This window comes from Callorhinus ursinus, unplaced genomic scaffold, assembly GCF_003265705.2.
Source record: "Callorhinus ursinus isolate GAN/ISIS: 27379988/994484 unplaced genomic scaffold, GSC_fseal_2.0 scaffold132, whole genome shotgun sequence".
NCBI lineage: Eukaryota > Metazoa > Chordata > Mammalia > Carnivora > Otariidae > Callorhinus > Callorhinus ursinus.
In genome coordinates, this window is record NW_027397194.1 from 38739 (window position 1) to 108502 (window position 69764).

Below are 69764 nucleotides of genomic sequence, written 5' to 3' on the forward strand. Positions count from 1 at the left end.
TTCTCTGAGAATTTGTTGTTAGCACCGTACTTGTTTGTACAGAATCGCCTCGACACTCCTCCCTCCCCACCAAGTACTATTTTGCTAACAGTTTGGGTGACATGATGGTGTATTCTTTGGTAGTTTCTATTGAGTGCTTTGACCGGGTAAGCTGGTTTCTTGTTGCTACATTACTGTTTATCCATCTTGGAAAAGCCAACATGAAAAAGCCACCATGCCTCTAGCATTTGGAAAGCTATGCAACACTTCATTTTCAAAAAGGACCCAAACTTCTTACAGTTGATCATCAGCATCTGTGACATCCAGAGGCTGGAACAGATCATCTATTAACTTTTCTATTAACTATTCTATACTGTTGTCCCTTTCTCTACAGAGTCGTACTCAGGTGGGTGCCTATAAGTCCCTATTTCTTGGTTTTCTTCCATACTTTCCTTTGATTCCTTTTCTTCCCTTCTTACTGTTCAGGCGACATCCTGCCACGTTACTGGAGCTGATGGGGTAATATGTTGGAATGGGTTTGTGGATGACCATTCATTTTTGAATGACTAATTACTTATCACTTTAGGACAGCAGCTGTAAGTTTCAGGTCAGGGAGGATCAGACTTCTTGAACTGGTGAACCTCCTGGGAAAATCGTCATAGAAATCTGTGAGGCACACACGTCTCCTACTCCAGCATTCTGACTCTGGCTCCTCTTCTCTCTGTTGTTACCCCAACTGGCAATTTACTTTATTGTGCAGAACAATTTAGTTGTCTTGGTCTTTACAGTATCCTTTAAGATCAGCTCAAGAGGACTCTCCTTTCAAGATGTGAAAGGCTAATTAAACTGTTTCCATAAGCAAAAGAATTCTTTCTGTACCTCATCTCTACCTCATATCATATAAACAGTATCGCAGAACCTTTGCAGTAATATTCTTTTCTTCCTGTTATATTCCTGTGTGGTTTTACTTGAAAAGCAGCCAAATGATAACTACATATGTAAATACCCTGTCTCTTCCGTTGTGTCTGATTAAGATGTAATAAGTTCCCACCTGCTGGTATGCTGTGGTTTGTCCTGTGTATCTTTGGAGACAGAGATATTGGCAGCATTTGCTGCTAATTATACATTCATGGATGATAAGCTGCTTCTGTTCGTTTTTTTTTAAAGATTTTATTTATTTATTTGACAGACAGTGAGAGAGGGAACACAAAGCAGGGAGAGTGGGAGAGTAGGAGAGGGAGAAGCAGGCTTCCCACAGAGCAGGAGCCCGATGTGGGGCTCGATCCCAGGACCCTGGGATCATGACCTGAGCCGAAGGCAGATGCCTAACGACTGAGCCACCCAGGGACCCCAGCTGCTTCTGTTCTTAAAAAACTGGAATTTGTTAACTGCTGAAATCTTATGCCCCCGAAGCTAAAATATCAATTACCTAAGTAATATTCTCAAAAATAGTTCTTTTTACACCAGACCATTTCTCCTAAGTGTCCAGCACAGGGTTATTCATTCAATAAACATTAGTTGAGCATCTAGTAAGTTACAGACATTGGAGATACAGAGCCACTCCCCTCCAAATCTAGTTTAGGAGATTAAGTGGCACATAAATAAATGAGTTGAAAACTAATTCACTCTGGTAGCAGTACCTGGGAGGTAAAATAGGGAATATAGGCTTTACCCCAACCTTTGGACCTGCAGGAGCTCAGGAGATGTCTGTAGCCTGCAGGGGACTCAGTTGGCATGCCCAGATGGGAAAAGATTCAAAGATAAAGAAAAGAGAGCCTGTTTACAGACTTTTTAGATGTTAAAAGGAAGAAGAAATTTTGCTGCATTTTCAGTGTTGTCAAGCAGGTCTGTAGGTAGGACTTTAAGCTGCACCAAAGCTCCATGTGCAGCAGAGCACCCATGTGGGAGCATCTAGCTTTGAGGTCTGAGTGTCAGTCATAGATGGCTCAGATGCCCAGATTCTGCTCTTCTTTTATTTGATTTTGAGCTGTCTTCTGGGTTGGAGAGCAAAGTGTGCTAGCACTAACCTTGGATTTAAGTAGCTTAAGAATCACTACCCATAAGAACTCAAATTGCTCTGGACTGTTAATTCCCTAAGCTCAGACCAGAGGTGGATTAATCACAAAGCTAATAAAGCTTAACTTCATGGTCTTACACTTTACCGGCCCTTCCAAGGGGTAGGGGCCCCAACCTTGTGCTCGCAAGGGCATATGTTTTGAATGTGCCATTTTCTTAGGTTGAGGAAAAGAAGAAATTCCGGGAAGTTATTTCTTACCCAAAGGCCACAAAGCCTGAGCATGGAGCACTAAATCCGGGAATCAGGTTCGCTCAGGAAACCAAGAAGCAATGGAAGAGGTTTAAAGGACACACTGCCTTTTCATTAGTATGGGAATGTGTGGAAGGATAAAAATAAAGTCAAAGGTGATAAATTAACCTATAGGAAAGGAGAGACGGTTAAGGATTAATGTCAAGATGCTGAAAGACGAAAGCAGGGAAATGGGGGTGTGGCTATTAGCACAGACTGTTGTAAAAGGAGAAAGGAGATGTTGCCAGGGCCAGCTGCTCTTAAAAGGGTTTTCGATCTAGTTGTCAGTAAATCAGAAAAGGTAACTGGGAACCAACAGAGTCCAATAGAGGAAGCACTCTGATATCTGAGAGAGCAGCTTGGAATGAATACCCAGGACGAAGCCTGGACCCAGGAAACTACGGCGAAGCATCTTCTCCATGTGGCAGATTCCATCTTCTTTCCAAGTCTTCTTTCTCCTTGACATCAGTTAGAATAGACTGTATTATACCGCTAGAACAAGTTAACACAAAAGGCTCAGTAGTTCACACACACACGCACACACACAGATTTATTTATCACTGTGCTACAAATCTACCGTGGTTAGTGGAGGGCTCTGCTCTCCTTAGTAACTCAGGGACCTAGGCTGACTGAAGGCTCTGCCATCTTGTCGACATCCCATCTGGAACATGCAGCTTCTGGGGCAAGAATGTGAGAGACTAGAGAGTCATACTTGGGCTTCTCACTGCCTCCACTGGGGAGGGACACATGTGATACCTACCTGCATTTCATTGACCAGAATTAGTCATTAGCGCCTAGGAAAGGGAATATTTGATGGGTATGTTACTGCCTATGCCACACCCTTCAATCAAACTTTTGATAGCAATGTTGCCAGTTTTTTTCTTGGAGAAGCTTGTGAGGTACAGCTTTGTGTAGAAATTGAATACCATTTGAACTTCCCCAGAGTGGGTGTTGAAGATATTTTATATCTGATTCCTCTGATTGGTGGGATCTCTGACTCCTTACCTCCACTTTAGTCTGTGATGAATATGATTAGTCAGATTTGTGTCTTCTCTGTTTCCTAGCTCCCATGAACCCCGGTAGTTAGGAACTGCAGGTGTTTTTTTTTCATCCTTTGTTCATGCATCCATTTCTTTTTTTAAGATTTTATTATTTATTTATTTGAGTTAGGAGGAGAGAGCACTCACAAGCAGGGGGATCGACAGAGGGAGAGGGAGAAGGAGACTTCCCTCTGAGCAGAGAGCTGGATGTAGGGCTCCATCCCAGGACCCTGGGATCATGACCTGAGCCGAAGGCAGATGCTTAACTGAGTACCCAGGTGCCACTCCATTTCTTTATCCAATATTTATTAAGCTCTTACTATGGGCCTCTACTTGGCCCTAAAGAGACTTTGTAGAGTAAGACACAGTCCCTGGTCTCAAGAAGTTTCCAATTTGGAGACAGTAGGCACATTTGTACAGATTAAGTAGACACAAGAGTGAATTCTGGCTGGAAGAAAATGCTTCACGAGATGATAGCTCAGAGCATTTGTAAATTCAGGAAAGACCTAAATGTGAGTCCTGAAACCCTAAAAATCCTTGAAGAGAGCACAGGCAGTAATCTCTCTGACATCAGCCATAGCAACATATGTCTCCTGAGTCAAGGGAAATAAAAGCAAAAATAAACTGTTGGGACTACATGAAAATAAAAAGTTTCTGCACAGCAAAGGAAACAATCAACAAAACTGAAAGGCAACCTACTGAATGGGAGGATATTTGTAAATGACATATCACATAAAGGATTAGTATCCAAAACATATAAAGAACTGATACAACTCAATAACCCAAAAACAAATAACCCAATTAAAAATGGGCAGAGGACATGACGAGATATTTCTCCAAAGAAGACTACAGATGGCCAGCAGACATGTGAAAAGATGCTCAACATCACTCATCCTCAGGGAAATGCAAATCAAAACTACAGTGAGAGGGGCACCTGGCTGGCTCAGTGGGTAGGTATATCATGTGACTCTTGATGTTGGGGTTGTGAGTTCAAGCCCCAAGTTGGGTATCGAACTTACTTAAAAAAAACTGAACAAAACAAAACCTACAATGAGATATCACCTCCTACCCATCAGAATGGCTAAAATAAAAAACACAAGAAACAACAAGTGTTGGTGAGGATGAGGAGAAAAAGGAACCCTGGTGCACTGTTGGTGGGAATGCAGACTGGTGCAGCCATTGTGGAAAACAGGATGGAGGTTCCTCAAAAAATTAAAAATAGAGCTAGCCTATGATCCATGTATCACAGTACTGGGTATTTACCCAAAAAATACAAAAATACTAATTGAAAGGGATACATGCATCCCTATGTTGATAGCATTACTTACAACAGTCAAATTATGGAAGCGGCTCAAGTGTCCATGGATAGATGAATGGATAAAGAAGGTGTGGTATATATACACAGTGGAATATTACTCAGCCATAAAAACAATGAAATCTTGCCATTTGCAACAATATAGACAGAACTAGAGAGTATATTGCTATGCGTAATGCGTCAGTCAGAGAACTCCAGGTAAATACCATATGATCTCACTGGAAATGCGGATTTTCAGGAATAAAACAAGTGAGCAAAGGGAAAAAAAAAAGAGAGAAAGAGAGAGAGAGAGAGACAAACCCAGAAACAGACTCTTTTTTTTTAAAGATTTTATTTATTTATATATATATTTTTTAAGATTTTATTTATTTATTCATGAGAGACAGAGGGAGAGAGAGAGGGAGAAGGAGAGAGAGAGAGAGAGAGAGAAGCAGAGGGAGAAGCAGGCTCCCAAGGAGCAGAGAGCCCGATGCGGGACTCGATCCCAGGACTCTGGGATCATGACCTGAGCCGAAGGCAGACGCTTAACCATCTGAGCCACCCAGGTGCCCAGAAACAGACTCTTTACTATAGAGAACACATTGCTGGTTACCAGAGGGGAGGTGTGGGTGGGGGGGAAACAGGGGAATTAGGAGATGGGGATTAAAGAGTACTTATCATGATGAAAAAAAATGAAATGCAAAAAACTTTGGGAAGATTTGGGGATTATCTATCTTTAGTGGACTTGAGAATGTCCTCTAGAACTCAAATATGCACAAACGTAGTGTTTTCTATTTTTATAACTGATTTCATCTTGCTCACTGGCAAGGGGTGTTTGTGTGGATTAAAAATTTCCATAAAGTTAACTCATACTCTCCCATTTAAAATGTGTTCTTTAAGTTCACTCAGATTCAGTGCAATGCTAGATCGAGACTCTTGACTGGAGTTTCTTTTTTTCAGGGAAGAATTTCCTCTGTTTCTCCTTCCAAAGGTGGTGTCTGGACCAGGGGACTTCTTATTACCTTAATGGCAGTGGAGAAAAGGTCATTGTTCTCCACTTAGTGTCTCCTTGTCTTCGATTTAATAGGTTTGATATGATCTGGTTCCTGGGCCTCATGCACTTGATTTGTGGAGAAATGAATGAGGCCTACTCAGTGCTAAGCTCTATGCTAGATGTTGCCAGCCATAGACTGCAACAGGCTGAATAAGCATGGGCTGAACCTGAGCCCACTCATGCCTCTGGTCCCTTGAAACCAAAAGGGCTTTGCTAAAGGAGCCTTTCCTATCCCTGGCACCATCCGTGTAAAGAACACAGATTGATGAGGCGGATCTCCAATGCTTGGGTAAAAGAAGTCAATTAATAATTTCTTTTTAATGTTGCATAGATCTTTTTTTAATTCATAAGGAATATTTTATTTTTTCATAAGGAATATTTTATATCTTAGTGGGACTATTTTGCATCTTGGTCACTCTATTTCTGATAGCTCTTGACAAACTCTCCCTTAGGCAAGAATGTTTAATTATTAACTTTCCAGAAAAGAGATTACTTAACCTCTTAAGCCACTCTCTCACGGGCAAATTGGGAATAATAACACTATGGTACAATACTGTTGTAACATACTGCATTATTTTACAATCTATAAAGCTAATCAAACAGGTATCCTAAGTAACAAAACAAAATTCTTTCTGCTCTTTACCTCTATATTTTGTATTCAATACAGAAGATGCTGAATTAATATTTTTTATAACAAAATTTTCTTCCTGTTACAGTCATGTGTGGTTTTAACTGGAAATGTGTCAAATGATAAATATGTAACATCCTGCCAACTTAGCCCTATCTGATTAAGACGAGAGTAAGAAGCTTCACGACCTTCACCTGTCAATATGTTGTGGTTTGTCTTCTGTATCTTGGGGGTACACAGAGAAACCTGTAGCATCTATATTTTGAAACTGGTGGTCTCCTCACTGCTCTGGGAATGGGGCTGCACTGGTTTCTGGAATTGCGAACTGACTATATTCATTGCAGAAACACTGTGTTGTTTTGAACACTCACTTATACCATTTTAATGGTATTGCATGAAATATATTAATAGACTAACACTCAGTGCTACTGGATTATCATTCTCTCAAGTGATACAGTTTGCATTGTGATGTGAAGCTCTCATGACATCGAGTCGAATGATAGTCTCAAAACAGTTCTTTTTAGTTGAGATGGTTTGTGTAAAACATCTGCCTGAGTGCCATTTTATTTATTCATTCATTTCATAGATATAATTTGGATTTTTTAATAGCCAGGCATTGAGGATATAGAGATACATGAGACATCAGAAATTTTACCCCGAACATTGGAACTTATGAGGTAAAATGGGCAGGTAAATAAGTGAGTTAATAAAAGGACTGTAGATGCTGGGCGCCTTGGTGGCTCAGTCTGCTTTTGGCTCAGGTCATGGTCTTGTGATCCTGGGATTGAGTCCTGCATTGGGCTCCCTGCTCAGCGTGGAGTCTGCTTCTCCCTCTCCTTTTGCCCACCACTCGTGCTTGCTCTGTCTCTTTCTCTCAAATAAATAAATAAATAAAATCTTTAAAAAAAGAGGAAGGGTTGTAGATGCTAAGGTACAATTTCATGATCAGTAGAACGGGAGCACAGAAGAGAGAAGTCAACTGCAGAAGGCCCACGAATCTGAATGGCACCAATTCTCAGTACACCATCGAGCCACCAATGTGGTTCCGTGATGGATTTTTGACAGGCTAGGGGCAAAAGAATTTAATTGCACATTCTAAAGTCCTGTGATCCCTGGGATAGGGGGAGAAAGATGCCCTAATACTACTTCTCCACTACTCCCATGTACTACCAGCTAGCACTTATAATATCATTTACTAGTGCTGACTCATTTTATCCTCACCGAAACTCTATGCTCCAGGCACAGTGGTCACCCTCATTTCATAGATCGGGCCACCGAGGCCCAGAGAGTTTAAGAAATCCATTCAAGGTGTTAAGAAACCTAGCAAATTTGAATATTGAATTGGCTTTGTTAGATGATTCATGAATTGGGCAGCATCCCACTTAGCAAGCAGAGAGGAGCTCCGAGGAATCATAGCAATGGAAGGTTTTTTTGGGGAAGGAGGGTTGAGGTAAGAAAGTGACCAGCAAAAGAAAAGTGTTGTTCCAGACAAGGTAGCTCTCCCTTATGGGGAGGAGCAGGGGGCTTTGTGCGATTTCCTCACCTTCCTTTCTGGCCTGGAGAGGGCCCCTCTAGCAGACTCATTGGCCTGATCAGAAAATTCCTGACTGACCGGTTAAGAGTACATTTCTGAGGGAGGTTGAGACTGCAATTAGATTATCTATTAAGCCCCAGTTTGGGGACTTGGCCTAAGGGATGCCATTTTGGGCCTGTGGTTTTTTGTTTTATTTTGTTTTGTTTTTTAAGATTTTATTTATTTGAGAGAGCGAGCAGAGTGAGAGCGATAGAGAGAGCAAGAGATGGGGGGGAGGGGCAGAGGGAGAGGGTGAAGCAGACTCCTGGCTGAGCAGGGAGCCTGACACAGGGCTTGATCCCAGGACTCTGGGATCTTGACTTGAGCAGAAAGCAGAGGTTTAACCGACTGACCCACCCAGGGCCCCCCCTCCCCACCGTGGTTTTCTTTTTAACACAGGTCACACATAGAGTATGTAGGTCAAGATCTGCCAGTCGGGCTCTGGAGTCTGTTCCCTTGACCACTGCGTTGTACTCTGCCAAGTTCATTGTGGGACTCAGCTGGATTGGTAGCCTCTCAAATTTTCCTCCTTTTCATCTTTTATGAGATTGGACACTGATATTTCCTCATGTGTCAAAGAAGATCTTATCTTTATCGGACAGCAAGTAGGCTCATGTTGACCCTGTACCTTAAGCTCTGGGGTACAGGGTGCTATGTGGAGATGGCACGCCAGCCCTGAGTCGAGCTCCTCCTTTCCAGCCCATCATTCCCTAGAACAGGGTCTGGAGCCCAGAACAGTGCCTTTTCTATGAGATCTCAGTGCTGAGGGAAGTGAGACCCTATGCAACTGGTTACACTAAATGCATGCCTATGTCATCCTGTGGGAAGGGATGGCTGGACTCCAGCAAGCGTATCCTGTGTTCCAGGTGTCTGGGTGTATGGTTTCCGGTGAGGATGTAGAGTCTCAAACTGGGGAAGGAATGGTAAATCTGGGCCCCAGACAGAGGATAGCATCGACTCTGAGTGACCAGATCCTTATCCCAGCTGTGGCACCTGAGATCAAATCCCATTTCTGAGATTTATAATCAGTTATTATCATTGCAATGTTAAGATGACAGACATGGGAGGAGACAGGGCTCACGTATAGCCATGCGACTTAGGAGTGGCAGAAACAGATGACAAGTAAGTGATGCTTGGGAAATTAATAAGTAACTATTAGAATATTTAGGAGAAGAAGTGCATGTGTTCAATTGTTTTTTCTTCCTTTTAAATTACCTAAGCCTCAAGGACAAAGAATGGGCACGGCAGGGACAAAGAACCTATATTTGCTGACCTGGATGAGATGGGTCCTTCAAGCGGAGAATGTGACAAGGCTGTGGACTGATTCACAGTGTTTGTCCACTGAGAACTTCCTGTGTAGGATGGGGCGGGGCATGAAGCTGTCTCTGAGCTCTGGGGGAGGCGGGGCGGGGGGGGTCACTCCAGGGAAGGGGCTGATGGGGATGTCACAGAATGCTTCCTTCCAGTGGGTTTGTGTGGACTGCAGGGGTGCATTATGGGAACCCTGAGCTTGAGGGGGCGTGAAGAATGGGGTGGTAGTGTGTGCTACTAAGGTTAAATTTTGAAGTGGGAGGCTGTATCTTACATTTCCTTACTGCCCTTCTCACTCTCTACCTACCCTAGGGCTACTCTCTGGGGGAACATCTGGGAACATCTCTGATCAATGGGAACCAGAGTAAGGCAGCAATGGCTAAATTGGGCACAAGCCCTATCTGCTTTTGGCTTTCCCCTCAACCTATTTGGGCTTTCATTCTTGCCCCCACCTTTCCTCTTGGTCTTAGGTCTAAGGAGGTGAGGGGGTCACTGGTGCTTTCAGACAACATCTGCCCCCTTCTCTTTTCTGTTTCACATGCCTCTCCTTTGACCCTCCCCGCTTGCAGCCATCCCCTAGCAAAGGACTTTCTCTTTTCCCTTTCTGTCTGGGGCAGTTCTCTTAAATTATATTTTATGTCTTCTTTAGCTGTGGTTTATAATAACTGTGTTCTGAATCCTACCAAACAAAATCTTAATATACCAAGGGGAAACATTTGAAGTTTAGAAAACCATAGTCTTTCAAAACTATTTATTTTCTTTTTGGGACCTTAAAATCTTATTTTGGAGGGCTAGAGTTGAAAATTCACTCCTTCTTTCTCTATTTGCTGTAATAACTGTCTCTTTCTCTCCTGAAGATCATTTGGTGACTAGCTGAAAGGGATAGTTCACATAAAATGAGATGCAATAAAAGAAAAGGGTAGCATAATTAAAAAGTCCCTTATGTCTAGATATTGTATCCATCTGGCTGTCAACTGTCTATGTATGTATGTATGTAGGTAGGTAGGTAGGTAGGTAGGTATCTATTTATCTATCAATCATCTATCTATCACCATTATCACCAGCATCAATCATACCAAATAACTAATCCATTTCTTTAGTGTCTATGTTTCTATCTTCGTTAATTCCTTTCAGAGTTCAAACAACGGAACTTTGAAATCTCAGTCGTTAGACCATTCTAGGACATTTGAATATGAAATAGATATTGTGATCTTTTTGAAAAGGAAGCAATGACATTTGACTTGGCTCCCTCTGCTTCCAGGAACTTGTCATTCCCAGCTCTGCCATCTTGTGGCGATCCTGTAACCAGCACACCTGCAACCAGGAACCTGGGCACCTGCGCAGAAGCTGATCTCACATGTTGGACAAGCACACTGATACTGGGGGTAGATTACAGTTTGACTTGAACACTTCTTTGTAAAAATTAATCATTTAAGTATTTGCAACTCAGAAGCCTAGAACCCAATGAAGGCTATGTAAAGACTTCATGGCTAGCTGTAGGGAGGGCGGGCAGTGAGCCTTGGGGCTTAGGGGGGGGGTAGAGTCATCAATACATTTCTTGTGCCTGAAATACTCCCCATTCCAGCCACTCTTAGAAGAGATAGTGACTGAGACGTGGAGTGGGATGAAGGAGATAAATTTATCTTTTTCTTTCTCCTCCTTCAAGAAGGTTGGGTGATTTAGAGGAGAATGGAAGGATTTCCAGGTACTGCAATGGCAATATGGTAAGAAACAATATTTTTGTCATTTAACTAATAATAAATTGCTTTTCTACAAATATAATAATAATAATAATTCCATTTCTGGGTATTATTACAGGTAAATAGCCTGGGATGTGGACAACTTTATGTGAAAAGATTTTTATGATAACATTAATTAGACGAAAATGAATATGTGGAATTTTCTTTTCCACCTTCCTCCTTATCCTGTTCTTTTCTTCTTTTTCCTTGCTGATAATTATTGATAAATTATTACCATTCAGAGAGCTAACTGTTACATGTCTACTGCCTGTGAGTTTTCAGAAAACAATTTAAATTTAAGCCAGAATACCATTTTTATTAATTTACACTGGGAAATGCAACTGTCAGATTGGCCTGATGTTACCTGACTAGGGCCAAAGCATCTTCTGACTGTAACCCCGGCGTGGGAGAGGGGTCGGTATGAGAAGATTGAAAAACCTGGTTAATGAACAGGGGAAAGTAGATATTTAGTCGGAAGGTTTAATGGCCTCAAGCTCTGCAAGCTGACAAACCCATCTTTTCAACAAAGATGGGTGGCACTTCCATTCCAACAAGACAGTGTCAGATGCCTTTCAGGAGACCAGACCATCGTATTGGCCAGTAAAGGCATCCTCTGGCCTCAATAAACCCTGCATAAGCATAGCCAATCTTTGTTTTTGACAGCTCTTTTATGCTTCTGGAGTAGAAGGTTAAAACTGAAATTGCCACCAAGACATCAAAATGTGACAGATCTGAAATTCTGAAGTCAGACAGCTAAATACAGAATTTGCAAAGGTAATATATTAGATTTGGTTCCATGGCATTTGGCCCCATTAAGTAGATTATGGATATGAAAGAGATCATAGTGTCAAGAGAGGAGGATTTTTTGAAGGAGGATTTGGACATCATTTGTGCCTCAGCGCTGAAGCTAGATATTTTTCCTCAGTCCAGGGCAGGCATCTTTTGCCCAAAATGTACTGGGGTTTCCTTTCCCCTCAGAGAAACCTGAGGCTGGAAAGCTAGGTTTAGAACATGGCCTTGTGCGGAGAGCCAGCCTGAGGTCTGTCTTCCTGCTCTTCTAATTCCCACATGTCCACACAACAAGGGGCCTGGCTTGTGAGCAAGTATGTTCAGTCCAGCCTGTATGTCTTGCTCCATATAACCTGGGGCTTCTCAAATCTCGATGTGCATAAGAATAACCTGGAAAGTTTGTGACAACCAGATTCTGATTTAGTAGGTCTGGGTGTGGCCTGTGAATTTTCGTTTCTAACCAACTCCCAGGTGATACTGATAAAGCCTATGGATGGACCATATTTTGAGGAGCCCTGGTCTAAACTGCTCCCCTACTTCCACTGCAAACACCAGGCCTTCTCAGGGCCGGGGCTGCTTACTCTTTGTCCACTCTTGGGAGGATGTGTTGGGAAGAGGTTGATGCAGGGAATTCCTGGTTCTGAGAAACCAGAGGTGGTCTAGTAGGGGATGACATGGACTCTGTCTTGGTGGGGATATTTGCTTAGCCCCTGGACACTCCTCCCTGCAGAAAGGGGCTGGCTAGGGGACAGCCAGAGCAGTGTCCTACAAAGTGCAAGATCCTCTGGACTGAGTCTAAGGGTAGTTATGCCTGCATACGTTCCAATTACTGCACTGAGCCTGTGTTTTGTGACTTAAAGTGACCTTGGACTGTCCATTACTTAGTAGTGAGAAGTCCTGGGATTGGCCATGGGGGCTGGGAAAACTTTCCTTCTGAATTAATTTTAAGAAATGAGTCAAGTAAAAAAAATTTCATTTCTTCATCAGTTGTGTTTGCACAATATTCCATTTGTGTTCCATGGTTGACTAATCTTTCTTAATGACATGGTCTTCACCAGGATTCCTTCAACATTTCCATTAGGTAACTGATTTATTTCATTAGGTTTCTGACTTATAAGATATACATATTTCATCATTCAGATGACAAAATATATAGTTTTCATATATATTTGTTTTTCATCTACAGTTTCAGGCTCACAGCTCCCACAGCCCTTGGGATAAGTGATATAAAGTGATAAAGGCATCTTTTGTTATGTTAATGAGGTGAGTTTGGAAGAGCACCTAAGGATGGGAGCTGGTTTCCAGTGGAAACAACCGTTGTGTTTAGAAGGTTGGAACTTTCAGTTCCATCCCCTGACATCTGGGAAGGAGAGGAGCTGGAGGTTGAATCAATCATCAATGGCCAATGATATAATCAATCATGACTATGTAATGAAGTCTCCATAGAACCTGTTAACCTTAAAGAAACAAAACTTCCAGTTATTTTACTAGCAAAAGATGGTTTATTCAGGAGTAACAGTGAATTGTAATCTGGGACAAGGAATCTAAGGCAAAACCATAGGCAAGTTTGCCAAACAAAGAAGAGGAACGCTCTTTTACAGAGGAAAGTGGGATGTTGGGAGGGTGTTATTAACAAAAGGTCCATTGGAAGTAAACTGGCGGTCCTAAGTATAGTGGCTTTTCATTGGCTGAACTGTGACTGTCTCTCATTGGCTGGGCTGTTGCTGGGGGAGGAGGAAACTTTCCTTCTTCCTGTTGGGATAGTAAAGTAATATCCAAGTGGAAGTTCTGTTCTTCTTTTTGGGTCTACAGTTGACTACTAGTGGTAGGGCATGAAAGCTCACCCTGCTGAATCTCCCAAGGGCATTTTAGTAAGTTTTCCTTTTATTAGTTTTACAAACTCAAAAGGACTGGGGGTTCAGAGAGCTTCTGGGCTGGTGAACACATGGAGAGTGGCCTATCTGGAGAAGGCCTGGAAGCTCTGCATCCCTCCCCCATACCTTGCCCCATGCCTCTCTTCCACCTGGCTGTTCCTGAGTTGTATCCTTTTGTTATAAACTGGTCTAGTAAGTGAAATGTTTCTCTGAGTTCTGTGAGCTGCTCTAGCAAATTAAACAAACTTGGGGAGGAGGTCCTGTAAACCTCCCATCTGTAGCTGGTCTGTCAGGAGCACAGGTAACATCCTGGGCTTGGGACCGGCACCTGAGTGTTGTGTGTGTGTGTGTGTGTGTGTGTGTGTGTGTGTGTGTGTGTGTGGCGGGGGCGGCGGGGACAGTCTTGTAGGACTGAACCTTTACTTAACCTGTGGAATCTGATGCTCTCTCTGGGTAGATAGTGTCAGAATTGAGTTGAATTCTTAGACACCCTGCTTGTGTTGGAGAATTGCTTGGTGTTATGTGGGAAGCCCTCCCCTCCACAACCCCCTGTTAGAATTGAGTCCAAGAACCTAAAAGAGGAACTTTGGCATTTTATTGTGCATAGCATGCCTCTATCCATCCCCTTGTCTTTTCTTACTCCTCTTAACTTTTGGAAGTGCACTCCAAACCCTGAACACCTGATGCAGGCTAAGCCAGAGAGAATAGCTCATCCTTTTGAACATAGCTTCTGGTCCAGGGATGGGCGTAAGACTAAGCCAGGCCATCCAGTGTCCTCTTTTGGGTTTGTCAAACTGCAGCTAGAAGGAGAGACCCCTTTGCCTCTTGGGGTAAGAACGGGATAGAGTTGGTCTGCAGTAGAAAAGAATGGAACCAGGCAAGAACAGGACAGCGGAGAGGTCAATGCCGAGACTCCAGGCAGTGGCTGGTCCCAGCTTCCATACCCAGAAGTTCTTCCTTTGGTTCAATAGCTTAATGAACTGCTTCAGGCCTTTTTCAATAAATTTTGTATTTGTTTTGTCAACAGGTGGGTTTCTGGGTTTCTAACTCTGGAAGCTCAGTGTTCCAACAGGTAAATGAAATAACGCAATTTGAATAATAATAATAATGCAATTCTCATCAGGTGCAATTGAAAACTTGCTTCTCTCTCTAAACCTTTTACAAACCACCTCCTTCCTTCTAGTAGTTTTGTCTTCTATTTCACTGAGAGAAGTAATCAGACAATGATTTAATACATTATCTTCTCCCTTCACTACAAGTGTTAGCAGCACGAGTGCTTATTCATCCCTCTTGTCCCCAAGACCAGAATCATTTCCTCTCAGCTCAGGGCCTCTCTGCTCCTGTTCTAGAACTCAATCCCTTCAAGAACCAAATGGGAAATGCGCCTAATCCAGTGCCATCTACTCGACAGAAGTGGGTAAGGAGCAGAATGTTCTGAGGGCCGTGTGGACCATCCGTATCCCATCTAAGATGTGACCTGACCCTGCACAGGGATATTTACAAAGTCCTGAGAAGTTTCACATTTACCATTAAACCTGATGTTGTAGCCTTACTATATTCCTCTCCTGATTGAGTGTGGAGAAAATGGCTGCCAAGGAAAAATGGTTGAACATGGAAGTGAGTAAATGGGACTTTCTATGCTCAGTGGAAGTGAAGGTGTTAGGGCCCACCCTAACTCTGCGGGCCAGCAGGAGAGGAAAGGCTAGACTGCTGCCTGACTGCCCATGGGTCTTTCTGCCTTTGATCCAGGCTTGACCATGAGGCCCTGCAGGCCTGGCTCAGTGGCTTCAGAGGCTTCTGGATTAATAGCGGTTAACACCAATTAGGAAGGATTGGGAGGCAGCTGTGGGGAGCAGTGGAGTATCGAGGAGGGATCCAGCTAGAACTGGTGGTACAGGAAGTAACTGTTTAATCCCAGAGGATGTAGGCTGACCCCTGCGTTCATCGCCAGATACTGACACATGAAAGAACCAGCAGTGGGTCTGAGGTTCAGAGCTACTTGTGTCGGGGGTACTGAGCTGATGAACCTTGGGTCTGATAAGAGGACTCTTTGAACAGAGTCGGTACAGAATTAGGGTGCCACTCACACTCTGTGGGTGACAGGGAGGACAAAATTATCAATGGAGTGTGAGCTGGAGCAAGACGGTGGAGTTGTCAGCATGTTGGCTGGGGTGCAAAGATTCTGTGTGATTTTGAAATAACATCAAATAATGCCGAAGGGAAGAGAAGCAGTGAATTTGAAACCCTGCTTGATCGGAAGCTTCCTTTTCTTTTGCTTTGATGCCTGCCAGGTGGATGAAGGCATGGATACTCTTAAGAGTGGTACCTATTGACAATAAGTAATATCAGTAGGTCAGCGTGACTGAGTTCATTCTGCTGTGAATCTGCACGTTGTAGAGACTAGTTTGCAATTCTCCTTCCATCAGACAGATTCCCATTGGTTATCTATTTTTTCATTCTAGAGAGACTGTACAGATTTTACAGCTGTCTTTGTCCTCTGTAGTAGTTTCTGCCTCAACCTGGGAGTTTCATGTTTTTCTCCCAAACTTGAGGCTCCTACTGGCTGGAGCTTCCTGATTCTTCACTCCTGTGACTGCACCAAAGCATTGCTCTATGGGAAGTCATGTTTCACAGTAAAAACATGAACATAACAGGGCCAGTTGAGTAGCCTCGCTACTTGTGGCATTTTACACATTTGAAGAAAACGGTAGTGTCACTGTCCCTCTTGCTCTGGTTCACCGTTCCCCACAAATTCAATAATATCAGGTTAGTTCTTTCAAACTCTGAGACCCCTAGGGCCTGGCTTTACATCTTTATGCCCCAGTCAATTCAAATACACCTCTTGGTGATCTAATTTTTAATTCTTTCTCCAACTCTTAGTTCATTTTATCTCAAGTAGAGCAAGAGATTCAAGGGAGGAGAGGGGTTGAGGTGAAGGACAGGTGTGGTTGAACTAAGACCAAGAACTAGGAGAACAGAATTTCAGTATGCAAACATTTTGAATCTGGAAGGGAGTGGTTACCAGCAATGGCAGGGTCTAGGGAGGGGTGATGAGGCTTGAGTTGAGGGACTTGACTTTCAAGGCAAACTCCAACTCCTTCATTTGTATCAGCTGAAATATCCCTTCCAAAGAGAAGCTTCCCCTGGCGAGAGTTGGCTTCCCCGACAGCCTCCATGTTGTAACCTCTCATTACTCACAGGATTTTTTCAGAATAGATTTTTCATATCTATTGTGAAACAATTCCATACATGCTTAGTCTGTTTAACATCTTCAACCACGAGCTAGACTGTGAACCCCATGAGCACAGGGATAGTGTCTGTCCTGCTCATTGTTTAATTTCGAGCCTGTGGCACAGTGTTTATATGTGATGATGTAGAGAGGATGTTAATAAATGCTAGCTGATGGTGTGTTATGCGCGATGCCCAGTAACTCACAAATTTTTACCTCAGTGAGCACTCATACCTTCTGAGTGCTTGTTGGTTCTGTCTCCCCTTGTTTCTTTTTCTGGTGTGACTAACAGTAAAACCATTAAAAATGAAAAGAGTGAATATGTGTATTAGGGATAGCAAGATAAGATGGATTCAGGGTTCAACTTCACACTACACCAACCTAGGAATTTAGAGAGATTCCAAAAGGGTTGTGGTGGTGGTGGCGGGGCGGGGCGGGGGGGTGCGGGGGTTGGGGCTGGGAATGCTGGAAGAAAACTGGTGCAAGTGAATCAGTCATTTGGCTAGAGCAGATGGGAAGTGAGGGATGCCCAAGGACTGGTTTGGAATGAGGAAGGGGTTGCAGGGGACAGAGAGGCCATGGGCTCTGAGCCCTGGGCACCAGCCCGGCTCTCTAGACATTCAGGTCTGTAAATACCCTGTAGATTATAGCCCCTTCTCATCCTGGTAAAGGAGAGTTTAGCCCCAGCTGACATGTGTAGGCAGGATAGAGTGGTTTTAAAGGTTAAGAAAGATCCCTGAAGGGGAAAAGTTAGATTCTATCAAAGCTCCTTGTTATTATGAACTCCTCTGTGCTCCAGGTCGCCAGTCTCCAGATCGTTCTGAGAAGGGAAGAAAGACCAATAATCACATCTGCTCCACTTGATTCCCACCTCACCCCTCCACATTCACCTGTGAATTCCTATGCTGCTGGTCCTCATTTTCTGCTGGCTTATCTGATAATTATTCTTGTACTTCAAACCTCCTTGTGGTTCTCTGTTGCAGCCATGAGCTAAGTCACAGGGAAGAACAATGCTCAATTGCACCAAAAACTTCCTCTCCCGGGCCAAATGGTGACTGATCGCGGCACCCTGACCCTCAAAGATCTCAGTCTGCCACCAGCTGCCAGAGGAGAGAAAGCCACTCATGCTTTTTGATGTAACTTTTCTACTTCAGCCCCCATGATGCAGTCCTGGTTCTCAGAGACCTAAGGAAACATGATGTCAAAAGGCCATGTTGTTCATATAAGGAGATTTTTGAGATTCAGAATCTAATTGGTGTTTGAGCTTCAGAAAGTGGCAGATGAAGTCTCCGATCACATCTTAGATGGTAAAGTGTGTCTCTATTGGCTCTCAGTAGGGAGGATGTCAGAGGATATGTTATATATTCTCCCCTCCCATTACTGTAGACCTTTGCTGGTGTCCTGATACCTCCTTGCAGGGTTATTTTGCAGCAGGGACTGTGACCTTGAAGACATGGGAGTCAGGATGACTTTGAATCTCTCTCTTCAGGGACTCTGTTTCCTCCTTAGCACCATGGTGGCTGCTCAAAGTGAGTTTCCTGGGATCAACAGTAAGGGGTGAAGGGAAAGTTTTCTGGAGACAGGGAGCCAAAGCCTCAGTGTAAACCGTGTGTTTTTGACCAAAAAAGAACCACACTGACTGTGAATACTGGGTCTTCTCCTCTGGGCTGTCAACTGGTCATAGTGGCAGATTTTGCAGAGAAATGATATTGAACCCAGACTGAGATGGGTCAGTGACAGTCCGATTCAAAGTCTTCCTTGTTTTCAGGGAGTGTTTGGTTAGTCCCGGTGGCTCCCTGTGTGTGGGAAGGACCAGCGATTGACCTCAGCTGTGTCCCTGGGCTGTTCCTTGCACACTGCAATTGTCTGCTTTGCAGATGACCATCCCTCAGGGTTTCCATGTTTGATATGTTTATGTGACTGTAGGCTATGTGCTTGTGTGTGTGCGTGTAGAGTGAGTATGAGGGGGGTATGGGGAGCATGTGAGGGCTGTCTGTGCGGGAGGAACAGGGCTGCTGAGAAGTGACTGAGTCGGTTGCTCTGTGAAGCACACGGTGCCCACAGTGTTGGGAGTGCCATGTCCCGTATGTTACCAGATCGTAGATAATCTCACACCTGCCTCTCCTCTCAGGCTCCTCTCCTTCAGTCCGACAGCCTTCTCTCTGCTTGACTGTGGTGTTTGCCCCGCACTGGGTTCTGGGAGAGGCTTTGCCTCTGGGCCTCGCCTATTCCTACCAAGTGTCTGTTGTAGATCAGAGGCACCTGCAGCCATGACAGGAGGCCCCTTGTTAATAGAGATTAACTGATGCACAGCAGAGTTATATTAAGTCTCCTGAGTCCCTGCCCCAGTCCTTGTGAATCATTTCCTGACTTACTGGGATCCTGGGCTGGTCCTTTCTGAATTCTGGAGGGTACATTTTCTCTCTCCTGCATTCTTCTATCCCTCTCTGAAAGTTGATTTCCACTGAGCCTTGGACTCAGAGGACTGCAGCCATCAGGGATAGGCTGCAAAAACCCTTACCTTCAGCCTAGAGGAGGCAGCTCTTTCAGATTTGGGTGCCAGTCCAGGCTGAGACTGCTTACAGCTTTGAGTGCTGTCAGTGCTCATTGTCTTCCTCCTAGAGCTCAGTGTCTGTCCTTCCATGATTCTCCTCAGGAAACCCCATCCCTCCAAGTTTCTGCTCCATGGGTGTTGGCCAGATGCTAGTGAAGAGTCTTGATGACTGAGGTGCAGATAGAAGTTTCGGTCCCATGAAGGTGAGAGACAATGAGTGTTCTCATATAAGGCCCCCTCTGCTTACTAGGAAAACTAAAGGGAATTTCTTCAGTAGTAACTTAGGTCGCAAGAACATTTCACCAAAGCAAGCATTCTTTTTATGTTCCCAGAACCAACACCGTTCAGTGTTATCCTACTAAAAATTTATTCTATTTCATACAATATTGGCCTTGCTCTTTGTAAAACAATAGTCCTGGCCTTTCAAAGCATTTCATGATTTCTGAATTGGGCACACATTTCAGGAGTCTCCACTGTGAAATGCATGATGGACATTGGCAAAAGATTATCCTTTGAAACACAGTTTATGCCATTATACACAGAAACATAGACCCTCAAAGACTGGACAATTCAGTGTTTATTATTTTGTAAACTCTTTTTAAAAATTAACAATATATTTTGGACATCTTGTTATTCTTATTTTACACACTAAAATGTTTTGTGGTAGTATGACAAAAATATGGACTATTATAAGGGTATTATGGAAAATTTTAGTTGCTTCCAATTATTTCATTATACGACCGAAATGCAATATAATCACCTAATCACCCGCTTTGGTTATTTAGTTGTTTTCAATGTTTTGGCTTTCATGAAACATGTTGTTCTGAAATTCCTTGCATTTAAATGTAAATCACTTCATGATTGTTTTTCTTTTTTTTTATTTTATTATGTTATGTTAATCATCATACATTACATCATTAGTTTTGGATGTAGTGTTCCATGATTCATTGTTTGTGCATAACACTCAGTGCTCCACGCAGAACGTGCCCTCCTTAATACCCATCACCAGGCTAACCCATCCCCCCACCCCCCTCCCCTCTAGAACCCTCAGTTTGTTTTTCAGAGTCCATCGTCTCTCATGGTTCGTCTCCCCCTCCGATTCCCCCCCTTCATTCTTCCTCTCCTGCTATCTTCTTCTTCTTTTTTCTTAACATATATTGCATTATTTGTTTCAGAGGTACAGATCTGTGATTCAACAGTCTTGCACAATTCACAGCGCTCACCATAGCACATACCCTCCCCAGTGTCTATCACCCAGCCACCCTCTCCCTCCCACCCCCCACCACTCTGGCAACCCTCAGTTTCCTGAGATTAAGAATTCCTCATATCAGTGAGGTCATATTTAACATGTCTTTCTCTGATTGACTTATTTCACTCAGCATAACACCCTCCAGTTCCATCCACGTCGTTGCAAATGGCAAGATCTCATTCCTTTTGATGGCTGCATAATATTCCATTGTGTATATATACCACCTCTTCTTTAGCCATTCATCTGTCGATGGACATCTTGGCTCTCTCCACAGTTTGGCTATTGTGGACATTGCTGCTATAAACATTGGGGTGCACGTACCCCTTCAGATCCCTACATTTGTATCTTTGTGGTAAATATGCAGTAGTGTAATTGCTGGATCGTATGGTAGCTCTATTTTCAACTTTTTGAGGAACCTCCATACTGTTTTCCAGAGTGGCTGCACCAGCTTGCATTCCCACCAACAGTGTAGGAGGGTTCCCCTTTCTCCGCATCCCCGCCAATATCTGTCGTTTCCTGACTTCTTAATTTTAGCCATTCTGACTGGTGTGAGGTGGTATCTCATTGAGGTTTTGATTTGGATTTCCCTGATGCCGAGCGATGTTGAGCACTTTTTCATGTGTCTGTTGGCCATTTGGATGTCTTCCTTAGAAAAATGTCTGTTCATGTCTTCTGCCCATTTCTTGATTGGATTATTTGTTCTTTGGGTGTTGAGTTTGATAAGTTCTTTATGGATTTTGGATACTAGCCCTTTATCTGATATGTCATTTGCAAATATTTTCTCCCATTCTGTCGGTTGTCTTTTGGTTTTGTTGACTGTTTCTTTTGCTGTGCAAAAGCTTTTTATCTTGATGAAATCCCAATAGTTCATTTTTGCCCTTGCTTCCCTTGCCTTTGGCGATGTTTCTAGGAAGAAGTTGCTGCGGCTGAGGTCGAAGAGGTCGCTGCCTGTGTTCTCCTTTAGGATTCTGATGGACTCCTGTCTCGCGTTTAGGTCTTTCAACCATTTGGAGTCTATTTTTGTGTGTGGTGTAAGGAAATGGTCCAGTTTCATTCTTCTGCATGTGGCTATCCAATTTTCCCACCACCATTTGTTGAAGAGACTGTCTTTTTTCCATTGGACATTCTTTCCTGCTTTGTCAAAGATGAGTTGACCATAGAGTTGAGGGTCCATTTCTGGGCTCTCTATTCTGTTCCATTGATCTATGTGTCTGTTTTTGTGCCGGTACCATACTGACTTGATGACGACAGCTTTGTAATAGAGCTGGAAGTCCGGAATTGTGATCCCGCCAGGTTTGCTTTTCTTTTTCAAGATTCCTCTGGCTATTCGGGGTCTCTTCTGGTTCCATACAAATTTTAGGATTATTTGTTCCATTTCTTTGAAAAAAGTGGATGGTATTTTGATGGGGATTGCATTGAATGTATAGATTACTCTAGGTAGCATTGATATCTTCACAATGTTGGTTCTCCCAATCCATGAGCATGGAACGTTTTTCCATTTCTTTGTGTCTTCCTCAATTTCTTTCATGAGTATCTTATAGTTTTCTGAGTACAGATCCTTTGCCTCTTTGGTTAGATTTATTCCTGGGTATCTTATGGTTTGGGGTGCAATTGTAAATGGGATCGACTCCTTAACTTCTCTTTCTTCTGTCTTGTTGTTGGTGTATAGGAATGCCACTGATTTCTGTGCATTGATTTTATACCTGCCACTTTACTGAATTCTTGTATGAGTTCTAGCAGTTTTGGGGTAGAGTCTTTTGGATTTTCCACATAAAGTATCATATCATCTGCAAAGAGTGAGAGTTTGACTTCCTCCTTGCCGATTTTGATGCCTTTGGTTTCTTTTTGTTGTCTGATTGCTGTGGCTAGGACTTCTAATACTATGTTGAATAGCTGTGGTGAGAGTGGACATCCCTGCCGTGTTCCTGACCTTAGGGGGAAAGCTCTCAGTTTGTCCCCATTGAGAATGATATTTGCTGTGGGTTTTTCATAGATGGCTTTTATGATATTGAGGTAGGTACCCTCTATCCCTATACTCTGAAGAGTTTTGATCAAGAAAGGATGCTGTACTTTGTCAAATGCTTTCTCTGCATCTATTGAGAAGATCATATGATTCTTGTTCTTTCTTTTGTTACTATATTGTATCACGTTGATTGATTTGTGGATGTTGAACCCACCTTGCAGCCCAGGGATAAATCCCACTTGGTCATGGTGCATAATCCTTTTAATGTACTGTTGGATCCTATTGGCTAGTATTTTGGTGAGAATTTTTGCATCCATGTTCATCAAGGATATTGGTCTGTAATTCTCCTTTTTGATGGGGTCTTTGTCTGATATGTGGATCAAGGTAATGGTGGCCTCATAAAATGAGTTTGGAAGTTTTCCTTCCATTTCTATTTTTTTGGAATAGTTTCAGGAGAATAGGTATTAATTCTCCTTTAAATGTTTGATAGAATTCCCCTGGGAGGCCATCTTGCCCTGGGCTCTTGTTTGTTGGGAGATTTTTGATGACTGCTTCCATTTCCTTAGGGGTTATAGGTCTGTTCAGGTTCTCTATTTCTTCCTGGTTCAATTTTGGTAGTATCTGATACAGCTCTAGGAATGCATCCATTTCTTCCAGGTTATCTAATTTGCTGGCATATAGTTGTTCATAATATGTTCTTATAATTGTTTGTATGTCTTTGGTGTTGGTTGTGATCTCTCCTCTTTCATTCATGATTTTGTTGATTTGGGTCGTTTCTCTTTTCTTTTTGATAAGTCTGGCCAGGGGCTTATCAATCTTATTAATTCTTTCAAAGAACCAGCTCCTAGTTTCATTGATTTGTTCTACTGTTCTTTTGGTTTCTAGTTCATTGATTTCTGCTCTGATCTTTATTATTTCTCTTCTCCTGCTGGGTTTAGGCTTTATTTGCTGTTCTCTCTCCAGCTCCTTTAGGTGTAGGATTAGGTTGTGTATTTGAGACCTTTCTTGTTTCTTGAGAAAGGCTTGTAGTGCTATACACTTTCCTCTTAGTACTGCCTTTGCTGCATCCCAAGGATTTTGGACAGTTGTGTTTTCATTTTTATTTGTTTCCATGAATTTCTGTAGTTCTTCTTTAATTTCCCGGTTGACCCATTCATTCTTTAGTAGGTTGTTCTTTAGCCTCCAAGTATTTGAGTTCTTTCCGACTTTTCTCTTGTGATTGAGTTCTAGTTTCAAAGTATTGTGGTCTGAAAATATGCAGGGAATAATCCCAATCTTTTGGTACCAGCTGCAACTTGATTTGTGACCTAGGATGTGATCAATTCTGGAGAATGTTCCATGGGCACTAGAGAAGAATGTGTATTCCGTTGCTTTGGGATGGAATGTTCTGAATACATCTGTGAAATCCTTTTGGTCCAGTGTATCATTTAAAGTCTTTACTTCCTTGTTGATCTTTTGCTTAGATGATCTGTTCATTTCAGTGAGGGGGGTGTTAAAGTCCCCCACTATTATTGTATTGTTGTCAATGTGTTTCTTTGCTTTTGTTATTAATTGCCTTATATAATTGGCTGCTCCCATGTTCGGGGCATAGATATTTATAATTGTTAGATCTTCTTGTTGGATAGACCCTTTAAGTAGGATATTGTGTCCTTCCTCATCTCTTATTATAGTCTTTGGTTTAAAATCTAATTTGTCTGATATAAGGATTGCCACCCCAGCTTTCTTTTGGTGTCCATTAGCATGGTAAATGGTTTTCCACCCCCTCACTTTCAATCTGGGGGTGTCTTTGGGTCTAAAATGAGTCTCTTGCAGACAGCATATTGATGGGTCTTGTTTTTTAATCCAATCTGATAGCCTGTGTCTTTTGATTGGGGCATTGAGCCCCTTTACATTCAGGGTAACTATTGAAAGATATGAATTTAGTGCCATTGTATTGCCTGTAAGGTGACTGTTACTGTGTATTGTCTGTAACAGTCAATGTTACAGACAATTGTCTGGTCTATGTTACTTTTAGGCGCTCTGTTTGCTTAGAGGACCCCTTTCAATATTTCTTGGAGGGCTGGTTTCGTGTTTGCCAATTCCTTTAGTTTTTGTTTGTCCTAGAAAATTTTTTTCTCTCCTTCTATTTTCAATGACAGCCTAGCTGGATATAATATTCTTGGCTGCATATTTTTCTCATTTAGTTCTCTGAAGATATCATGCCAATCCTTTCTGGCCTGCCAGGTCTCTGTGGCTAGGTCTGTTGCCAAACTAGTGTTTCTACTATTGTAGGTTACTGATCTCTTCTCCCGAGCTGCTTTCGGGATTTTCTGTCTGTCTCTGAGACTCATAAGTTTTACTATTAGACGTCGGGTTGTTGACCTATTTTTATTGATTTTGAGGGGTGCCCTCTGTGCCTCCTGAATGTTTATGCTGTTTCCTTACCCCAAATTAGGGAAGTTCTCTGCTATAATTTGCTCCAGTATACCTTCTGCCCCCCTCTCTCTTTCTTCTTCTTCTGGGATCCCAATTATCCTCATATTGTTTCATCTTATGGTATCACTTATCTCTCAAATTCTGCCCTCATGATTCAGTAGTTGTTTATCTCTCTTTTTCTCAGCTTCTTTATTTTCCATCATTTGGTCTTCTATATCACTAATTCTCTCTCTGCCCCATTTATCCTAGCAGTTAGAGCCTCCATTTTTTATTGCACCTCATTAATAGCCTCTTGATTTCGACTTGGTTAGGTTTTAGTTCTCTTATTTCAACATTTATTGTCACTAAAGATCAGATTTGGTCAGAACCAAATGGTCAGTAAAAAAGGCATTGTCTTCACAATCCCAGGGGTCATCTCCTCAGAGTCTTTGAGCTAATCCACTATCTCTGCTGATTTTAAGAAGTGAGACTATGCTAAACTGTGGAAAGAGACAAGATATCCATCGACAGATGAATGGATAAAGAAGATGTGGTATATATACACAATGGAATATTATGCAGCCATCAAAAGGAATGAGATCTTGCCATTTGCAACGATGTGGATGGAACTGGAGGGTATTATGCTGAGCGAAATACGTCAATCAGAGAAAGGTATCATATGACCTCACTGATATGAGGAATTCTAATCTCAGGAAACAAACTGAGGTTTGCTGGAGTGGTGAGGGGTAGGAGGGAGAGGGTGGCTGGGTGATAGACATTGGGGAGGGTATGTGCTATGGTGAGCGCTGTGAATTGTGTAAGACTGTTGAATCACAGACCTGTACCTCTGAAACAAATAATATATTATATGTTAAAAAAAAAAAAGAAGAAGAAGATAATAGGAAGGGAAAAATGAAGGAGAGGAAATCAGAGGGGGAGATGAACCATGAGAGACTATGGGCTCTGAAAAACAAACAGGGTTTTAGAGGGGAGGGGGCTGGGGTAATGGGTTAGCCTGGTGATGGGTATTAAAGAGGGCACATACTGAATGGAGCACTGGGTGTTATACGCAAACAATGAATCATGGAACACTACATCAAAAACTAATGATGTAATGTATTAATTAACATAACTTAATTAACGGATCATAACATAATGTGATGAACATAGCATAATTAAAAAAGAAAAAATAAAAAAAATATAAAATGCTTTTGAATATGACTTACTCATATTTTGTTGAGAATTTTTCCATCTATATCAGGAGTTTTTCTTTTCTTATGTGGCTTTCATATGAGAGTATTGCAGGCATCATAAAATGAGTTTGGGGTGTTCCTTCCTCTTCAATTTTTTTCTAGAACAGTTTCAGAGGATTGCCTTTAATTCTTTAATTTTTGGTGGTATTAGTAAGTGAAACCATCTGGTTCTGATATTTTCCTTTTTGGGAGGTATTGATTACTGTGTCCTTGCTCATTATTGGTCTTTTGAGAATTTCTATTCCTTCATGATTTCTTCTTGGTAGGTTGTATGTCCCTAGGTATTTATCCATTTTGTAGGTCATTGAATTTACTGGTGTATGATTATTCACAGGAATCTCTTTTGCTCCTTGGTTTTTCTGTGGTTTCAGTTGTAATGTCTCCTCTTTCATTTATAATTTTATTTATTCATGTCTTCTGTTTTCTTAGTTAAAGTTTTGTCAATTTTATCTTTTCAGGTAAAGATACTTTACTTAAATTTTTCTCTTGTTTATCTGATCCGTATTTCATTTATTTTTGCTCTGATCTTTGTTATTTCCTTCCTTCTGCCGCTAACTTTGGCTCAGTTACTTGAGGTATAAGGTTAGGTTTTCAATTTGAGATCTTTATTTCTTGTAACATAAGCATTTATTGCTATAAACGTCTTTCCTAGAACTGCTTTAGTATTCCATAGGTTTTAATATGTTGTGTTTCCATTTTTATTTGTTTCCAGATTTTTTTTGAATTCCTTTTGAGTTCTTCTTTGACTCACTAGTTATTTAAAACTGTATTGTTTAATGTCCACATTGTTGTAAATTTTCCAGCTTTCTTTCTTTCGTTGATTTTTAGTTACATACAATTGTGATTGAAAGAGATAGTTGTTATGATTTTAGTCTTCTTAGATTTGTTGAGCTGTTTTGTTGCCTAACATGTGATTTATTCTGAAGAATTTTCCATGTGTGCTTGGGAAGAATATGTTCTGCTTCTGTTGGATGGAATTTTCTGTATCTGTCTCTTTGGTTCATTTGGTTTAAAGTATGATTCAAGTCCCATGTTTCCTTGTAGATTTTCTGTATGGATGGCCCACCTATTTTTGGAATGGTATAATGAAGAACTCTACTTATTATTTTATTGTTGTCTATTTCTCTCTCTGGATCTGTTAGTATTTGCTTCATATATTCAGTACTCCAATGTTGGAAGCATATATTTACAATTGTTATATCCTCTTGACGAATTGACCACTTTGTCATTATATAATGGCCTTATTTGTCTCTTTTACAGCTCTTGACTAAAGTCTATTTTGTCTGTACAAGTATGACTACCCTTGCTTTCTTTTGGTGTCCATTTCTATGGACTATCTTTTTAAATCCTTTCACTTTCATTCTGTGTGTGTACTTAAAGCTGAGGCGAGTATCTTGCAGGCAGCATATATCTGGTCTTTTCGTTTTTATCTTTTCAGCTACTCTATGTCTTTTGATTGGAGAGTGCAGTCCATTTACATTTAGAGAAATTATTGATCTGTAGGGCTTAATCAATGCCATCTTATTAATTGATTTCTGGCTGTTGTATAGTTCTCTTGTTCCTTTCTTCCTCTTGCTGCTCTCTTTTGTAAATTGATGGTTTTTCATGGTGGTATGCTTTGACTCTTATTTTTATCTTTTGTGAATCTACTATAGGTTTTCTCTTTGTGGTTACCATGAGGCTTACACCAAACACCTTCATATAAAACAGTCTACTTTACACTGATAGCAATTTAACTTCTATCACATATAAAAACTCTACCCTTTTAAATTTCCCCTTTTATGTTTTTCATGTTACAACTTACATAATTTTATATCGTGTTCCCATTAACATATTGTTTTAGCTAAAATTTTTTTTTTTTAAGAGACACACACACATACACAGAGTGCACGCAATCATGAGTTGGGAAGGGGGTGAGGGAGAGAGAGAGAGAGAATCTCAAGCTGGCTCCACACCCAGCACAGAACCTGATGTAGGGCTCGATCTCACAACCCTCAGATCATGACTTGAGCTGAAATCAAGAGTCACACACTTAACCGACTGAGCCACCCAGGCATCCCTTAGCTATAGTTATTTTTAATAGTTGTATCCTTTAACCTTTATGCTAGAGTTAAGTAGTTAATACATTACCATATTACAGTGTTAGAGTATTCTGAATCTGACTATATACTTTACCAATGTGTTATGTATTTTCATATGTTCTCAGGTTACTAATTACATATTTCAGTTTGAAGAACTAATTTCAGTGTCTTTTGTAATGCAGGTCTAGCGGTGATGAATTTTCTTAGCTTCTATTTGTTAGCAAAAGTCTTTATTTTTCCATCATTTCTGAAGGACAACATGCTGGGTAAAGTATTCTTGATTGGAAGTTTTTTACTTTTAGCACTTTGAGTATATCATATCATTCTCTCCTGGCTTGCAATGTCTCTGCTAAGCAACCTACTGATTGTCTTATGTGGATTTCCTTGTATTGAATTTTTTTTATGTTGATGCTTTTAAAATTCCCTCCTTATATTTGATTTTAGGAAGTTTTATTATAGTTTGTCTTGGATGAGATGATTTTGGGTTGAAATTTTGCGGTGACCTATTAGCTTTATGAGCTTCGATGTCTGAATCTCTTCCTTACTTTGGAAACGTCTCAGGCATTATTTCTTTAAATAAGCTTTCTACCCCATTCTCTTCTCTCTTCTTCTGTGGCTCTGGTGATTAGTACATAGTTTCTTTTGATGCTGTCCTATAAATCTGATGGGCTTTCTTCATTCCTTTTATTCTTTTTCTTTTGCTCATCTGATTGGATAATTTCCATTGATTTGTCTTTTCACTCACTGATTCTTCAATAGCTTCTGCTATTGAAGCTCTTTATTGAATTCTCCATATCAATAATTGTATTCTTCAGCTCCACTTGGTTCCTTTTTATGCTTTCTATCTCTTTGTTGAAATTCTCATTTTGTTTGTGTATTGTTTTCCTAATACTATTATATTGCTTATATATGTTTTCTTGTAGTTCTCTGAGCATCTTTAGAACACTTATTTTCAATTTTTTGTAGGGTAATTCCTATGTCTCCATTTCTTTTGGACCATGTACTGGAGGTTTACTGTATTCCTTTGGTAGAATCATTTCACCTTGATTCTTCTTGATCCCTGTAGCCCTGCATAGGTGTCTGTGCATTTGTAGGAGCAGTGACCTCTTCCAGATTCTATAGACTGATTTTTAAGTAGAAGATCTTCACCTGTGAGTGAGGGCACACTGTAGCATGCTGTGACTGGGGTGTAGTGATGCAGGGTGTCAAGTGCAGGGGTGTGTGGCAGCACTGGGTCTGGGGAGCATGATGTCTCTTCAGGTCAGGTTGCTGAGGTCCACAGCTTTGACAACTATATGGACCTTGGCAAGAACTGTAGGGCATCTGTGGTGGCTGTAAGAGCTGTTGGGGTCCTCAGGAGTGACTCTGGGGCTGGGGGCTGGGGACCAGGGTAGGCAGAGGTAGGACTGGAAGAAAATTCTTTCTAGCTAGGAAGTTCCTTCTTTGTACTGAGCAATATTGGCTTGAGGGATAGGATGATGCTGGCAAAATGTGCAGTCTTTGTGTTGCCAAAACTTCTCAAGTGTACTCACAAGCTTTCCCAGAGTGCCTTTGTTCATGGAAAGCTATCTAATTATTGATCATTTTGTGGGGTGGGGGGGGATGGAGTCTGGTGTCTCCTACTTTGCCATTTTGGTGATGTCACTTAAATAGAGTGTTCTTGAGTATAAAAATTTAGATTGACGATTTGTTTCTCTTTTGGATCATCTAAGGCTTGTCTACTCTGTACTGGCATCTCTTGTTGTTTTGGGGACTTAAATGTTAGTATAGATGTTGCTCAGTTGGAGGTAATGTGTACCAATTCTGTCTTAAAATTTTTTTCTTTGTCAGTTTTCTGCTGTTTTTCATCATTTTAACAAGAATAATTAGGTTATATTGTAGTAACAACCCACATTTCAGAAGATTAAATGAACATTTATTATTCTTACACTGCACATTCTCTTCAGTTTGGCAGGGCCTCTGCTTATGATTATTCAACTTCTTAAGTTGTTGAATGCCTCCCTCTCTTATGCCACTATTTTAACATGAGGCTGTAAGATTTACTATGGTAGATGCATATAGTAGCTTTTATATATTTCTTTCTGAAAGTGCTACACTCGTTTGTTCTCGTACTTTGTTCAGTAAAACAGATCACAAACTCATGCTTAATTTCAAACAAGCAAGGAAGTATTGATATTTCCATGTGCCCAGAGAAAACTTGAAATATTGCTGAACACTAGTCCTATCTATCACATCCATGATGTGTCTACAAATAAATTCCTTTTTATATGGCTTGCTTGAGTTTTGTTGGGCTTATTCACTTTAAGGATTAGTGTCTTTCATGAGTTCTGGAAATTTCTTAACCAATATTTTTCAAATATTGCTTCTGCTCAATTTTATTTCTTTCTATGTGTGTGTTGCTCTCTCTTCCTCTCTTCCTTCTCATATTTCAATTTAAGTTGCTCCACTTTATGTCTCTGATCCTCTTTTCTGTATTTTTTATTCTTTTGTTTCTCTGTGCACCACTCTAGATAATTTCTTCTAACTTATTGTTCACTTCAATAATTCTCTTTACCTGAATTTAATTTGATGAAAAAATTTTAATTTCAACAAATATATTTTTCATTCATGGAAGTTCTTTTGGGTTTTACAGTTTTTTCTATGCATTTTTTTTTAGTTCCTTGAAGAATCCGTAAGAAGTGTATTTTTATTTCTTTGAATATAGTATATGTGATTTTGATATAACCAACATCTAATATATCTAATATCAGAAGTGTCTGCCTGTTTCAGTGGTTTCTCTTGGTTATTGTTTTTTTTTTAAGTATTTTATTTATTTATTTGATAGAGAGAGCACATAAGCAGTGGGAGCTGCAGGCAGAGGGAGGAGCAGACTGTTTGCTGAGCAGGGAGCCTGGTGCAGGGCTCAATCCCAGGACCCTGGGATCATGACCTGAGCTGAAGGCAGATGCTTAACGACTGAGCCACCCAGGCGTCCCCTCTTGGTTATTGTTAATGGACCTTTGTTTCTTTGTGTATTTGTCTATTCTGGACAATGTACTGGTCATTTTATTTATGAAAATTCTTTATAGAAGTAATTTGAGGCCTGGCACGAAGGCAATTTCTTCTGTGAGGATCTTATTTTAATTTTTCCATGATTTTATGGCACTTTTAATAGTGGGCTACCTTACTAGAAGTACAACATTGATATTATCTAGATAATCTAGAGGTTCAAACTTTAAATGTAATTTTATACAAGGGCATGTCTATTTCAACTAGTATCCCAGCTATTGTAGAGTCTGTCTTCTGTTAGAGTTCTCGTGTGGGTATGGGTTTGGGATTTGATTTGTGCCTCCTCACCATCAAAGGCCATAAATTAAACACATTTTCTTGAATAAGCTAATGCTGTCAGGTAAAAGCACATTCCATGCTCCTGTGTCCGAACGAATTCCCATTTTCCCTTCAGATTTGACCTGATTTTTCCTTCCTATCTTATCAGGTATTTAATCTTTTAAGATCATTTTTAGTATGTTTTATTCCACTTTTTATTTTATTTATTTTCAGCAGAAGAGATAAATTCAAATAACCAAGCTTACTATTCCTAAGAAAGTCTCCCGGAACTTTTCACAGTAATGAAATCATCTGCTTGCTTGTGTCACCAACTAAATACAAGCTACCTGAAGATAAGAATATTGTCTAATTATTTCTGTGTTTACAGCATTTAGCACAGGACCTGCCTCTTAATCCATTATTTTATTATTATTATTTTAAAAAGATTTATTTATTTGAGGAGGGAGGGGCAAAGATAGAGAGAGAGAGAGACTCTTAGGCAGGCTCCATGCCCAGCACAGAGCCCGATGTAGAGCTTGATCTCTCAAGTCGAATGCTCAATTGACTGAGCCACCCAGGTGTCCCTAGATGATTTTATTATTACTATTATTATTTTGACGATTTTACTATTAATAATAGTTTCTTATGCACTTTTAGGATCCCATTTCAATCTTTTACTCTCACCTCAATTTTAGACTTTAAAAAAAAACTGAGTAAGCTTCACAGGATGTCTCCCTTCTTCTACTATCTCCTTTACCTTCTTCACATTTATCTTTATTTCCTTCCTAGAATGTACCTCTTCAGGTGCTATGGATTGCATTGTGTCCCTTCAAAATTCATATGTTGAAGCCCTAGCTCCCATTTTTACTATCTTTGGAGATAGGGTCTTTAGGAGGTAATTAAGGCTAAATGAGGTCATAATGGTGGGGCCCTAATCCAATAGGATTGGTGGCCTTATAAGAGAAAGAAAGAGAGTGATCTCTCTCCATCTTTCCCTATGTACACGTACTGTGAAAAAGCCACGTGAGCACACACAGTGAGAAAGCAGTGGCTTACAAGCCAAGAGAAGAGGTCTCAGAATGAAAACTGATGTACCAGCACCTTGATCTTGGACTTTCCAGATTCCAGAACTGTGAGAAAATAAATTTCTGTTTAAGTCATCTAGTCTATGGTATTTTGTTATGGCAGCCTGCCTGAGCAGACTAGCACACCAGGATTGTTTCCAAGTTCGACATCTTCCCATCTTTTTGATGCACCACATCTGATTTCCAGAGTGGAAGCATATGGAACCAGGTATAGACCTGAGCAGTGTGAAAGGTACCCCAGGGACCACATTTTGATTATAGTATAAGAAAAAAAATTCTCATTTTGCTAACCCCAATGTAAAGCTAATGGAGATGGTTCTAGGACCTTAGGAAATCCACTTCTCTGTTCCTGACGGGAGAGCAGGAACCTATTTCACTGGATAAGAAACTGATATGACAAGAAAGAGGTGGTTTAGGTCCCAGTTCCAAGTAGGACCAAGGTCACAGAATTGGCCACTTAGGAAGAAGCCTTATTTGGATGAAGCACTTAAGCCCCTTATATAAATCTCTAGCTTGTCCAACTTGCTGTTTTCTGACTCTGCAGAGAACCCCTAAATTAGTAATAGATCTCTGTACAACAAATTACTGCCAAACTCAGCAGCTTAAAACAACTATCTAGTATCTCATAGTTTCTGTGGACCAGGAATCTAGGCATGGTTTATCTGGGTCTCCTGATTCATGATCTCTCACAAGATTGCAATTATCTTAAGGTTCAATGGGACTGAATACCATCCAAGCTTATTTACCTTATTGGTGGCATTAAGCCCCTGGAGGACTATCTAAACTGAGAGCCTCAGTCCCTTGCTGGCTCTTGACTAGAGGCCTCCCTCAGGTTCTTGTTATGTTGGTCTCTCCACATGCAGCTCATCATATGGCAGCTTGCTTCATCAGAGCAAGCAAGTGAGAGAGCAAGACAGGTCAACAGGAGAAACCAGAATTTTCTTGAAACTTGATTTTTTAAGTGACATCGCATCACTTTTACCAAATTCCATTGGTAGACGAATGTTATTAGGTTTAGGCCACATTCAAGTGCTAGGAGGGTTATGTAAAAGTGTGAATATCAGGAAGTAGGAATAATCAGGACATTTTAGAGGCTGCTTACCACAGTCCTTTCTTCCAAAGCTAGATGAGAGCGTTCCTTATGGGACAGAGAAGGAATGGGCATAGTCCTCCACTGACTTCATGGGCCATGAACTGTAAATGAGATGGGAGAATTTGGGCCCCTATCAGCCTTATGTGTACCTACTGAGAAGGCAGCAGTTAGAGTCATCTGAAGGCCTGTCCTCATTGGTATTCATGGAGCTGAATCTTACTTGCTTGTGAAAAATAATTGTGTACATTTCCTCCCCAACTCCATGTTCAGTGATGCCACATTGGTAGCTTAAAATTGACCACAGTGGGAATATTTACACCATAGAAATCAACAAATGCTATACATGAGAGGGTTTTTTTTTTCCTCCCTTGGAGAGCTCATTTTTTAATAGTTACCAGCATACCACTAATATGCTAAAATCTTCCCTGTGTCCTGTGTTGTGTGTTTATGTTTCTCTTACAGTTACGGAGCTAAGGCTGATGCATGGGGGCCACCGCTGTGAGGGGAGAGTGGAAGTGAAATACGAAGGAGAATGGGGCACGGTGTATGATTACAAGTGGTATGTGGAAGCTGCAGATGTGGTGTGCAGACAGCTGGGATGTGGACATGCTGTTGATGCCCCCAGACGGGCTCATTTTGGATCAGGGGATGGGCCTATTTGGCTTTTTCAGACTGTTTGTGAAGGGACAGAATTAACCCTCAATGACTGTCATCATTCTCCTATTCAAGACTACCGTAATCAACGCTTGTCCCATAATTGGGATGCTGGAGTAGTCTGCTCAGGTAAGGCCTGTCTGATCTGTCAAGGGGATGCCCAGTAGGAATAGCCTTGGTTTCATTCCTAGAATAACTAACAGGATCACATGCTTGGGTGAAGACCCCAGTCACACAGTGACTCCTAGAGTATTAGGTGCTCAAGGAAGCATAAGGACTTGCTTGGCCCTGGACAACGAAGGCTCGAGACCTATGGATCACTGGATCCTTCAGATCTCTGTGGTGTGTCATAAAAGGTAGGAAGGTGGGGTCAAATGTTTCATACAGGTACAACTGCTGGGTTGTCCCCGTATGAAATTAAGTTTCATCGTGGTAACTATTTTGTTTTCTTTCATGAGAAGGTCAGTCAGGTAGAACCACAAGAGGGGACAAGGGAGAGATTCAGGGAAACGAAGCCTATTTTACTTGCAAGTCCTAGAGAGATGGAGTCATTAACGTTGCAAGGGGGCCACATGGAAGAAGTGCCAAGGGAGCAGGCTCAACCAAGCAGGTGGAGAGCCAGGAAAGAGAGGAAAGACCTGTGGGTAAATGACCATTTTGGTGGTCAAGGTGGCGTACATAAAACATTTGAACAATTCAAAAACATTTGAATGTTACTAGGTCACAGTCAGAGCAGGGAAAGAAGGGGCACTGGTGGCAAGGTGTCAGCCTTATCTCAATGGTGCACCTGGTCACCTGGGTGGTGTGCTCATAGCCTGTTCATGAAGACATTGAGGCAGTAGGAAAATACTCAATTTTAAAATTTATAATATAGTAGCAGGAGCAAAGGAAATACTAAGGGCAGTGAGGCCGAGAGAACCTGAGGTGGCACGTAAGAAGTGCTCCATTCTGCCTAAGTGCATTTGGCATATGCCAAAGTGGAAGCAGCAGAGACAGCAATGAAACTAGAGTGTGAAAGGGGGGAGTTGGTATTTGCCAGAGATGTTTTCAGTAGTTATCACAATGATTGATGAAAAGGTCCGTCACTAATGCCATCAGAACAGCTTGACTTGAGGAATATACTATCAGATATCACAGTGAATTCCCTAAGGTAGGTTGTTGCATCTTAAAAAAGGGCCACCCCATCTGATGGAGTGGTGAGAAATGTGGAGATATGAGTACATTTGACTAGGTCTATAGCAACCTAACAGCATGATCCTATAGCCAGTGAGCATTTTTGTGATCTGCATGATCACTGGAAAAGTGATTTTTTCAAATTGTAACTTCAGTGGATCTTTGGTGATACTAATTCAGGTCCTTAAAAGTACAATTATTTTCTTTTTTGAGGCATGATTGATGCAAAAAAAAAAAAAAAACCTGTATTTACTGAATGTATACAACTTGATGAGTTTGGAGGTAAGTATACATCTGTGAGAGCATTAGCACGATCTGTGCCATAAAGCTACCTATCATCTCAAAAGTTTCCTCCCATCCTCTTTATTATTATTTTAAAAAATATTTTCAAGGGGCATTTGTGTTTACTACCTTCAGTTAGAATTTTTTTTAGGGCGCCTGGGTGGCTCAGTTGGTTAAGCGACTGCCTTCGGCTCAGGTCATGATCCTGGAGTCCCAGGATTGAGTCCCGCATCGGGCTCCCTGCTCATCGGGGAGTCTGCTTCTCCCTCTGACCCTCTTCCCTCTCGTGCTCTCTATCTCTCATTCTCTCTCTCTCAAATAAATAAATAAAATCTTTAAAAAAAAAAAAAAGAAAACTTGTTTTCTGGCATTTCAGGTAACATTCCTTATTGTCACAATGTCCTAATCATGGTATCAAGTGCAGATAAACTTGTGGAAACACTACAGGGGACCTGTCTTATTTTGATAAATCAGTATCTGAGTCAAAATAGAGTGTGTGATGTTGGAAATTCTCTTACTATCTTAAGAAAATTGATGCTTTTGATATTAATTCCAGTTAAGGTATACATAAAGATAAAAAGAGTTTGAGAGTGGAATGGCATCTAAACTTTAATTTTGTTTTTTACTCCCTGATTACCATTACCATTGCTTTAATTTAAATTCTCATATTTTAATGAACTGTTTCAGTTTACTTTGACTAATCTCTTTGTCATCAGTTTCTACTCTACATCTGGTTCTATATTTTCCAGAACATGTTTTAATGATGTAAAGGGAAGTCAAAGTGGTGGTGATGTAACATTGATAAGAATAGGAAATGATGTTTTTGCAAAATTTTAAATTTAAATTGAATTCTTGGAATTCCTTTCTGTCGATTTTAGGAAAGGGGTATGAAAGAGAAATTTCAGCCTCCTAGTAGAATTGTTAGAAATAAAGTATTGTGTTTAGCAGAAATCCAGAGGTAGAAAGAATGATCTGTGAAGAGTATAGCGGACCTTGTTTGAAATAAAAAGGGGATTTCAGAGGGTTTGGGGGAGGGGGAGGAAGATTGGGGAGGGGCTTCACAAATCGAGAAGGGCTACATCACTGAGGTACAGAATGGGAAGGGGATGAAGATGCAATGAACTTCAGGAGGGGAGGTTGGGGACTGAAGATCCATGTTAATTCATATATTCACTACAGCTTCTGTTTTAGACTTCTTGTTCTCATTTCCTCTCTACCTCTCCTCCTCTATGTTGATGCAGGAGTTGTTTTTGAGCTCCAAGGAAGTGCAGGTATTTGAAACTTGTAACTTTCTTTGTGGGAAATTTTTATAGTATGAGTTCTATTTCTTTTTTTTAAAGATTTTATTTATTTATTTGAGAGAGGGAGAATGAGAGAGAGAGAGCGAGCAGAAGCCAGGGGGAAATGGCAGAGGGAGAGGGAGAAGCAGACAAGGGGCTTGATCCCTGGACCCCGGACCACAATCTGAGCCCTGAGCTGAAGGCAGATGCTTAACTGACAGAGCCACCCAATGCCCCAATATAATATGAGTTCTATTTCTTTAACAAATAAAGGAGTACTTAGATTTTCCATTTCTTTTTGTACCAGTTTTTGGTAAATTGTGTTTTTCAAGTAATTAGTTTTCAAGGACTCATCCTATTATAAATAAAATTTTCAAATTAGAACAAAACTTGTTCATATCGTATCTTTTGCATATTGATAGGATCCATAATGATAACCCCCTTTTCATCCCTGATATTGTTAATTTGTGTATTTTCTCATTTTTTCTTTATTGGGTCTACTAGAAGTTATCAGTTTTATATTCTTTTAAAAGAATCACCAATGAACCCTGTTGATTTTCTTTATTGTAATTGTTTTCTATTTCATTAATTTGGATTCTTAGTTTACATTCTTCTCTTTTGGTTATGATTTGCTGTTTATTTTGTAGATTCTTGAGTTGGAATCTTAGATATTTATATTTAATTTTTCTTTTGTATTCTATTTTTTTGTGTGTGGCCCTATTTAAACTTTCTTAGCTAAACTATCCTCTTTTTTTATTATGTTGTTAGCCACTGTATAGTACATCATTAGTTTTTGATGTAGTGTTCAATGATTCATTAGTTATGTATAACATCCAGTGCTCATCACAACACGTGCCCTCTTTAATACCCATCACCCTGTCACCCCTTCCCCCACCCCCTCCCCTCTGAAACCCTCAGTTTGTTTCCTGGGGTCCATAGTCTCTCATGGTTCATCTCCTCTGATTTCTCCACCTTCCGATTTTCCTTCCCTTCCCCTCCTCCGTGCTATTGCTTATGTTCCACATATGAGTGAAACCATATGATAATTGTCTTTCTCTGCTTGACTTACTTCACTTAGCATAATCCCCTCCAGTTCCATCCATGTCGATGCAAATGGTGGTTATTCATCCTTTCTGATGGCGGAATAATATTCCATTGTATATATGAACCACATCTTTTTTTTTTGGCAGTTGATTTTTTATTGTTATGTTAATCACCATACATTACATCATTAGTTTTTGATGTAGTGTTCCATGATTCATTGTTTGTGTATAACACCCAGTGCCCCACGCAGAACGTGCCCTCTTTAATACCCATCACCAGGCTAACCCATCCCCCCACCCCCCTCCCCTCTAGAACCCTCTGTGTTTTTCAGAGTCCATCGTCTCTCATGTGAACCACATCTTTTTTATCCATTCATATGTTGAAGGGCATCTCAGCTTCTTCCACAGTTTGGCTATTGTGGACATTGCTGTTATGAACATTGCATGTGCCCCTTCTTTTCACTACATCTGTATCTTTGGGATAAATACCGAGTAGTGCAATTGCTGGGTTGTAAGATAGCTCTATTTTTAACTTTTTGAGGAACCTCCATACTGTTTTCCAGAGTGGCTGTACCAGTTTGCATTCCCACCAACAGTGTAAGAGGGTTTTGTATTCTAATGTATGCATTAAGGAAGTGTCAAGGCTCTAGACTTTCTTCTAAGCACTGCTTTAGCAGTATCCCGCTAAGTTTGATATTACATGATTTCTTTTGTATTTTATCATTATGAAATATATCTTCTTTATTTTTAAATATATTCCTTGCCCTATAGTCTTAGTTTGTCTGATATTAATATAGAAAACAACAGCTTTCTTTGATTAGTACTTGCATGGTCTATCTTTTCTGACACTTTTAATATGTTTCTGTATTTATTTCTTTACTATTAATTTTATTTTAAAGAGGAGGGGAAGGGCAGAGGGAGAGGGAGAGAGAATCTCAAGCAAGCTCCATGCTCAGTGTGGAGCCAGATGCAGGGCTCGATCTCACGACCCTGAGATCATGATGTGAGCTAAAATCAAGACTCAAATGCTGAACTGACTGAGCCACCCAGGCACCCCTGTTTCTGTGTTTATATTTAATGTATATATGTTTTTGCGGATGGTATATGGTGAGTCTTACTCCTTTTCCCTAGTTTTATTGAGATATAATGGAAGTGGTGTCTTACTTCTATTCAGTATGATTATCTTGCTTTTATTTGGAGCATTTAAATTATTTCAATCTAATGTAATTATTGATATGCTTGGGTTTAAGTCTACTAACTTGCTATTTGTCTTATGTATTCTTTGTTCCTATTTTAATCTTTGAGTATTTTTAGTATTCTATTTTATTTACTCTGTTGGTTTATTAGATATATCATATCTAATGTATTCTTTGTGGTAATTCTAATGTTTTTTAGATTTACCATAATGTTGAAATTATTACTCCTTAATCATATTTTAACTCCAAATAATATTGTATCACAATATATAATGGAAGACCTTACCACGGTATACTTCCATTTCCCTCTTCTTGTCATTTGTGCTATTGTTGTCATAGATTTTATTTATAAATATATTATAAATCTTATAACACATTGCTGTTATATTTGCCTGAAATATTCTATTATTTTAAAAATGAGACAAAGTTTTTTATATTTACCCACAGATTTATCATTTACAGTAGTCTTTATAAGCTTTGGGTAGATCCACGTTTTCATCTGTTACTATTTTCCTTTAGCTTGAAGAAATTCCGGTAATACTTTTGTGTAATGCAGTTCTGGTGGCCTCAAGTTCTATCATTTTTTATTTATTTGAAAACATTTTCATCTTCATTCAGTTTTGAAATGCATTTTCACAGGTGATTTTTCTATCTTCTCTCTTTGTGCTTCAGAGAGAAAGCTTCTGTTGTTCTCTGTTTAACTTCATAATTCTTTTATTCTGCAATGTCTAATCTTGTAAGTTAATCTAGATAATTTCTCATTCCAGATATTGTATTTTTCAGTTTTAGAAGTTCCATTTAGTTTTTTTCCAGTTTTTAAAAATCTGCTTTATGTTTCATTGAGTATATTTATATAAATGGTTTAAAGACTTTGTCAGCTAATTCAATCATCTAATTTCTGCATGTTTTTAATGCTTACTCTTTAAAAATTAAAAAAAATAAAACACTGATGAAGAAAATGAAAGAATATACAAATAAATGGAAGAGTTATCTTGTGTTCATGGATTGGAAGGAGGCTATTCTTATATCCTAGGGTTTCAAGAGAGACGGCTCGAACCACACTCTTCCTCTCCTGACTCTCTGAGCTTTCTTAACATCCAGATTCATCTTTCCCACTTAGGTAACATAAGAAGTTCATGGAATATTTTGCCATAAAAAATTATCAGATAGATAAGTTTTGTACTCACAATTATGGATTGGTTATAATGTCTATATTTCTAATATTGAGTCTGTCTATAGGGTGTCATGCATTCATGGATACAGACCTCATGGTTTTCCCTATCTTCAGTCACTTGAGGGTTGTCTTCTGGGAAAGGAAGCTGACCAGAATTTGAGCCCCACAAGTCTCAGGATGACTTTCTAACCTGTCTGGCTGACAGATCTCTACCATCTTATAGCCCATATCTCTCTGGTTTGGTTTTGTTCTTCATACTTCTGTACTCAAGTTTGAATGCCTACATATTATGCAGTTTCCTTGGGCTCAAATGAGGAATTCGCTTCTCTAACCAACCCCAAAATATATTTTCCTAATGTTCAGCTACTCCAAATAATCTGTTTTCAGAAACTGACTCATGGAGGTCCCATTCTGACACCACTATTAAGTCCTCTTCTCATTCCCAATGCCTGGGAAAAGAAAACTTTTATTATGACATGTCATGGTCATATACCATTGTCCATGACATGTCACTTCTAACTGCCAAGCAAGAATCATGAACACTTACTTGGTTTGGTTTTCTTTTTTCTTTTAGGATTTGTGCGTCTAGCTGGAGGGGATGGACCCTGCTTAGGGCAGGTAGAAGTGCATTCTGGAAAAGACTGGGTTCCGTTGTCCGATGGGAACTTTACATTACTCACCGCCCAGGTCATCTGTGCAGAGCTAGGGTGTGGCAAAGCTGTTTCTTTCCTGGGGGATGTGTCCTTCAGAGAGTCAGATAGAGTTTGGCCTAAAGAATTCCAGTGTAAAGGGCACGAACCTGAGCTCTGGTTTTGCCACAATGAGCCCTGTCCAGGAGGTGCTTGCCACCGTGGGGCTGTTCAAATTTTCTGTTCAGGTGAGATGCAGAGTGGGACTTCAACCTCGCCACAATACTCTCCCGGGGTAAAAAAGACATGAGATTTGGCTGAAAACTTGTCTTCTCCTCCTAGTGTACACAGAAGTCCGACTCATGAAAAATGGCATCTCTCAGTGTGAGGGACAAGTGGAGATGCATATTTCTGGACACTGGAAAATGCTTTGCGCCTCACACTGGAATATGGCCAATGCCAATGTTGTTTGTCAACAGCTTGGCTGTGGAATCGCTGTCTCTACTCCAGAAGGAGCATACTTTGTGGAAGGAGGTGATAAGATTTGGGAAGCTCGGTTTCACTGCTCAGGGGCTGAGTCTTTTTTGTGGAATTGCCCTGTGACTGCCCTGGGCATTTCTGATTGTACCCATGGAAACACAGCCTCGGTGATCTGTTCAGGTAAGAGAGAGGAAAGGACTAACTGGTACTCAGGATGCTCCTTGAATGAAATGTCCCTAAGAGCAGAGAGTGTGGAAAAATTATTTTAAAAATGAGATAATCCATGATAAAATATGGTTCTTTTCATTGTTTGTTTGCCTTTCAGTTCAAGGCAAGGAATATTAAGAGGGATATCTTTTAAAATTAACACTATTATTTAAATATAGCTGAGTATTATTTACAGAGAAAGTATGTAAGTAGTAAGTGTGTACACAGTAACTGTGTAACCCCAATCCAAATCAACAAAGAGATCATTAGCAGCACCCCAGAAGCCACATTCATACCCTACCAGTCACTATGCCTACCCTCCTGTCTGAAGAAAACCAGTCTCCTCACTTCTATGCTATAGAATAGTTTTTTCTATTTTGAACTTCATATAAAATCATAGAGTATGTTTCATTTTGTGTCTAACTTCTTTGATTCCATACCATGTGTGCAATTCATGCATGTAGTTGTTTATAGCAGTGCCTCACTCATTTTTATTATTGTAAAGTATCCCATTGAATGACCGTGTGACCAGGTATTGATCCATCAACTGATGGTGGAGTTTTGATTTATTTCCAGTTCTTAATTATTAGAAGTAGTAATGTTATAGATAGTTGTGACAGTGACTTGTGGTACAAATATGTATGTATTTATTTTAGGCGTTTAACTCTCGACTTTCTTTTTACTCTCTTAATGGTGTTTGTTGATAAGCCAAGCTCCTCACTTTAACAAGGTTCAGTTTATCACCTTTTTTTTTTTTTTGCATAAAGTGCTTCTTATGTTCTTTGAAGAGAACTTTGTCTACCCTAAGATCCTGAAGATATTCCTCTATGGTTTAGTTATCTTTATTTCACGTATAATTGTATAGTCCTGGACTTGATTTTCACATGTGATAGGCATCAAATTTCATATTTTTATGTGAATATCCAATAGACTCAGAATTCTTCCATAAAAAGACACTTTCAGTGCCACCTTTTTCATAATGAGTCTATAGTACGTCTGAGTCTTCTTCTGGACTCTAATCTGTTCTGTTGTTTCCTTGTCTATTCTGGCATGAATGCCCCAGTTCAGAAATTATTATAACTTTGTAGTATGTCTTGATATGTGGTAAAGTTACATCTCTAAACTTTGTTGTTTTTCTTCTCAATTGTGTTGATCATTCTCGGTCTTTTCCATATAAATTTTAGAATTAGCTTGTCATTTTTCACCGAAAATACCTTGATGATCTAATCCAAGATGGTGACATAAGAGGCTCCTGAGTTTACCACCTCCTACAGACACACTTTTCCAACTCTTATAAGTGAGGTAGGAATTATTCTCTCTTTTTAGTTCTTTGGAAGATTGGGTGTTAATTCTTTTTTTTCCCTATGTACTAAACTTTTTATTTTTAAATAAACACAAACTTACAGAAAAGTTGCAAGAATCATGTAAATATCAGAAAGGACCATAAATATAAAAATCTGACAGGGACATGAGAACAAAGGTGAATTACAGAGCAATTTTCCTATATGCATGCAGTATTCATGAAGAAAATGTTAGCCAATTGAATCTAGAGATGTACAAAAATTAATACACCACAACCAAATAGAGTTTGTCCCAGAAATGCAGTTAGTATAAGATATACCAATTAACAAAACTAAACAAAAAAGGAACCACATAATCTTTTCATCAGAGGGGGAAAGACATTTGAAAAGATTCAAGAAGCATGATAACATTTGTTAGCATATTGAAAATAGAAGGAATTCCTTCAGTCTGTTAAAGGCCATATAACAAAAATCCAGAGCAAATGTCACACTGATGATGAAATATTGAAATATTTTTTCCCTGGGATGATGGAGATGATATTAATATCTACTACCAATTTTAGAGAGCAAAAAAATTTAAAAGTATAAGAACTAGAAAAGAAGAAATAAAACTTACAACATGATTCCAAAAATTGCTTAAGTGCAGAAAACCCAAAAGAATCTGTAGTTAAATTATTAGAAGTTACAGTCTAATTATAACATTGCTGGATACAAAAATCATGTACAAAATATATTTAAAAAACAATTTTTAAATTAATATTAATAGATAGTATCAATAAACAGAAGATAAAATTAAAAAATGTACTAGTAAAAAACATAAAACACCAGGGAGAAAATCTAGTCAAAGACATAAAAGATTTCCAAGAGAGATTAAAGATGTAAACGATGGACAGATACACCACATAAATGAATTAAAAATACTAAATATTGTCAAAGTCACTTACCTCAAAGTCTATCTGTAGATTTACTCCAATCTCAATCAAAATGTGATCATTTTCTTAGCAAAAAATTTTTAAATTTCAGCTTTCTTGAGGTATAACTGACAAAATTGTAAGACATTCCAAGTGTATAGTGCGGTGATTGGATATACATATACATTGTGACAGGATTCCCCCCATTCTGGTTAATTAACACAGCCATGGCTTCACAAATTTACCTTTGTGTGTGTGTGTGTGTGTGTGTGTGTGTGTGTGTGAAAACATTTCATAGCAAATTTCAATTATATAATATGATGTTATCAACTATAGTCACTATGTTATGCACGAGACCCTCAGACTGATTTATGTTATAACTGGAAGTCTGTACATTTCTGCAAAACTGTCCCCATTTCCCTCACCCCACAGTCTCTTGCAACAGTTATTCTACTCCATAGTTCCATAATTTTGATTCTGTTTTTCCTTCAAATTCTTATTTACATTCTAGTTAGTTAACATATAGTGTAATATTGGTTTCAGGAGTAGAAGGTAGTGACTCGTCACTTACAACACCCAGTGCTCATCACAGGTGCCCTCCTTAATGCCCATCACCCATCTAGCCCATCCCCCGCCCATCTTCCTCCATTAACCCTCAGTTTGTTCTCCATAGTTAAGAGTCTTACAGTTTGCCTCCGTCTCTCTTTTTTTCCTCCTTTCCCTTTGTTTGTCTGTTTTGTTTCTTAAATTCTACATGAGTGAAATCATATGGTATTTATCTTTCTCTGACTGACTTATTTCACTTAGCATCATACTGATTTTGATTTTTTTTTTTTTTTTAGATTCTACCTAAAAATGGTATCATGTAGTACCTGTCTTTCTCTTTCTGGCTTATCCTATTTAGTGTAATGTCTGCACTATCCATCCATGTTGTCCCAAATGGCAGGATTTCCTTCTTTCTCGTGGCTGAATAGTATTATATTACATTATATATACGACACATCTTCTTTATCCATTCATCTCTTGATTGACTACCATTGTTATAATTCTGTTACCTAGTTCATAAGCCTGATTCAGAATTTGCCAACTGTCCCTAATACATATTTCACAACAAAAAAAGAGTTGAGGAAATATGCTGCATTCACTTCTCATATCCCTTTAGTCTTTTCTAATCAGGGACACTTCTCTAATTCAGGACACTTCCTGAATCTTGCTTTGTATTTCATGACATTGACTTTTTAAAGAATACAGGCCAATTATTATGTAGACTCTCCTTCCAATTTGAGCTGTGGCCATTATCAGGAGAATTAAATCTTGTGGAAGCCTGGTAAATTGGTATTAGATCCCATCCTGCCTGAATGCAAATTGGGATTTGGCAGTATTCAAAGTAGAAATTGAAAATATTAGCAAAGCCAATCACTGAACACCAATCTTCCTTACCTTGTTGCACAGTATGAATCCTGTGTTTCTAGCTTAATTCTATTTTGGTCAATATATATATATATATTTTTTTCCCTGAAAAACACATTTTAGTGATTTCAGCCCTTTGAAAATTTTTTAAATCTCATTTTGGGGGGGGGGTATAACATGTGATCAGCCTTGTTAAATGACCTGTATGACCTGGGAATAATGTGTATTCTGTGGGTTTGAGGTAAATAAATATTTACTGACTGATTTTGCTGGTTTGCTCTCTTAGTTACTGAGACTGATGTAAGGTATTTTCTAGTTACTATTGCATAATACATTTCTTCCAAATCTAGTCACTTAAAGCAACCACTTTAATTTACATAACACAGATCACTGCTCATTTCCCCTCCAGCTTCCAGTCACATTTTCCTTACCTCCTGTAGTCCTCATTGACAGCATTGCCCCAGCCCATCCAGCTTCTGCCTACTGCTGTGTTCCAAAGGTAATGTCACATGTTTTAGGTGGCATCACAGTTTTGGGCTATTACGGATAAAGATACTATGAGCATGCATATACAAGTCCTTTTGAAGACAAACATTTCATTTGTCTTCAATAAATACTTAGTACTGTGGCAAGATTAAGTTTTCTGGTTCCCCAGAAGCAAATGTCCTAAGTGAGTTCAGGGGAGGCTGCCTGACTTTTCTCACCTAGTTTTGAAAGTAAAGTAGTATTACTTTCACTGCATTCCATTGCTTACAAACGACTCGTGAAGGCCAGCCAAAATTCAAGGGAAGGAAGCATAGATGCCCACCTCTCCAAGGATGCAGTATCAAAGATTTTGGGGTATGTTTAAAAACCACCAAGGTATATGAAATAAGTGATTGTGGGTTTTTAAATTTCTACTTTTAGTTCTGTACATTGTGCCTTTATATATCTAGGACTTAGTAAATATGAATGTTAGACTTTTTCAGCATGACTTTATGTCCTTGCTTATATTTTCCACTTTTTGGCCTTTCTGGGCCTCATTTTTGTTGTATTTCCTTCTGATTTTCCATTTTACTATTTCTATCTTGTCCTGATCTAATGGGCTATTATACTCACCCTTTGAGTTCTTATTTCAAATATCGACTTTTTCAGTTCTAGAATTTTTATTTGATTTTGTTAATATTTCTCTTTCAAAATTCTATCTTTAATTCCCTGAACATTTCAATCATGGTAATTTAAACTCCTTGTCAGGTTACTCTAATAACTGGATACCCTGTAAATTTCTTTCCAGTGCCTCTTTTATCCTTCTGGATTTTTGTCAAATCTCTTCTCTTTTATGCCTGAGTATTTTTTTTAATTTTAATATTTTTATTTAAATGTAATCTCTACACCTCCTGTGGGGATCGAATTCACAACCCTGAGATCAAGAGTTGCATGTTCTACAGACTGAGCCAGCCAGGCACCCCTTGCCTGGGTATTTTTGATTGACAGACATCTTAGATGAAAAATTATAGAAATCTTTCAGAAAGGATTTTATTTTCCTTCCTCCCGGCAAATGTTTATGGACAGATCACTTTGTTTAAGGGAATTGAAGCACTTAGACACTGGGCACCTATCCCTCTGAAGAATTGTCTACGTTCAGTTCACTTTTCCTTCTATGGTACAAAGGCTCTGGTTTCAGGGTGCCTCCTCCTTGGCTGACCCTGAATTATACGGTGTACCCTCTGAGCCCTATGAGTCTGGCAAAACCTCTGCTGAACTTTTCAGCCTCTTAGCTATAATCTTTGAATTGACAAAGGACTCAAGGGGAAAGTGGCTCACGTCTGCCCTTTACTTTTCTCTTAGAGCTTGGCTCCAAAAATTCTCACTGCCTTGGTAGCTCTTCACCACTTTCAAGCAATACTGATATATCCCTACTTTCAAAAATTCATTCTTAGTGAAGCACTTGGCTTGAAACTAATCTGGAATTGTCAGAAGCAGAACCTTCCATAAAGAGGTGAAATCTAAAATTACAGTAACATTACTGTTATGTTACAGCTTTCATCTCAGACCCCCGCCCTAGGTTACTCTTTAGTTTAACTCAGTTTCCTGTTCCTCGACCCTACCAACCCTCTGACCATGCTGTTTCTGCAGGAAACCAGACCCAGGTGCTGCCCCAGTGCAACGACTCTGTGTCTGAACCCGCAGGCTCTGCAGCCTCACAGGAGATTGCTGCCACCTGCTCAGGTGAGGGGTCCCAGGGGACCAGAAAGCCCTTCTCCTTTCCCGTGATATGCTCCAGTGGCTTGATTCTCTCCTCAGATCGCAGACAGCTCCGCCTGGTGGATGGCGGCGGTCCCTGCGCCGGCAGAGTGGAGATCCTTCACCAGGGCTCCTGGGGCACCATCTGTGATGACAGCTGGGACCTGAGTGATGCCCACGTGGTGTGCAGACAGCTGAGCTGCGGGGAAGCCCTCAATGCCACGGTCTCTGCTCACTTCGGGGAGGGATCAGACCCTATCTGGCTGGACGACCTGAAGTGCACAGGAAAGGAGTCCCACATTTGGAAGTGCCCTTCCCGGGGCTGGGGGAAGCACAACTGCAGACACAAGGAGGACGCAGGGGTCATCTGCTCAGGTCTGCCTGCATGCTGTCCACAGGCTGGACCAGGAGGTGGGGGCTCTGGAGGACGGGAGTCTGAGCCCTGAGGGGTGTTGCTGAAGGGCCAGAGGAGAGGAAGACTTCCTTCCACACTGCCTGTCTTTCTAGATATGAAGATTAGGTGCTTTCTTTTCCTTCTGCGGCAGCTGATGTTCAGGTCCTTCTTTCTCAGTAAGAGCTCCTGACAGAGCCGTTTCCTACAGTTCCCACTGGAAAGCAGGGCTCGATCTTCAGTTCTTTATGGTGGTAAAGTCTTGAGATCCTATTGCTGTTGAAATGCATTACCACAGAATTAGTGGTAGAAACAACACAAACTTATTAATTTACAGTTTTGCATGTTAGAAGTCCAACAAGGGTCTCACTGGGCTAAAATCAAGGTGTCAACAGGGCTGCATTCTTTCTGGAGGCTCTGGGGGAGATTCCTTTTCCCTGTCTTGTCTAGTTTCTTAAGGCCATGTGCATTCACTGGCTGGTAGGTAGCTCCCTTTCTTTCTCTTCAAGCTGACAGTGTTGCCTCCCTTTGACCATTCTTCCACAGTCATGTTTCCCCGACTGAAGCTGGGAAAGACTTCCCATTTTAAAGGATATTAGGTCTAAGGATGTGATTGGATTTGGGCTCACCTGGTTAACCTGCACTACTCCAGGTTAATCTCACCATCCCAAGGTCCTTACCTTAATCACATCTGTAGAGTTTCCTTTGCCATGTAAGGTAACATATTTGCACAACACCTTGGGGGGCCATTGTTCTGCCTACCACCCCACTTTCCACACTCCCTTTCGCATACTCCATCAGAAATTTTGTCAAGAAGCAGGATTCAGCTTCCCCTCTGTGTAGAGTACCAGGTGGGTATGCCTTTCTGTTCATATTCTACTACATCATTGTGGTGGAAATAGAAACACAGACACAAACACACAAAATCAGTTAAAAGGGAGATCAGTTTCAGTCTTGCCACCTAGTGGGTGCTTCCTCGGCAGAGTCAGTGATGAGTGTTCACAATCACTGGCATGGAGAAAAAAAATCAAGAGCGTTGAGTGGAATGTTTACTGTGGACTGTTTCCCCCTCTCTCCCCTCTCATATTTAGACTTTCTGAATCTCAGGATGGTGAGCGAGGACCAGCGGTGTGCTGGGTGGCTGGAAGTTTTCTACAATGGAACCTGGGGCAGTGTCTGCCACAGCCCCATGGCAGACATCACCTTGTCCATCATCTGTAGACAGCTTGGCTGTGGAGACAGTGGGACCCTCAACTCTTCCATAGTTCCCAGGGAAGGTTCTAGACTTCGGTGGGTGGATCAAATCCAGTGTCGGAAAACTGATTCCTCTCTCTGGCAATGTCCTTCTGACTCCTGGAGACGAAACTCATGCTCTTCAAAAGAGGAAGCTTATATCTCGTGTGCAGGTAACTTACTGTTTCTATGTGTCCGTCCCAGTCCTGTAGGATGTTGTTAGTGAGATTTATATCTTCAAATCTAAGGGATGAGTTTAAGATAAGACTACAAATGAAGTTTGGATGATTATTTAACTTACACTTCCCAATCTTGTTTCACAGGAAAAAATAAGGAAACTTGTGTTTCATGAAAAATACCAGAAGGATTGCATTGAACATAAGCAATACCCTGATAAACTTTCTAAGCAATTGCTAATTAATTAGGAATAGTTAAGTGATATCCCAACACATTAAAGTAAAGAAGGGTCAATGAGGAATCAACCCTGATTGTTTTGTCTCTTAAGCTAATGGTATTTTACTCTGGAATGCCAGATGCCGATTGACACCAATCAGATTGGTTTTTCAGTCAGTCTGGTGGTACATAGTAACTGAGTGCCTTCTAGGCACAAATTTATGCTGCAGGCAGGAGGATGGAGAAGAGAAGAAAATGTAGTCTGCACTATCACGGAGCTTACAGTCCAGTGTTGAAAACTCTCATTAGCCAGAAATTTCATGAAGAGTTAGAAAGTGCTGTGGAAGTGTGGAGCTGGGGTAAAAGAAGAAATACTTGGAAAGCTGAAGGGTAAGAGTTTCTCAGAGGAAGAAAGTGGAGAGATCACTTGGGTCAGTGTACATACTGAGGTGGGAGGAAACATGGTGTCTTTGAGGCACTGAGAAAATCCCATCGTGGCCAGAGCAGAAAAGGATGAGGGAAAGGGCTGCAGGGTTCCCCTGGAATGATGAGCAGAGCCAGAGACCTCTCTGAGGCAGGCCCAGGAAGACATTCCTGTTAAAGAGGAATTTGTTTATCTTCTTGGCTGCCTCATCATGGAGAACTGCTGAGAAGTCAGTGGCCCCATGTCCCCATGACTTTCTGCTTGAATTTGTTTCTTCTAAGAGACCCTGAGGTTCCCAGTTTTCGGGGGCTGATCCTGTCTCCTCTGGGACTTTCATTAACTACCATGTGCTTAATCTGTCCCCCTCATCTCACTCTCTCAAAATGTTCTGCAGAAACTGCTGGAATTTGGAGCCCATCCTCTTCAAACTCCCTTATGCCCTCCAAGTTCCCTTCACTTTCACGTTCTGATCAAAACCTGACTTTTCCCTGAAAACACCGATTTCCCCGTCACCTGGAGGCTCTTTTTTTTTCTCTCAACACACTTTTCTCTGGGCCGAGACTTGGAATGGGTATACTTCTCGCTCTCAGCTGTCACTTTCAACAATCCCCCTTCTGTCTCTCTTCTCAACACCTGGCTACTTGAAATTCACGCCATGAGGCAGTACTGCCTAGTACTTGTACTTGTTGCTGTCACCATCCTAATCTGGTCACTCTCCTTGTCCACTGAAGACTGCAGCACCAGACTCATCAGGTTCCTCATCTCTGTCTTACTCCTGGAACCACTGGTACTTACTACAACCTCCTTAAACACAACTGAGACAGCAGTCTGGTCTCTCAGTTCATTGACTTCCTCATTTCTAAGCATCTTTCCTTCCATCCTATCTCGGCCTGTGCATACACCACTGACCACCACCAACTGTACAACTTGAAATCTTGATTTCTTTATTCCGTGCTCTGACCAGTGCTTCCTATCCTTATGGCTCCTAACCCAGAATGCTCTATTTCGAATAATTGCTTGTCCCCAGGGAGATACCCAACATTTTCCCCTATCAGTTTTTCTTACTTTTCTACTTTCCTCATGTCTGCACATTTTTTTCTTAGCCAGATTAGATAATATGATCCAACATTATAATCATTCTCCTTAAATTTATTCGACTCCCTTGCCTCCTCTTTGTCAACCTCACCTGGCAAACTTCACCTGGTTAATGTCAACAACCTGAGTACTCCTTGTCTGCACTGGACTAAGGCAAAGGCAGGAAAATAACACATAGTCAAGTTGCTAGCCTACTTTTGGATTCACCAACACAATCTCTAATGTGAGTTCCACAGTGTCTCTGAGTACTACTGTACTTCTTCAATATGTGTGCTTGCCCTATCTTTTTTTTTCGTGTGCTTGCCCTGTCTTTAAAATTATATTTTTTACATATTTTCTGCTCCCCTCGCATTGTCAGCACCGGATCCCCACCATCTATTCTCAAATCATGATCTGCCTCTTACCTCATTGAAAAACTAGAAAAGTCAGCTGCCAACTCCTCACCTTCCTTTTACCAAGTCTCCTTATCTGTGGTCTCTGCGCATACTCTGTACTCACTTGGCCTCCTGGACCAGTGGCCTCAGTCCTAGCAGTAGGCCAGCTCTTCTGCTCAGGCTGTGGTTCCTAACTGCCCTCGTCCAAGTCTTCACTTCTATTCCCTCTAATTTGCACCATTGACTGCCCCCTGTCTCTTGGTTTATTCTCATAAATATATATATGGGTTTGTGTGTCTCACATCTTGAAAAAGACCTGAACAAACAGTTTTCCTTGACTTCCTTGCCTAGTGCCCATCCCCCTTCTCTCTCCTCCTTGGCCATGTTTCTGAAACTATGGTCAGTAACCACTCACAGTCTTCACAGTTTTCCCTCTTCTACTATTCTAAACTCATCCCGTTAAGTGTTAGGGTCCACCATTCCTCTGAATTGGTAAGGTAATGAAATGTAGCAGACATTTCTCTCTCCAGTATTCATAAACTTTTAGCAGTGTTCAGCAGGTTCACTTCTCATTCCTTCTCATTTTGCTTTCTCTTGACAGTCACTCCACCTCATTGTTAGATAGGAGTGGTTGGGATCACTGGGAATATAATTGCTCTCAAGACAGGCTCCAAGGAACACTAACTTTTAGAAGCTAGTACACTGTGTGACCTGACATGGAATCAGATGCAGAGCAGACAGAGAGATAAGAACCCAGAAAATACTGTGTCTGGAACTCAGGTTAAAAAAATAGTTTCAAGGAAAGGGGGATGGTGATATATACTAAATTCTACTAAGGCTTCAAGAACGTTTGAGCTGAAAAGTACCCAGTAGATTTTGGGCATTGTATGTTATTGACTGTTTAATGAGAACATTTTTGAGGTGGGGTAGAAACCAGAAATAAAAGTATCAATAAGGTGATGGTTAGAAATGTATACAACACTTTTGAGAAACAGTGAAGGGCAAAGAGTGAGAAGTAAGGTGCTGAAGTGTAGTATTCGATACTGGAAATAGATTTATTTTAATTGCCAAGTGGATTAATTTGTTGTTGTGTAATAGGGTGATCTACTTGGAGAAGTGACACAGGCACACTTCATTGTCTGAGGGCATGTGTCTCCAGTGCAAAAACAACTGGAAACCATGTCATAAGATGTCGGTAATTAGGCTAATTAGCAGAAATGCCAGAATAAATGTAACCTGATTGTTGAACTTTGAAGGACTTTACCATGGAAGAGGGAGAAGAATCACCATGAAGTAGCTGATCCAGGGGATAGGACACCAGCTGCTGGATGGGGGTTGCAAGGAGGCAGGTTTGGGTCCATAAAGGTATCTCACCTTGTGATGGCCCCTCGGGGAATGAACAATACCAACACTGGAGTCACGATGGGATGGACAGCACCTTCCCTTATATCCATTTTTGCCTATCTCTGTGTTTCTTTCCTGAATCAGTGACACCTGCTCCTGCTGGGGTTGTATCATGCTTGGCACTAGGGAAATTGTCTTCTTTCCTCTAGTTTCTTTTATGCTTAGAGAGAGAGAGACCAGGTCCTTTCTTGTTCGCTTAAATTACAAAAACACTGCTTACTTATAGTAAGCAGGGAATATATACAAAAAATGTAGAAAGAGAAATGAATCACAGCCCATGACTCCTTGTCTATTTGTACACTTCTGTTGTAAACAGGATTAATGGACTGGTAAGTACTGTTTTTGAAAATCATCCATTCTCATTGAAACATATCCAAACTCATATATCCTTAAAGGGTTTACGTTGATGGTATCTTGTTATTTGATTTTACAAAATTGGGATTATATCACACACATTATTGTTATATTAGCTTGTATTGCTTAATATATCATGGCTATTCCTCCAGGTAGATCTAACTCATTTGTAAATCAGTGGTATAATATTCCAGTCATCAGAGATTGCTAGTCCAGTTCATGTAACCATTTACTTATTTACTGGTAGTCTGATTGGTTTTGATTTTCCCTCTTTATAAACAATATAAACCTGCCTCCTTAAACCCTTCATCCATCAGCGAGAGTCCTGCCCTTGGAGCAGCTCATGGTGATTCTCCTCCCTCTTCCATAATAATCCTTTCGTACATGTATTTCTACATACAGGTGAGTTTTTTTACTGTAGGATTGCTCTCAATGTTGATATTATTAGATCAAAGAACACACACACATACATTTTAATAGGTATTGTCAAATTACTTCTGGGGACTCTTTTCAATTGTCTTCTTCGTATCTAGAGAGAATGCTTGGGTTTATAAAAAACTGGAGTATTAAACTAAAGCCAGATGATATAGAAGCTCCCAAATCAATAAGCTTAAAAAACCCATGTCTCATGCTAAAATATTTGAACTCTGAAATAAGGATTGACAGTTGCTTTGCTCCTGGTTTCTTTCTCCTTCCTTCCTTTCTGCCTCCCTCCCTCCCTTCCTTACTGTTTTTGCATTTTACAGTGTTTTCCCGTCCCTCAACACTTTTCCAGTTCCTTGTTTCCCCCTCCTCCTTCCCTGCCAGCTCAGGTATATCTTGGGAGTTGTCTGAAGTCCACAGCCAAGGGAGAGCTTGGTGATAGATATTTCAAAGGCAGAGGCTCACTCTCTTCCTTGCTTCTCTTTCTTCACCTCCTTTTCTTGTCCCTGTGAAAAGCCAAGCGGATATTAAGCTATAAGACCCTACACCGATGAGAATTTTCCACAATCAAACACGATGAGTTGTGTGATAGTGAAGTCTCCAGTCCTGAAAGTGAGCAACCACCCAGAAGGGGTCCTGCCATCATTTTCTGAGATGTTCCTGGGTTAGAAAGTTGGATAGGATGATATGGAAAGAGTACACCAATTGTGGTATTTTATGACAAGTACCATGTATACTTCTGTTTTCTTGTATTGTTTCAAATTTCTGTTTTTCCTTTGGTTTCAGTTTTTTATGCATTTTTGATCCCACGTTTGTTATCTGTGTCCCCCTCCATGTAGTTTTTGTCAGTATATTTGAGTATCATGCAAACATTTCTGCTTACCACTTAGCCATTTGTCCACTTAGCCGTTTTTCTGAGTCCTCCTTCTTCCAGTTCTTTACAAAAAGTGTTTTCTTAATATAGTAATCTTTGCTTGTGCACATGTCATAATGAAAAATAGATAAGGAAAGTTTATAATGTGTTATATAATTTCCCGTTAAAAATATAAATGGAATACTGAATGCAAACTACTTCTGTGATTCTGGATGTTAACAAAATATCAACTATTATTACCACAAACCATTAATATCAATTTGTATCCCCTTTGTTATCTTACTTATTAGCAAGAACTTAAAGGAATTATGTTTTACTGGATTTTATTCACCCATCCATTCAATAAATATTTATCAAGCCCCTATACATAGTATTTATAAAAGCTTCTCAATGCACACTTGTTGAATGAATGTATACAATGTGGCAGGCACTGTCCTAATAGAAACACAGAGGTGAATAAGACATGCAAGGTATTTCCTTTTGTGGAGCTTGTGTGTGTGTGTGTGTGTGTGTGTGCGCGCACGCACACACACACATGCACACGTCTGTGTTTTATTTATTGTGGAATGTGGAAAGTAATAAACCAGTAAATGGATAAAATAATTTCAGGTGGTGATAACGGCTATGATTTAGTGAGTGTCTCAGTAACTCAGCCCCTTAGATTAATTACAAAGCCAGGTATTTTCACTTGTCATTTGGACTGAGCCAAGTACTTTAGATAATCTTGTTTGGGGCAAGACCACCCCCAGCTGTCCCTGATCTAGCACTTCCCCCTTGTCTGCTTCTGCAGGAGTGAGACCCAAGAGCTGTCCAACCGCTGCCCCCTGCACAGGTACATCAGCCTCTTCTGCCTCCCCTGTTGGCTCCCAAGAGCTCCTTCCTTCCCAGCAGGGGCAGTAACAGAAGGTGCTGCTGCCTTTTCAGACAAAGAGAAGCTCCGACTGAGGGGAGGAGACACGGTGTGCTCAGGGCGAGTGGAGGTTTGGCACGAGGGCTCCTGGGGCACAGTGTGTGATGACTCGTGGAGCCTGGCAGAGGCCGAGGTGGTGTGTCAGCAGCTGGGCTGTGGCTCTGCCCTGGAGGCCCTGCAGAAGGCGGCGTTTGGGCCTGGAAATGGGAGCATCTGGCTGGATGAGGTGCAGTGCAGGGGTAGGGAATCCTCCCTGTGGGACTGTGCTGCGGATTCCTGGGGGCAGAACAACTGCAAACACGAGGAGGATGCTGGAGTGCGGTGCTCTGGTGAGTGGCTCTGGTTGAGCTGGAGCAAGGGTGGGGCAATGGGGTGGGCTAGGGGAAAATGGGAAGTTTGCATTCAGAAAGCATCTAGGTGCTGTTAGCCCTGGATCTAGGACAGGAGGAGGTCTTCACATTAATGTTGGGGTAATTGAGGGGTGATTTCAGGGCTCAGGTAGGGAAAATGGGCTGCCCTGCACTCTGACCAATTACTGTACTGCAAACTCCTGTTTTCTCTTTAGGTGGAAGAACAATATTGCTGTCTACTACAGCAGGTACAGTGCCACCATCTGTAGGCAGGGGAGAATATTCAGATTCTTGGGCCTATTCTGTGGAATCTGACAGAATTAGCCAACTCAGAAAAAGGAAAGATCCTGAAGAGCCATCTGCTGGTGGGGAGGTCTTAGGGCATTTTCCTTGGGGAAGCTTCCCTTAGTTCCCTTCAAATTTCCCTTGCCCTTGGGCCAAGGGAGGCTGGTTCCTGTTACAGAACCTAAGGTTTTCCCATTTGCCCATGAATGTCACTCCTCCACAGCAAGAACATGAGTGTCACCTTTCTGCAGCTAGATGCCTATCCCAGGAGTTGCCTGATGCTCTGGTCTGGGGAAGCCCGGAGAACGGGGTTGCAGTTGTGTGACTTGGCCCAGCACCCCCTTGGACCTCATTGGAGTGGAGTTCAATTTATCTCAGGACAAGGCCTGGGGGAGTGCCCACCAGGGTCAGAGTCAATCCTGTTATGTCTGAGGCTGGGACTTGTCCAGGGTGCTCTGGAAATGCTAAAGGAGTTTCCCTGGGTCCGTGCCCTATTCCAAATCCTATTGGCTTTATTCTCCTTAGGGATCAGACCAGGCCCAAATCTTGTCCGTGGCATCTTCTCCCTGTCTGAGATGCTCTGCCTCATACTGGGGGCCCTTCTCTTCCTGGTCCTCGTCATCCTGGTGACTCAGATGTACAGATGGAGAGCAAAGCACAGAGGTGGGCTATAGGGAGTACAGGGTAACGTGGGAAGTGTGTGGAGGCAGGAGATGGGGCCAGGTGTGAGAGGGGGGAAAACCGTCTTTGAAAAACTCCATCTGCCCCACACGAAACTCTAAGGGCTGAATCTATAGAGTCTCTTAGGATGCAACACTCATAAGTCATGGCTTCTCTGTGAGACAAGAAAGAATAGGGGCTGAGCTGTGGACACAGAGTCAGACAAGGGAGAGAGGTGCAGACATGGTACATGGGGTAGGAGGGACTCTGCAGGAGTCCTGGCAGCCCTGAGGCTTTTTCCCTGTGTGAGCACTGGGAAGAATGATTAGCTTGTTGGTTCAGGATGAACTCAGGGGGCAATCTCTCACTTGCTGGTGGTTTGCTCAGCCTTACCCGGTTTCGAAGATGTTCTCAATGAGGCTGTGTACGAGGAGATTGATTATCTTACGACAACGAAGGAAGATCTGCTGGGCAGCAATGGTGTGTATCCCTGCCTTGCCCTCCTGTGCCCTCTAGTTGTCAGCCCCCCACTGTCTGTGAGCCAAGGCTTCTCTGCAGACCCCATACCTACCTCATGCTCACTGAAGCAGCTTCTCCAAAGGCAGCAGAATGGGTTCCTGCTGAGCCCCTGTGAGCTCTGAGCCTTCTCTTTATACTGCAGTGTACTTTACACTACTATATACTCAGCCTTCTCTGAGCCACACATCGTGCTCCAGCGTTTCTTCTCAGCCTTACCACATGTCCCGTGGGTGTGAGAGGGTGTGTTCTGTTTGTTTTGTGATGTTTTTCTCCACATTAGGGGCCCTGTCAGATGACTCTGTGACTAAACTGCCATATTACAGTAGGGATGGTGAGGAGAACAGTGACTTTCAATCTGCTCCAGGTAGTAGGGGTGAATCTGCCTTGGCTGGGTATTCGGGGCAGGGGACTTCCCTTCACGGAGATGAGATTCAAGAGGGACAGTCTCCCTTTGACTGGAATTAGAGGGGTCTCCTCTCTCCTTCTCTGGTTGCTCTGATGTGCCTCATGGTGAGGCTGGGCTTTCTGTGTCCAGAACCACCCTCATTCAGTTGCAACAAATACACATTGTTTTGAAAAATAACATCTGGAAAGTGTAATTGACCAAATATCTTAGTAAGGCACAATGGTGTAAGAGTTTCTTTGAAATATGTAGTTTTAATCAGGAAATATTGAGGTGTTTGGATTATTTTTCTGGTTTATGGACACATAAAATGAAATATATGACCTTGGAAAAGACCTGTTAAAACATGGAATGAATAGCACCTCTGTTTAGCAGCCATTAGAATCTCTGTGGCAGAAGGGATTTTAGGTATTACCTAGGCCAACCCGTTTACTGTGGTTTCATCTGACCCCTTTGTCTGCCCTTAAAATCCCCAGCTCAGAGGACTGATGCCCCTAGTGAGGATTATGATAATGCTGAAGAGGTACCAGTGCCTGAGGCTCCTCCTGCCTCCTGGATGAGTGAGGGGGAAGTGCCCCCAGAGGAGGAGAATGGGATGAGGGCCTCTCAGACAGGTGAGTGGGGTTAGTTGATCTCTTGTAATCTTTTGTCTCTGTCCTGGAAAGGGTGAATTTGAGCTCTTTATTGCTCATCCTTCCTATAGATTAAAAATTCAGATGATTTCAAAATTCAGATGATCTCATATCCTTTGACCATCTTCCTTTCTTTCATGCTCTCACATTCCTTGGGGAGGGGGAGCATCACTATACTCTTGGTAACTGCGTCTCCATAACTTCATCTTTGAGGTGCTTGCATTAAGACACAGATTAGTTTACCAAGTCCAAAGATAGAACGACTGTTCTGGTAACATTTTTGTGCTGTCTCATATGTGAAAGGCATTTAGAGATTTAAGAAATATTGCAATATTGGAATTTGTGAGGCATTTGATAATTTGAGATGCACTGCAATCATGTGTTAGCACTAATATGTACAAAGTCTATGATATATGGTAGCCTTGAAAATTAAAGCCATGATGGTGGATTATAGAGTCTGAATTTCTGGGCAGTTAAGGGCCAATCTGTTCCAGACGTTTCAGTGGTCAAATGAAGACGCTCATTCTCCAGAGAAGAGTGTTTCTCCATTTGAGGGCCAGTGTGACACTGGGGAGGTGGCAAGTATGGAACAGATCCTGTGATTGTTTTTGTGGGCATTTGGGAACACAAGTCAAGGCCATCAAGAGCAGAGTGGGATTGTCAGTGAGGACCTGAGATTTCTCCAGGTCTCCTGTGCCCTTCTCTTTCCGAATTAAGATCGGTAAATTGTGAAAGGAGAAATTTTCATGTCCCTTATGATTCTTACCATTCTTGGGCCATCTCTGCTGAGAAACATGTCTTCATAGAGCACCTGTGTTGGCCATGGATCTCCTGTGATAACAGTGTTTCCCAGAGACCCACATTGACTGGATCCTGATAGGATAACCTTGACATATCTTTACTGTAACTATATTAAATTGTCTGAGTCCCCTTGAACATTACTTGATGCTTCATCATCACCACTTACTTGACTTGCTTCCACCATGGGGCACTGTCCAGGCCCTTTGTCCCAGTTCTAATCAAACTTCTCTTTACTGCTTCAGGCTCTTCTTTACAGTTCTCTAGAGGGGTTGCTGGTCCTGGAAAAGAAGAATCTAATCCCTGGCTGCTCCAGGGGGAAGAAGTGAACACTGTGTATGATGACATTGAACTAAATGCCCTTGGAACATCCACTGCGGTTTTCCCATGACGTTGCATTAAAAATGAGATAAGGCCTTGGATATTCTAATTGCCTGTCTTTCAATAGAGTAGTGCTGACTTATAATTGTATTATATGAAATTACTTAAAATTAAATATTCTGAATAAGGTACTTTTTGCTTTGTTGATTATTTAGCAAGTTTTATCTCGATTCACAGTTTCCCTCCAAGGAAATACAAGGTGAGTATATTGACCTGTTTTCTTACCTCCCCTATAGGCTACTCAAGGCCTTACTTTGCCTGAGTTCATGAATGTTCCAGGCTCTCTTTCTTAGACAAGGGACTCTAAACTTGGTCCATACTCATGCCCTCATTCCTACCAAGATGAACTCATGGGAAAAAAAAAAAAACCAATCCTGAACATTCATGTATGCTCTTCCTTGAGATGTGGTATCATCTGTTTTTAAACAATTCCTAGGTACCAGACATGGGTAGGAATTTCAAAGTTGAGGGTGGGAGGTTGGCTAGGAGAGAGAATGGATACAGCTTTCCTAGCCTGCCCAAATTTTCATGGATCAATTAAAATCCAATTCGGGGCACCTGGATGGCTCAGTGAGTTAAGTGTCTGACTCTTGGTTTCAGCTGGGGTCATGATCCCACAGTTATGAGATCCAGCCTTACCTTGGGCTCAGCGCTGAGCTGAGTGTGGAGCCTGCTTAAAGGATTCTCTCTCCTCTCCCTCTACCCCCTCCCGCACACTCAAGCACTTGCTCACTCTCTCGAAAAAAATTTTTGAAAATCCAATTCTCCATTACTATCTCTTCCTATTCCCTAGGTTACTTTTCCCATTTATTACTCAAGCCCATACAGATTCCTTCTCACTCTTCTCTCATATCTAGTCAGTTATCATTTCCTTTCAAATTCCGTCTTTCCTCTCCATCACTTCTTATTTCTTCAGGACATTGTCATTTCTTGTCTGTCCAATTATAAAGCCTTCTAAGTGAATTATATCAACTGCTGTCTTTCTTTACTGCAAGTTGATAAAGGACAAATTGGCACTGACCAACAGACCTGCATCCAAGTGGGACAAGAAGGCAAAGAAGAGACCCAGGCAGAGGGGATCCAGAAGGAATATAGATAGATAAATCAGGAACTATTGGCTACATGGGTTTTATAGATGTGGATGGAGTGGTGACATGATTGAACTATTAGAGGAAGAATTTGAGACCACTGGGCTTCTTCTCTGAAAACATATTGCTCCAAGATTCCTTTGATCTGGTTACTATTTACAATGCAAATGTGATTCTTCAAGATAGAGAGAGCTATCCTGCAGCAGTAGCCAAGGAAAGATTATGTCTCCAAAACATCCCATCATATAGTGAACGTGTGGAGGGGTTACTGAACTAATGATAGAAGAACTGAGAGTAGTGACCAGGCCATGAGCCAAGCCCAACCTATTAGTACTTAATTGATGGCTCTGGTTCCAACCTATAATCACTTTTGCAATTGTCATAATTTTTGGCAGGCATGGGGACTGGGAGATAATCAAGGTTTCTCTCAGTGCAATATACATGGCCATTTGCCATAGGGAAGTAATGACGTCAATGATGGAATAAAGTATACCCACCAAGATTATTATATTTTACTTCTGATGCATGGTGTCAACAAAACCAAAATAGAAAGCTGGTTACTACGAGTTTTCAACTTCCACTGATTTTTCAGTTTCCACTAAATGTTCACTTAAGAAGTCATTATATTTGAGAGATTTTATATTCAGCCCAGGACCAGGGATTCAATTCTTTCAAGCCTTGAAGTCTATTGTAGAGAAGGTGGAGCTTTGTTAGATAATGAGGTTGGAGACCAATACTTGTGCACTTTTCTTGATATCACAACTGGCTTAATAATCTTCCCACTACTTTACAGATCATTTAGCATTCCTAAGGCCCACCTTGGTGCTCTGCTCTCCATCTGTGTAGTTGAATCACCGGGATGCTATGGACCAGGGAAAGAAGGTCCTCCAGGATGAGACAGAGAGGATCCCAGGTAGGGAGAAGATGCCAGGGATAGGAGCTTAGCCTGAATTGCTGGTGCCTGAGGAGAAAAGAGGGCCATGAGATTTTAGAGAGGACGTAAGCCCAGGAGAATCCCCCCTTATCCCAGTCATCTCCCGAGTCCTCAAGACCATGAAGTCACCATTCAGATACAATGGGTCTGCCTGAATCTCAAGATGTGATCGACCTAGGTCCTGCCCTGAGCTGTGTCAACTCCCTTGTGAATCTGGTTCTAAGGGATTCTTAGAAAATGAAAGCTGGTAAATCTTTGGAGCATTACAGCTGCCACAACTTAATAGGACTATGAACACCTGATCATTAGGCCTTTCTTATACTGACATGGTTAATTTTTCCAGAAATATGTAGATTCCATAGTGTAGGTCCCTGAAAATAAGGGTGTCTCCTCTATCATTTGGCTCAGAGTAGAAGAACCACTTACGTCCATGAAAGGGGAGACTATTGTCCTCTCACCTGGAGAGAAGAGAAGGAGAATGGGATCACTGTGTTGAATTGGCCTAGAAAAGCCATAGGGTTGCACTTATATCAATGGCATATTGTTCTCTCCCAGATCCCAGCAGATCAGGCCTCTCCTGGAGCCAGAGCACAATACAAAGTTAGTCCGGGAAGTACTTCTGGATACAAGCTCACGTGTCCTTCGATCCTAGTCCAATACCATGGTCCTTCCATTCACTAGTGCACTTCATTCCAGCATTGTCTCCTGCTTGCATTTGCTCTGCTCTCAGAGATCTATACTACAAGCCCACAGGGAGGCTTCCCTGCCCCTGCACTGCACCTCATCCAGCCAGATGCTCCACTCGCCCTGAGCACACCGTGTCTCCTCCCCTCAGTCGGAGCTTCTCTTTGTCTGAAAAGGCAGCCGCACCTTCTGTTACTGCCCCTGCTGGGAAGGAAGGAGCTCTTGGGAGCCAACAGGGGAGGCAGAAGGAGCTGATATACCTGTGCAGGGGGCAGCAGTTGGACAACTCTTGGGTCTCACTCCTGCAGAAGCAGACAAGGGGGAAGTGCTAGATCAGCGACAGCTGGGGGTGGTCTTGCCCCAAACAAGATTATCTAAAGTACTTGGCTCGGTCCAACTGACAAGTGAAAATACCTGGCTTTGTAATTAATCTAACGGGCTGAGTTACCGAGACACTCACTAAATCATAGACGTTATCTCCACCTGAAATTATTTTATCCATTTACTGGTTTATCACTTTCCACATTCCACAATAAATAAAACACAGATGTGTGCATGTGCACACACACACACACACACACACACACAAGCTCCACAAAAGGAAATACCTTGCATGTCTTATTCACCTCTGTGTTTCTGCTATTAGGACATGCCTGCCACGTTGTATGCATTCATTCAACAAGTGTGCATTGAGAACCTTTTATAAATACTATGTATAGGGGCTTGATAAATATTTATTGAATGAATGGGTGAATAAAATCCAGTAAAACATAATTCCTTTAAATTCTTGCTAATAAGTAAGCTAATAAAGGAAATACAAATTGATATCCAGCAAAGGAAATATAAATTAATGGTAATGGTTTGTGGTAATAAATATTGCATATTAAGAAATAATTAATTAGTTCATAAATTCATACATCACATATCTACAGTGTAATTCCTATTTGATGCAGTTGATACAACATCATTACACACAGTAAAATAAATTCAGACACAATAAGGTTGTTCTTTACACAAAATAAAATTTGTATAGTAAAACTATACAATTCTTTACACAAAATAATTTTTTTTTTTTTTAGTTAAAAGATCATTTATTGTTACACCAGCCATCAAAGTGGACAACAGGAGCACAACTGGCAAATCATATCTGGGCAATTGTATAAAATACATGACTTTAAGTTTTCTCACCCAAAGGGTGAGGAAGCTGAAGTGTTTGTATGCCAATTCTGGGAAGCGTTGGTTGAGAACTGTCCTTGACTGCATCAGTTTGCACTTCTGGTATGCCATATGCAGGCAGTGGCTCTCCACAGTGCTGGGAAAAGATGTTCCAGACCCAGAGAGGCAAACCCTTGGCTGTTGGAGCTCACTTCAGAGTTCAGGTGAACGCAGGTAGGTCACTGACAGTCTTGGCTATAACCTCATTGGCCCAGAACTTAGTCACATGACTACATTTCATTGTAAGCAATTGGAAAATGTAGTCCTTTAGCCAGGTCCATTCATGCCATCTCATAGATAGAGTCTGTTTTTAAGGTGAACAGGGAAAATGGATTTACATTAGGCAACTGCCAGTCTCTATCAAGTTCACTTAACAAATGGTGTCTCAGTTATACTCCCTAAAGACAATTAATAAGTGAATGAATTAGATTTATTTCAAAGTGGGTTGGTTTGTCAAGATATACTTTTTTCTTTAAGTTTTTTATTGTTATGTTAATCAACATATTACATCATTAGTTTTTTAAGAATATATTTATTTATTTATTTATTTTAAATTTTATTGTTATGTAAATCACCATACATTACATCATTAGTTTTTGATGCAGTGTTCCATGATTCATTGTTTGTGCATAACACCTAGTGCTCCATGCAGTACGTGCCCTCTTTAATACCCATCACCAGGCTAACCCATCCCCCACCCTCCTCCCCTCTAGAACCCTCAGTTTGTTTTTCAGAGTCCACCGTCTCTCATGGTTCGTCTCCCCCTCCGACTTACTCCCCTTCATTCTTCCCCTCCTGCTATCTTCTTCTTTTTCTTTTTTCTTAACATATGTTGCATTATTTGTTTCAGAGGTACAGATCTGTGATTCAACAGTCTTGCACAATTCACAGCCCTCACCATAGCACATACCCTCCCCAATGTCTATCACCCAGCCACCCCATCCCTCCCACCCCACCCCCACTCCAGCAACCCTCAGTTTGTTTCCTGAGATTAAGAATTCCTCATATCAGTGAGGTCATATGATACATGACTTTCTCTGATTGACTTATTTCACTCAGCATAACACCCTCCAGTTCCATCCATGTCATTGCAAATGGCAAGATCTCATTCCTTTTGATGGCTGCATAATATTCCATGGTGTGTGTGTGTGTGTGTGTGTGTGTGTGTGTGTGTGTGTGTGTGTGTGTATATATACCACTTCTTTATCCATTCATCTGTCGATGGACATCTTGGCTCTTTCCACAGTTTGGCTATTGTGGACATTGCTGCTATAAACATTGGGGTGCACGTACCCCTTCGAATCCCTACGTTTGTATCTTTGTGGTAAATACCCAGTAGTGCAATTGCTGGATCGTATGGTAGCTCTATTTTCAACTGTTTGAGGAACCTCCATACTGTTTTCCAGAGTGGTTGCACCAGCTTGCATTCCCACCAACAGTGTAGATGTTTCTCCACATCCCCGCCAACATCTGTCCTTTCCTGACTTGTTAATTTTAGCCATTCTGACTGGTGTGAGGTGGTATCTCATTGAGGTTTTGATTTGGGTTTCCCTGATGCCGAGCGATGTTGAGCACTTTTTCATGTGTCTGTTGGCCATTTGGATGTCTTCTTTGGAAAAATGTCTGTTCATGTCTTCTGCCCATTTCTTGATTGGATTATTTGTTCTTTGGGTGTTGAGTTTGATAAGTTCTTTATAGATTTTGGATACTAGCCCTTTATCTGATAAGTCATTTGAAAATATCCTCTCCCATTCTGTCTGTTGCCTTTTGGTTTTGTTGACTGTCTCTTTTGCTGTGCAAAAGCTTTTTATCTTGATGAAATCCCAAAAGTTCATTTTTGCCCTTGCTTCCCTTGCCTTTGGTGATGTTTCTAGGAAGAAGTTGCTGTGGCTGAGGTCAAAGAGGTTGCTGCCTGTGTTCTCCTTTAGGATTTGGATGGACTCCTGTCTCGCGTTTAGGTCTTTCAACCATTTGGAGTCTATTTTTGTGTGTGGTGTAAGGAAATGGCCCAGTTTCATCCTTCTGCATGTGCCTGTCCAATTTTCCCACCACCATTTGTTGAAGAGACTGTCTTTTTTCCATTGGACATTCTTTCCTGCTTTGTCAAAGATGAGTTGACCATAGAGTTGAGGGTCCATTTCTGGGCTCTCTATTCTGTTCCATTGATCTATGTGTCTGTTTTTGTGCCAGTACCATACTGACTTGATGATGACAGCTTTGTAATAGAGCTGGAAGTCCGGGAATTGTGATGCCGCCAGCTTTGCTTTTCTTTTTCAACATTCCTCTGGCTATTCGGGGTCTTTTCTGGTTCCATACAAATTTTAGGATTATTTGTTCCATTTCTTTGAAAAAAGTGGATGGTATTTTGATGGGGATTGCACTGAATGTGTAGATTGCTCTAGGTAGCATTGACATCTCACAATGTTTGTTCTTCCAATCCATGAGCATGGAACGTTTTTCCATTTCTTTGTGTCTTCCTCAATTTCTTTCATGAGTATTTTATAGTTTTCTGAGTACAGATTCTTTGCCTCTTTGGTTAGATTTATTCCTGGGTATCTTATGGTTTTAGGTGCAATTGTAAATGGGATAGACTCCTTAATTTCTCTCTCTTCTGTCTTGTTGTTGGTGTATAGGAATGCCACTGATTTCTGTGCATTGAATTTATATCCTGCCACTTTACTGAGTGCCTGTATGAGTTCTAGCAGTTTTGGGGTGGAGTCTTCTGGGTTTTCCACATAAAGTATCATATCATCTGCAAACAGTGAGAGTTTGGCTTCTTCTTTGCCAATTTGGATGCCTTTGGTTTCTTTTTGTTGTCTGATTGCTGTGGCTAGGACTTCTAATACTATGATGAATAGCAGTGGTGATAGTGAATATCCCTGCCGCATTCCTGACCTTAGGGGGAAAGCTCTCAGTTTGTCCCCATTGAGAATGATATTCGCTGTAGGTTTTTCATAGATGGCTTTTATGATGTTGAGGTATGTACCCTCTATCCCTATACTCTGAAGAGTTTTGATCAAGAAAGGATGCTGTACTTTGTCAAATGCTTTTTCTGCATCTATTGAGAGGATCATATGGTTCTTGTTCTTTCTTTTGTTAATGTATTGTATCACGTTGATTGATTTGTGGATGTTGAACCAGCCTTGCAGCCCAGGGATAAATCCCACTTGGTCGTGGTGAATAATCCTTTTTAATGTACTGTTGGATCCAATTGGCTAGTATTTTGGTGAGAATTTTTGCATCCATGTTCATCAAGGATATTGGTCTGTAATTCTCCTTTTTGATGGGGTCTTTGTCTGGTTTGGGGATCAAGGTAATGGTGGCCTCATAAAAATGAGTTTGGAAGTTTTCCTTCCATTTGTATTTTTTTGGAACAGTTTCAGGAGAATAGGTATTAATTCTTCTTGAAATGTCTGGTAGAATTCCCCTGGGAAGCCATCTTGCCCTGGGCTCTTGTTTGTTGGGAGATTTTTGATGACTGCTTCCATTTCCTTAGTGGTTATAGGTCTGTTCAGGTTTTCTATTTCTTCCTGGTTCAGTTTTGGTAGTTGATACAGCTCTAGGAATGCATCCATTTCTTCCAGGTTATCTAATTTGCTGGCATAGAGTTGTTCATAATATGTTCTTATAATTGTTTGTATGTCTTTGGTGTTGGTTGTGATCTCTCCTCTTTCATTCATGATTTTGTTGATTTGGGTCATTTCTCTTTTCTTTTTGATAAGTCTGGCCAGGGGCTTATCAATCTTGTTAATTCTTTCAAAGAACCAGCTCCTAGTTTCGTTGATCTGTTCTACTGTTCTTTTGGTTTCTATTTCATTGATTTCTGCTCTGATCTTTATTATTTCTCTTCTCCTGCGGGGTTTAGGCTTTATTTGCTGTTTTTTCTCTAGCTCCTTTAGGTGTAGGGTTAGGTTGTGTATTTGAGACCTTTCTTGTTTCTTGAGAAAGGCTTGTAGTGCTATATACTTTCCTCTCAGGACTGCCTTTGCTGTAGCCCAAAGATTTTGCACGGTCGTGTTTTCATTTTCATTTGTTTCCATGAATTTTTTAAATTCTTCTTTAATTTCCTGGTCGACCCATTCATTCTTTAGTACAATGCTCTTTAGCCTCCATGTATTTGAGTTCTTTCCGACTTTCCTCTTGTGATTGAGTTCTAGTTTCAAAGCACTGTGGTCTGAAAATATGCAGGGAATGATCCCAATCTTTTGGTACCAGTTGAGACCTGATTTGTGACCTAGGATGTGATCAATTCTGGAGAATGTTCCATGGGCACTAGAGAAGAATGTGTATTCCGTTGCTTTGGGATGGAATGTTCTGAATATGTCTGTGAAGTCCACTTGGTCCAGTGTGTCATTTAAAGTCTTTATTTCCTTGTTGATCTTTTGCTTTGATGATCTGTCCATTTCAGTCAGGGGGGTGTTAAAGTCCCCCACTATTATTGTATTGTTGTCAATGTGTTTCTTTGCTTTTGTTATTAATTGCCTTATATAATTGGCTGCTCCCACGTTAGGGGCATAGATACTTACAATTGTTAGAACTTCTTGTTAGCTAGACCCTTTAAGTAGGATATCGTGTCCTTCCTCATCTATTATTACAGTCTTTCTTTTAAAATCTAATTTGTCTGACATAAGGATTGCCACCCCAGCTTTCTTATGGTGTCCATTAGCATGGTAAATGGTTTTCCACCCCCTCACTTTCAATCTGGGGGCGTCTTTGGTTCTAAAAGGAGTCTCTTGCAGACAGCATATTGATGGGTCTTGTTTTTTAATCCAATCTGATAGCCTGTGTCTTTTGATTGGGGCATTGAGCCCATTTACGTTCAGGGTAACTATTGAAAGATATGAATTTAGTGCCATTGTATTGCCTGTAAGGTGACTGTTACTGTGTATTGTCTGTGTTCCTTTCTGGTCTATGCTGCTTTTAGGCTCTCTCTTTGCTTAGAGGACCCCTTTCAATATTTCTTGTAGGGCTGGTTTCGTGTTTGCAAATTCCTTTAGTTTTTGTTTGTTCTGGAAGCTTTTTATCTCTCCTACTATTTTTGATGGCAGCCTAGCTGGATATAGTATTCTTGGCTGCATATTTTTCTCATTCAGTGCTCTGAATATATCATGCCAGTCCTTTCTGGCCTAAGGTCTCTGTGGATAGGTCTGTTGCCAATCTAATGTTTCTACCATTATAGGTTACATATCCTTTCTCCCGAGCTGCTTTCAGGGTTTTCTCTTTGTCTCTGAGACTCGTAAGTTTTACTATTAGATGCCGGGGTGTTGACCTATTTTTATTGATTTTGAGAGGGGTTCTCTGTGCCTCCTGGATTTTGATGCCTGTTTCCTTCCCCACATTAGGGAAGTTCTCTGTTATAATTTGCCCAATATACCTCTGCCCCTTTCTCTCTTTCTTCTCCTTCTGGGATCCCAATTATACTAATGTTCTTTTGTCTTATGGTATCACTTATCTCTTGAATCTTGCCCTTATGATCCAGTAGTTGTTTATCTCTCTTTTTCTCAGCTTCTTTATTTTCCATCATTTGGTCTTCTATATCGTTCATTCTCTCTTCTGCCTCATTTATCTTAGCAGTTAGTGCCCCCATTTTTTATTGCACCTCATTAATAGCCTTTTTGATTTCAACTTGGTTAGATTTTAGTTCTTTTATTTCTCCAGAAAGGGTTTCTCTAATAACTTGCACGCTTTTTTCAAGCCCAGCTAGTATCTTTAAAGTCATGATTCTGAACTTTAGGTCCGACATCGCACGTACCTCTTTTTCTTTTTGTTGAAGTGATTTTTTTCGTCTTGTCATTTTGTCCAGAGGAGAATAGATGAATGAGAGAACAAAATGCTAAGAGGTTAACAACGTCCCCAGAAAATATAGTCTAAACAAATCAGAAAAGACCTGAAACCAGGGGAAAAGAAAGGGAAAGAAAGAAAAAAGAGAAAAAAAAGAAAAAGTTAAAAACAAACAAAAACAGAACAAAACAAAAAAAACAGAATATGATCAAACATGATCAGGCTGGTGCATAGATCAGTGCCACACACTAGATTTTGGGTATATTTTGGTCTGTTAGAAGAAAGTGCCTCCTAAAATTTTAAAGAAAGAAAGACTTACATATGTACAAAATAAGGGTTGATACAATGAAGGGATGGAATATGACTGTAAAAATGAAAATTATAAAAAATTTTAAAAAAGGAA

At 40.9% G+C, this 69764-nt stretch overlaps 1 protein-coding gene across 9 annotated transcripts; it reads left to right on the plus strand.

Moving 5' to 3' along the window:
• Positions 1-18193: 18193 nt before the first annotated feature.
• On the plus strand, positions 18194-59790 carry LOC112816300 (antigen WC1.1-like). Of its 9 annotated transcripts, none has more exons than XM_025862725.2 (15): positions 18194-18344; positions 34256-34576; positions 41170-41472; positions 41567-41884; positions 47649-47741; positions 47817-48167; positions 49239-49553; positions 55512-55553; positions 55646-55960; positions 56197-56229; positions 56792-56929; positions 57314-57406; positions 57726-57809; positions 58325-58462; positions 59524-59790. In XM_025862725.2, exons 1-15 carry the CDS (start codon positions 18269-18271, stop codon positions 59667-59669), a joined length of 2766 nt encoding a protein of 921 aa, XP_025718510.1. In that variant the 5' UTR covers positions 18194-18268; the 3' UTR covers positions 59670-59790. The 9 variants fall into 9 exon arrangements, with proteins under 9 accessions (XP_025718510.1, XP_025718513.1, XP_025718508.1 ...); XM_025862728.2 differs by having other exon boundaries at positions 47817-48131; XM_025862727.2 differs by adding an exon at positions 19472-19572 and having other exon boundaries at positions 18257-18344; positions 47649-48167.
• Positions 59791-69764: the final 9974 nt, after the last annotated feature.

Excerpts from the sequence above, each read along its gene's own strand:
- LOC112816300 (XM_025862723.2), top strand. The coding sequence starts at position 18,269 with ATGGGAGTCAGGATGACTTTGAATCTCTCTCTTCAGGGACTCTGTTTC. Across the intron at positions 49,554-55,511 it reads AGCTTATATCTCGTGTGCAG|GAGTGAGACCCAAGAGCTGT; the intron begins GTAACTTACTGT and ends CTGCTTCTGCAG. Across the intron at positions 56,930-57,313 it reads ATGGAGAGCAAAGCACAGAG|CCTTACCCGGTTTCGAAGAT; the intron begins GTGGGCTATAGG and ends TGGTTTGCTCAG.